General features: G+C 43.7%; 2 protein-coding genes across 2 annotated transcripts; one reads left to right on the top strand and one right to left on the bottom strand.

The window, feature by feature from the left end:
• The first annotated feature begins 1016 nt into the window (after nucleotides 1-1016).
• Nucleotides 1017-37817, top strand: LOC129514062 (RH-like protein). The gene is made up of 10 exons (XM_055332633.1): nucleotides 1017-1164; nucleotides 9063-9249; nucleotides 13269-13419; nucleotides 17500-17650; nucleotides 18397-18563; nucleotides 20319-20456; nucleotides 22671-22804; nucleotides 27747-27826; nucleotides 32863-32936; nucleotides 37749-37817. The coding sequence occupies exons 1-10, from the start codon at nucleotides 1017-1019 to the stop codon at nucleotides 37773-37775; spliced, it is 1257 nt and encodes a 418-aa protein (XP_055188608.1). The 3' UTR covers nucleotides 37776-37817.
• Nucleotides 37818-39257: 1440 nt separating this feature from the next.
• Nucleotides 39258-56781, bottom strand: TMEM50A (transmembrane protein 50A). Its single transcript, XM_055332701.1, has 7 exons — nucleotides 56621-56781; nucleotides 54948-55053; nucleotides 52099-52211; nucleotides 49572-49639; nucleotides 47694-47786; nucleotides 44525-44585; nucleotides 39258-39650 (listed from the first exon to the last, which is right to left on the bottom strand). Exons 2-7 carry the CDS (start codon nucleotides 55038-55040, stop codon nucleotides 39605-39607), a joined length of 474 nt encoding a protein of 157 aa, XP_055188676.1. The 5' UTR covers nucleotides 55041-55053; nucleotides 56621-56781; the 3' UTR covers nucleotides 39258-39604.
• Between the last annotated feature and the right edge of the window lie 4167 nt (nucleotides 56782-60948).

The raw sequence follows: 60948 nt of genomic DNA, 5'->3' as shown, positions 1-60948 counted from the left end.
GGCCAATGGCTGGGGCCAGTGTAGAAGATAAGAAAATTTCAATTCCTTCCTTCCTTCCTTCCTTCCTTCCTTCCTTCCTTCCTTCCTTCCTTCCTTCTTATTACAGATCAGATCTTCTGCTAGGCACATGGATGTGGGCTAAGGAAGTTAGCTGCAGGGTCCCTAGGTGTCCTAAATCCCATTTCAAGGGACTATCCACTGCTGGGAGACAGGGTACTGAAGCTGGTGGCCTGTCTCAAATGCACTACTAGTACTCAGGCCCAAGGCAGAGGAGGTGACCAGAGCTGGAGACAACTACGGCCTCGGGCTGGAGCATGACTCCACCAGGTTTTTACTAGAGCTGAACCCAGGCCTCCTTTCTTTTCCCCCACCTACCCTTAAAAGATTTAGAAACAAGTAGATTTAAATACTGATTCAAATATAAATAATTTCAACAGTGTGACTCTGAGGAGTTAGGTCCCCATGGGCTCTGTCTGTATCTTCCTTGGGGCTTAGTGTTGTTCTTTGCCTTCATTCCTTCATTCCTTCATTCTCATTCAATGCATCCTTATTATGAGCTCACTGGATAAGGTTTTATAGAGAAATTTTGCCACACCAAAGCCCTTGCTGCCTCGTTTGTAAAATGAGAGTATCGATCCATTGTCTACCTTACAGGGAATGGTGAGGATAAACTGAAGTAATGAGCAAAGGCGGGGTATTATATTCGGGTGCCCAGTGAATGGATGCCCTCTTTTAAGCTGCACACAGTGCCTGTTATAGTAGCAATGCAGCAACTACTTGTTGAATGAACAAATATGTGAGTGATTGAATGAATGAAGAAAAATGCATTTCTTCCCCCTCCCTGACATAGTCCCTTTGCTCCTGTGTTAACTCCATAGACAGGCCAGCAGAGCCAGCCTTGCAGCCTGAGATAAGGCTTTTGGCGGGTGTCTTCCCTATCACTCCCTTGAGGAGGGGTGGGGGCAGAGGGGTGATGCCTGAGGCTGGTGGAAGTGGCACACGGAGACCGACACAGGATGGGCTCTAAGTACCCACCGTCTGTGCGGGGCTGCCTTCCCCTGTGGACAATAGCACTAGAGTTGGCTTTCTTGGTCATCTTCTTCTTTTTCACCTCCTATGACACTTCTTCACAGGATCCGAAGGAGCTCATGGGGATCTATCGAGGTGAGTGTCTGGAGGGGAAGTGGTCACAGAGGCAAATAGGAGGAACCAGGGAAGAGGAGATCTATGGTCCTCCAGGGGCCAATATGTTCCTTTCCATAAAGTGTCTGAGTAAATGGGTTCCCACATCTCCTTCCATAGGTTGTGCAGAGACCCAGCCAACAACATAGGCTCCCCTTTAGGTCTGGCATGGATATCTCCTCTTTCATGAAGCCTTCCTTGATTTGTCAGGGCAGTGAGGGGCCTCCTATTCGGTATTTCTAGAATTTCCTTTGCCAAATGGTCTTCATAAGTCTCTGCTTCTCTGTCTTCTCCTCCCCATTCTCCTTAACAGCAAGGAATTTCACATTGTTTGGCCTTTTTTGTTTCCTTTTTTTGGTCTCTCTTGCTCATTTTCTGTACCACCCTTCTTTGAGTAGCTTTAGTCTGTTGCCCCTCCCCCGCCCCCAGCCGCCTTCTCACTTATTGGCTGGGAAGTCTACATTCTGTCTGCAAATCCAGAGCCATAAGGTATATGGCTGGAGAGGAGTAGAAGATGGTTGTTATTTTACATGCAGCTAAAAATATTCACAGACTGTGATGAGCACAATTGTAAACAAGACGGACGTCCACAGTGGCGCGGCTTTTGCTTTTTTTTTTTTTTTTTTTTTTTTTTAAACTGGGATGAGTTTCAAGCATCTCAGTGAGCCAATATCTTATCTGTGATAATGGATAGGCCTCCTTGAGCATCCTCCCTGATTCAAAGCTGAAGCTCCAGTCTGGTTGAGTGCCGGCTTCTTCCTGAGTGATGTTAATTGACTAGCTGGCTGAGAGAAAAAAAAAAAAAAAAAAAGCAAGAAAGACATCTCTGGGCCCTCCGTGGCAGTAAGCAGGACAGAGATGAGTTGGGGAGGGAAGCCTCTACAGCACTTCAGGGTCTGACCCAGAGAGGGGCCCTTAGCGCTTGGTGAGCAAGGCCAAACACAATTTAAGTTCATTTCGGTTTACTTTAATTCTTTTCAGTCTAATACAACGTAATTCAATGTATGCATTCACCCATGCATGTATTCATTCAACTCTGTATTACTTCCAGTGTGGGATCGAGACACATGCTAATTCGAACTAATATTTATTGAGCTCTTACTATGTGCAGGCACTATTTAAATACTTTACATTGAACCCTCACAATAATTCCACGAGGTAGGAACGATTATGATCTCTGTTTTTCATGTAAGGAAATTAGCCACATGGACGTTGAATAATTTGCACAAGGTCACTCAGCTAATTTAAATGCACTCTGCCTGGTTTTCTTTTCCATGCACTTAACCACTATGCTTCACTGCCCCATTTTACAGTGAGGTTGAGTCACTTATAACCAGTGGGTGTAGGAGCCAGTATTTCAACTCTGTAGGTTGGTGCCAGGGTCCACATTCTTCATCCCTATGCTGTGCTGCTAGCACAGAAATAAAGTGTCCTCAGACAGGGGATCCCTGGGTGGCACAGCGGTTTGGTGCCTGCCTTTGGCCCAGGGCGCGATCCTGGAGACCCGGGATCGAGTCCCATGTCGGGCTCCCGGTGCATGGAGCCTGCTTCTCCCTCTGCCTGTGTCTCTGCCTCTCTTTCTCTCTCTCTCTGTGACTATCATAAATAAATAAATTAAAAATTAAAAAAAAAAAGTGTCCTCAGACACTCACTTAACATGGAAGTACAGAGGAAGGCCTACAACCCAGGCAGGGGAGTTGATGGAGTCAGGGCAGGCTTCTGGAAGGAAGTGACTGACCAACCAGGTCTCCGAGGCTCGGTAGGACTTAACCATGTGGAAACGGGTCATCATCCAGAGTGGGAGGACAGCAAGAGCTGGTGTGTGCACTCATTGCAGTGGACCAGGTTAGCGCTTAACATTGCAACGTGAGAGTGCAAAGAAGGCAGTAGGGCATGGTGGACCCACTGGGTTGAGTAAGGAGTCTGACCTTCATGCTGCTGACCTAATAGGAAGCAAGGATGTGCCGAATTTGGGTTCAGGTTATGGAGAAAGCCATTCCATGGCTAGTGTAGGGATAGGGAAGGGGCCATGACTTGAGGTGGAAGACTGGTGTGCAGGCTTGTGTGTAGTATGGACCAGAGGGCTTCAAGCACTTCTGATCATGCACACCATTTTTCAAGCATGCACCATATTTACATGTTATAATCAGGTACTGCTGCATTAATATATTTTATACATTATAATAATACATACACACAAATTAGAAAATTTGAAAGAGGTCAGTATTTTCAAATTAGTGATCATGATGGTGCCAATCAATCTCAAGGCAAGGTCCATTGTTCCCATTACTAAGTGCATGTCAATCCATTCCTAAAGTCCTCTTGATAACTTCAAATACTCCTGGTTGACTTCTTGTCAGATATAATTCAACTGACTTTTTTTAATCTTGAATGTGACGGATGAAGAATTTGCACAAGAAATATCACTCTGCCTTTTTTTTTCATATGCTTGGCTGCCATTATGGTTTTGCCTTCATTCTGTGGTTTTAGGCAGGAGTTGTTCCAGCTATTAGTTCATTTTGTGAAGATTAGTTGAGCTAAAACTAGGTAATCTAATCTGTCAATTCACTTAACTTAATCTAATCCAGTCCATGGGAACTCAACATTAATCAAACCAGCCAATTCCAAAAAGACATTTTTAAGGCAATCAGTGTCAATCCTGTATGATATACAGGGATTGTTGTTAGTTTTGTTAAGTCTGATAATAGTTTTTTTAAGTCTTTTTTTTTTTTTTTTTAAGCCTCTAGCTGCTAGAGAGGATTGAAATGAAGCAATGTCTGGGGCTTGCATTATGCAGAAAAAAAAAGGAAAGAAATGAAAAGGATAATAAAAAACAGATCAGCCCCGTGTGCCAGTCATCAAAGCTGGGAATGGGTGTATGACATTCACCATGCAACTCTCTCTGCTTCTGTATATGCTTAACGTTTTTCCATAATAAAGAATTCAATTTAAAACAAAAAGCAAAACAAAACCCTCCCATTCATTGCAATGTGATGAGTATGGAGAAACAAGTCACCCTCTTCCCACTGGCCCAGTATTCCCTCAGGACACCTTCCAAAGCTGGGAGACTAGAAGCCATCTGACATCCTGAGCAAGCAGAGGAGGCTCCTGGGTCAACATTGATCTTAATTACTTGCAGAGCTGCAAACTTCACCAAGGGCCTTTGGAGGTGGATCGCCTAGATTCTTGGTTCTCAAAGTCTGGTCCCCAGACTATTCATCTCAGCCACTAACAGTTCAGGAACGTGTTAGAAATGCAGATTCCCAGGCCCTAGTCTACACCTATGTTAGAAATGTTCAGGGTGGGGCTGAGCAAACTGTGTTTTACCAAGCCCTCTAAGTGGCTTTTACATATATGAGAGTTTGAGAAGTGTTGGAGCCAGACTGATTCAAACCCTGCCTCTGCCCCTTCTTAGCTTTAAGACCTTGGGCAAGTTATTCAATCTCTCTCTGCCTCCATTTCAACCTGGGTCACATGACACTAGTACTTATTCAATTTGCTGTTGAAAGGTTTGAAAGAATGAACACAAGACTGATTAAGAGTATTCACTTTCATTATTAATAAACTTTAATTTCTTATATTTTCATAAAAACAAAACTAGAAGGGCTAATATCTTCTTCCAGCAGCCCCTCTAGATTGTCTGGAGCATCTTCTGAGGTGTGTGTTTTCTAAGCTGATGACCACTGGTCCACATGGCCAGAAGCCAAATGGGCAGGGACAGTGAAGGAGAAGCAAAGAGTCAAAATATTCAGGAAGGAGCTGGATCAAATGAGCTGTACCTGGTGAAAGTGGAGGAGGGGTTAAGGATGGCTTTGGAGACGTGCTTTGGTATATGGAAGTACCAATTCCTGAGACGAAAAGCACAAGGGAAGGAACAGGTTGGGGGGCAGTGTTGGCAAATGAACAATGATATATTCATTCTGGGCTTGGGCTGAGGTGCCTATGAGATATTTAGGAGAAGCAGAGTGTATCAACTATCTATTACTGCATAACAAGCCACCCCCAAACTTCATGACCGAAAATAGGAACCATTTAATTTGTTCGTGATCATGATTAAGTGGTTCGGCAAAAGATTTGTTGCAGTAAAGGGGGGTAAGTTAGCCCCAGCAAGTGGGTGTTTTCAAACCTCTGCTTGTACCATGTTGACTAATGTCACATTGGCCCAAGCAAATCACAAGGCCCAGCCCAGGCGGGAGGGGTCTATACTAGAAGGCATGATTCATGGGGAGCCATTACTCCCCAATCTGTACACAGAACCTGCTCTAGGATTTCCAAATTGGGGAACTATCCTGTGGGTACTACCCAGCTCCCCTCCCCCTACTCCCCAAAGGGAGGGGAGCTACCAAAGACAAGAGGGGTTTTTCCACTGACCTGTACATACAAACCCTCAAACCCTACAATGCTCCACATCTTAGTCTTGGCTGCCTCCTTTGATTGGAAAATCTCTTTTTCTATTCCTAGGATGCTGTAGGGGTGAAGGTAGGGTGGGGGTAGAGGCTATTGGGAGCAGAAGTCAGCATGGGGCTCTATGGGTGGTCCCAGTGTGGGACTACAGAGATCTTCCTGGTCAGCAGTGGGGAAAACAGTGTGGAAGTCGAGCCCAAAGCCTAAGGGACAGAAGCTGGTTCTGGCTTCAGAGCTGTTGCTGCTGAAGGGTTTATGGGCCAGAGGAAGGAGCAAAGGTGGATGGGAACACAGAACTAGAATCACAGGGGCAGCTAGGCCAGAGGAGGTCTTGCCCAAAGTCATACAACCAATAAGTGGTAGGCACAAGACAATGGTGTCTAACACTGTGTATCCAATGCTAGGCTAAGTGATTTGCATGAGTCAGTGAAAATGTTCATGATGGTCTCCTGAGCAGGTGCCATTGTTTCATACTCATTTTACAGATTAGGAAGCTGGGACACAGAGGTAGAGCCCTGCTTTGAACCCTGACAACCTGACTCAAAGTCCATAGTCTTTCCCATTATACCATGTGTGCTATGTGGAGAGGCACAGTGCATTGTGGTTAAACAATGCATGGTTGGGATTCAGATCACTCACCATTTGCTACCTGTGTGACCTGACCTAGTTACAGAGTCTCTCTGTGCCTCCCTTTCCTATCTGTAGAAGGTGGATAATAAATAGTACCTACTACTGAGGTTGTTGTAGGTTAAAGCCACAGGGCACTTAGAATGGTGCCTGGTGTGTGGAGGGGACCACACATGTGCCTGCTGTTACGGTGCTGGTCATTATCATCTCCTCTCACACCACTGGACTCTCAGGTTAGACTCTTCCTGCAAGTCATGGGGCTTTCATGAGATTCTCCTAAAGGCCTATCTTAGACTGTAGAATTCCTCTCTGGGGCCCAGTCCTTGGGGCCCCTGGAGCACATCCACTCCTTATCACCCCTGAACACCTTCGAGTCCATTAGCCTATCTGCCGAGCAACTGATGTGGGGTGCAGTGCAGAATCTGAGAGGTGGAGGCTAGCGCCACGAGGGGTGCCCTGAGCTGGGACCTGACCCTGATGTGGGGGCCCTGGGAGAGAGACCTAGGAAGAGTTGGAGGGGAGCCTAGAGCTCTGGGGGGTGGGGGGGTGGGCAGGAGAGGAAGTAGGATGATGCAGAGAGTGAAGAGAGGCCTGAAATCTAATGTTATTGACTCATCCATTTGGGGCAAATGGATTCTGTCAACAGCTCCCAGAAACTGCCACCCTAAAAAAAAAAAAAAAAAAAAGAAACTGCCACCCTGACTTCACCCCACTGGGTGAAGTACAACTTCTCTTTGGGGCCCATGTGGGGCCTTGAGGAGGAAGGGCCTGACTCCTACACCTGGCAGCAGTGGTGGGGATGGCATCTGTGCCTGATAAAGCTCCCACCCAAGATCCTCTGACTCTCTAATCTTTAGGGCCCCACGTCTGCCCTATCCTGGTTACCCTCCTCTCCCCACTCTCTCTCCTCTCCGCAGAATATGTCAGAGCTGTAAGAGCCTTAGAGAATAGCAAGTACAACTCCTACATATTTACAGAGAGAAAAATTGAGGCCCAAAGAGCAGGGGACCAGCTTGGGGTCCCTTAGAGCAAGAAATAGCCAAGCCTGGTGAGAGAGCACTGTATCTGGAGTTCAGAGCTTGGCTCTGCTGTTAGCACATGCTGTGTGGCCTTGAGGAAGTCACAGGCTCTCTCTGATCTTCTGTAAAATGGGAGGAAAGTGAAAGAGTCTCCCTATTCACGGGATCTTCAGTAAGTCTGGACCCTACGCGTATGGCGTTGCCACTAGATGACAGATGTGTTTGGTTTAAGTAGGATTTACTAGAAGATTGAACCAGAATATCGATAGTTGGGTGTACAGTCTCCGGTTGGCCACAGGCCTTACCACTCCCAAATATGCATTGTTCCTTTCTTTTTTTTTTTTTTAATTTTTATTTATTTATGATAGTCACAGAGAGAAAGAGAGGCAGAGACACAGGCAGAGGGAGAAGCAGGCTCCATGCACCGGGAGCCCGATGTGGGATTCGATCCCGGGTCTCCAGGATCGCGCCCTGGGCCAAAGGCAGGCGCCAAACCGCTGCGCCACCCAGGGATCCCGCATTGTTCCTTTCAAACACATAGTTCCGTGCTTGGCTCCTGAAGGAATCTATACAAAAATGTGCCCTGTCTCCCCCACACCTAGGAGGATGTAAGTAGGAGACAGAAACATTGCCTCAGCCTCCTTCTCCCCCGTGGCAGTGAAGAAGGGACAAGAAGTTGAATCAATGCCATTTGTCACCCCCTCCCCAAGTTCCCAGACCCCTTGGAGGTCCTTGGGGGTCTTCAACATCCTGGTGGGATTAGATTGTTTGGGGAACGTCAATATTCCCCCCAAGTCTCACATGTAAGGCCCCATGCATTTCTCCATGAAGGTGAATTTAAATGTGACTTGAAGGGGCTTTCTAAGACTTTGGAGAGTTCTGGAAGCCAGTGCTCCCTTGTCATCAGAGCCAGGGCCGGAGGCCAGCGGAGACCAGGGGGATTCTTATTACTGTGATGGCGAAAATGGTGACGATAGGAGGGGAATAGCCACCATTTAGGAGCGTCCTCCCTGCGCCAGGCACTGTGCCACGACTCAACAAATCATCACTTCCTTCAGTTCCCCCGGCCCCTTCTGAGGCGGGCACAGTTGTCCTTATTTAGCTGATGAGGAAGGTAAGCAACGAACAAGACCACACAGCTATGAGATTGAGGTATATAAAGTGCCATTTTGGGGGAACCTGGGTGGCTCAGTGGTTGAGTGTCTGCCTTCAGCTCAGGTCATGATTCCAGGGTCCTGGGATCGAGTCTTGCATTGGACTCCCCGCAGGGAGCCTGTTCTCCCTCTGCCCTTGTTTCTGCCTCTCTCTATGTGTCTCTCATGAATAAATAAATAAAATATTTTGAAAAGCAGCATTTTTGTAGGTCAAAAATTGTCAAATGTTGGCAATTTTAATATGGTTTAACTTAATGGGGAAGAGCAGAGCTGGGAGCAAACGGAACTGTCTGAGCTTGAAGTCTGGGCTGTTGTGTGTGTGTGTGTGTGTGTGTGTGTGTGTGTGTGTTGCTTGTTTTTGTTTACTGTCTGCATGCTGGTTGTAGAAAATTTGAACACCGAGAAAAAAGTGAAATCCTCCCAGTATTAGCTCATCCTATCCTTGCCACAACCCTTCCTGGTATGTTTTCTCCCATTATTCAGATGACAAGACTGAGGCTCAAAGAGGCCAAGTAACTTGCCAGAGTACTCATAATGATCCCTTCCAGCTGCCATCCATAAATTCATACAGAGTATATGTAAATTCTAATTCTGTAGGTTCTGTAAATTCTAATTTCACACAACTTTCTATCTTGTCTGCTTCTCTTTCTCCTTCTCCATATCTGCCCCTGGGCAGTCCTCCAGGATGTGACCATCATGGCTGCCCTTGGCTTTGGCTTCCTCAACTCATCTTTGCGGAGATATGGCTGGAGCAGTGTGGCCTTCAACCTCTTTTTGCTGGCCCTGGGGGTGCAGTGGGCAGTCCTGATGGATGGCTTCCTGGAATGGTCCTTCTATAAGAAGGTGATCATCAAACTGTCCAGGTAACCAGATGGAGGGTGGATTTATTTTTGGGGGGTCCTTGAGGGTATGTGGCCCAAGAAGGCTGGTTCTAGAAGAGCTGGGATTGTCTCCTTGAAGCCATGTGATATTGAGGATAAGCGCTAACAAATTATTCACTGTTTCTCTAAAATTCAAATTGCATTGGGAATCCTATATTTTATCTGACAGCCCTGAACCTGGATCTACAGCCCTCTCCAAGTTCTTTCTTCATTATTGAGCATGATTTTATCAAGTTACACAAGCAATATGGGTTTAAAGAAAACTAATAGAGATTACAGAAAAGAAATAGAAATGTCACAGTCTCTTGAAAACAAAGTTCTCTTAGTCCTCAAATGTCACCAAACAAAAAATAGCCATGCCTTTAAATTAACTTTGATCCATTTACATGCATTTATATGAAATTCTAAAAACTAGCAAAATTACCCATATTGCTAGAAGTCAGAATAATGTTTACAAGAGGAAAGTGATCGCTATTGATGAGGAGGGAGCACAAAAGAACCTTATGAGGCACAGTAAATGTTCTCAGTGTTATCCTGGGTGATGGTTACACAAGGGGAGATATATATATCATGGAGCACCTGGCTGGCTCGGTTGGTAGAGCAAGAGATCTGTTGGGCATGGAGCCTCGTTAAAAAAAAAAAAAAAGACAAAAATTAAAAAAAAAAAAAGAAGATAAAGGCATTAGCACTTGACAGGAGAAAACTCGATAAAATTTACCCTGTTATTTTTTGCTTTTGCCCAACTCTAAATCTCTGTCCGGTCCAGATGATGGTAAATCCCATCTTAGGACTCTTGGGAAACCAGTCACCTCTCCAGGCCACTCCATCCTCCCCTCTGAACCCCTGCTAAATCTCTGGGCACTGCTATTGACCACCTCCCCACATGGTACCGGGCAGTGCACAAACATTATTTTGCTTAACCCTTCCAGTAGGGGTCTAACTGGTGTACACCAAGGACATCGAGGCTCAGAGAGTATAAGGTATTTGCTGAGGGTCACACAGCTAAGTGGTGGAAATGGCTTTAGCTGTTTACTATCTGCAACCCTTCCTACACCCTCCAGGGTGGTTATGACAAGAACCATAGCTCAGTCAGTCTCCTATTGTCCCTGAAAAAAACCTTCACATTTTTTCTTCTAACAAGATTTATTTATTTATTTATTTATTTATTTATTTATTTATTTATTTATTTATTTATTTATGAGAGACATAGAGAGGCAGAGACATAGGCAGAGGGAGAAGCAGGCTCCATGCAGGGAGCCCAATGTGGAACTCGATCCCAGGACCCCAGGATCATGCCCTGAGCTCAAGGCAGATGCTCAACCACTGAGCCTCTCTTCTAACAAGTTTCAGAGCTAATCCCCATGGGGATTCAATACCCATCCTGCCACCCCCACCCACCCCCACCCACCCCCAAGAAACACCTGGGAAGAGGCAAAGTGCACTCTCTGGAGGAGTTCTGACAGTGGTGGCCCTGACCGGACATTCCTGCTGCCTTGGCTCAAGGTCACACAAACCTCAGGCTCCTGCATCCTTAGTGCCTGGCACCTCTGGGCTGCTCCTTCTAAGGTCCCACACCCACGGGGGCCAACTTGCTCTTGACTCAATCCAGGAAGACATGATGAGGCCAATTGCAGGCTGAGTGAACTCCCCTGCCCCACCTCTGACAGCCTGGATCCTCCCAGCTGTGACCCCCGCCGGGACTGGCTTCATGGATTTGAACAATGAGCTCCTTCCTGACCTTTCCAAGGGCCTGGCTGGTTCAGGGGGCGGTGTCCAGGCCTGCCTCCCAGAGGGACTGGCCCTCCCCTTCTCCCTTGGCCTCACCCACACTGTGCAGCCTGACTTGGCACCGAATTGCCTTGAGTCACTGATGACCAGTCCCTTCGGGGGCCTGTCCTACTCAGCTTTGCCCTGTTTTCCTTGTGTAATAAAGACTTGGTAAATGGTTATTGGAACCAAAATGAAAATAAAAGGAACTCTAAAAGTTGTGATATTTTTAATGCCATATTTTGAGAGGTCCAGGAGGGCTCTCCTGGAGGATAGTAGCAATTACGAACTCTCTAACTGTGCTTGACACATAATAACTCACTTTACCCTTATGACAGCTTCATAGGCCTTGACTCTACCTTGCAGATGAGGATACTGAGGCACAGAGGGTTCAGTAACTTGCTCAAGGTCACACAGCCAGGTAGGGGCTGAGCCAGAATTCCACCCCAGGCTGGCTGGACTGGAGTCTACACCCCTGAACACTGCACTTCACTGTCTCAATACCTCCCCGGCACCAACTGGCCCCTGGGTCTGAAATCCTACCACTGGGCATGTATCCTTTTGAATTAGGGCCTTGCCAATTAAGTGAATACTCACCAAAAAGACAGAACACGGCCAGGCATGGTGAAACATTCAGTAATTTCTGGTTTGTTTTTTTTTTTTAAAGATTTATTTATTTATGATAGACAGAGAGAGAGAGAGAGAGGCAGAGGGAGGGAGAAGCAGGCAGGCTCCATGCCAGGAGCCTGACGTGGGACTTGATCCCAGGGCTCCAGGATCACGCCCTGGGCCAAAGGCAGGAGCCAAACTGCTGAGCCACCCAGGGATCCCTGTAATTTCTGTTCTAAATAATTCCTGATCCCTGTGAGACTCCTTGGGTAGGCCCTTGGCCCTCTTCTGATCTCCCGTTTGAAGTCCTTGAGCCCTAAGTAAGACACTACATTGGCCGCAAATGCTGTGGAGGTTGTGTCCAGACTTCAGAGCACAGGCTTTAGATCCAGGCCACCTGGGTTTGAACCTCACATTTGTCATTCACTAACTTATTGACCAAAAGAGTCACCTCTTCTAGTTTCAGTGTCCTTTTCTGTAATGTAGGGGTACTAAACGGTACCCTAGCACCATTCATAGAGGGCCACTTAGAAGATTAAAATTTAAATGAGGTGATGAAGTTGTGAGCCTCCTATACATAATGCTTAATAAATTATCACTATTTTGTAGTGGTGGTGGTGGTGGTGGTCATAGTATCAGGGAGGGGAGGTGGTCTCAGAGCAAGGTGCCCAGAGAGGGTGGATTGGTTTAACTACCATGGATTATTCTGTTCATTGCCACCTCCCCCAGGAAGCCCTCCCTGAATCTCATTGCTCTCTTCCTCTGGTGAACCCCTCTAGCCATCATGGATAGTCTTAGCAGACAGACATGATGTCAGCCCCGCCTCCCCAACTGGATCATAAGTGCCTTGAAAACAAATTGTTTTCTCCTCCTGAATCCCCACACTGAGCTAGCTCATTTGTCAAGGAAAGGAAGGATTCAGTAGTAGTGCTAATCATGTGGGCTTCTATAGAACTCCTGAGTTAGTTCTTTGTGCCAATCATGGTGCTAGACACGGATGCACGAATATTCCTACTAATCCCCACAGCACTACCACGAGATAAATATTATCATCATTCTTATTTTACAGATGAAGAAACAGTCTCAGTGAGATTAAATAGCTGCTCAAGTGGAAACACTGGGACTGGAAGCAGGCTTGTCCTATTTCTAAGCCATCTCTTTGCACAGCCAAGCTGCTGGTGGCGGGCGGCTAAGTGGCAGGCAGGCCAGCAGGTGAAGAGCGCCCTCTATTGAGCGTCTGCGCAAAATGTAGGCGGAAGGGAAGCCAAGGGCAGACCTGTGATCAGACCCTAGAAGGGGACCCTAAGGGAAAAGTCGGCCTCTGTAACTATGACAGTCCTATGAGAAATTCAGGGTGGCCTCAGTACAGATGAGCATGTGCAGATCAATTTCTCACCCTGAAGCCACCCTGATGGGGGAAGGAGCCCGTGGAGAGCCCAGATGGGCAGCATCAGTTCCCACAAAGGTGCAATCTTGTCTCCTTGATCTTCCACTGTGTCTCTGGTTTCTCAGACAGTGCCAGGCTTGTTGAATGAGTGAATGGGTGAATAATGAATGAGAAGATCCTTTTCAATTATTTCTCTCTCTCTCTCTCTCTCTCTCTCTCTCTCTCTCTTTCTCCCCAGTATTAAGCTGGCTACCATGAGTGCCATGTCTGTGCTCATCTCAGTGGGTGCCGTTCTGGGGAAGGCCAACCTGTTGCAGTTGACTGTGATGGCACTGGTGGAGGTGACGGCCTTTGTCACCGTGAGGATGGTTGACAGGAAGTACCTCGGGGTGAGTCACGGTGCTGTGAGGAGGGGACTTTGGAGAGGAGAGGTGTGGATGTGGAGGTGGCGGATACTGCCTCCATTTGGTAGGGTTTCTGGGATTTAGAAAAATAAAGATGGGCCGAAACGGGGTTCCAAAATTGTGATCTATGCTACATGTTTAAACACAGCAACCTAATGGCTTTAATTGGAGGTAGTGCGGTCGCTGGTGAGGGCAAGGTCTAAGGTTTGACAGGCGATGTGGGTGGCAGAAACATAGGAAATAACCTAAGAAAGTTATCAGAAGAAAAAGGGTCAAGGAACAGAGGGAGGAAGTTGGATAGACAAAGATGATGTCCTGGAGGAGTGATGGAGAGAAAGATGGTAGGGCAGGTGCGGAAATCCTCAGAGACCACAAGGCAGGTGGATGGATAATCAACAAGGAGTGTAGAGTCTGCAGGCATGTCTTTCAAGGAAGATGGAGATATTTGGGGGTGGGAAAAGGCACAATGGTCTAGAACCTTTGCTTGGAAGTTATTTTTTTTTTGTTGTTTTTTTTTTGTTTTTTTTTTTTTGCTTGGAAGTTATTATTTATTAATATTTGGTTCTCTTCATCTGTCTATATGACTTTATTTTAACCCCTACTTCAGCGTGCACTTCCTATAAACAAGGGCATTCTTTTACATAACCATTTGTTCAGTTAACAAACTTTGGAAAGTAATATTAACATAATAAATATATATTGGTAAATTATTATATGTTATTAAATATATGTATTTCTTTTTGGTCCAGGATCATGTTTTGCATTCAGTTCTCATGTCTCCTTAAACCTTTTCAATCTGGAACAGTTCCTTAGTTTTTCTTTATATTTTATGAACTTGACGTGTTTTGAGGTTTTTTAATAGAATGTGGGTTTGTCTACTGTTTCCTCATGATTAGTTGAAGGGTATGCACTTCTGGCAGGAATTACACAGAAGAAGTGATGTTGTATCCTTCTCAGTGCATCATATCAAGAGCCACATGCTGTCAATTTGTCCCATTACTGAGGATGCTAACTTTGATCACCTGTTAAGTTGTTGTCTTCCAGGCTTGTCTACTTTAAAGTTGCTATTTTCCCCTTTATAATTAATAAGCATCTTATGGGGGAGATAATATTCTGTAAAATCTTGTTTCTATAAAGCTTTCATCCACTGGTTTTAGTGTCTATGGATTTTTTTTTTTTTGGCCTGAATCAGTTTGTATTATGATGATTGCCAATATTGGTTTCTTTCTCTTTTTTTTTCCCTTGGAGATTTTATTTTAGGGGCTCCTGGGTGGCTCAGTCAGTTAAGCATCTGACTTTGGCTCAATCATGATCTCAGGGCACTGGGATTGAGCCCTGCATTGCACTCCCTGCTCAGCAGGGAGTCTGCTTCTCCCTCCTCATCTACCCCCTCCCCCTGCTTGTGCTCTCTGTATGTGTCTCTCTCTCTCTCAAATAAATAAATAAAACCTTTTTTTTAAAAAAAGACTTTATTTTTAATTAGTCTCTATGCCTAACATGGGGCTCAAACCTCTAAGCCGAGATCAACTCTCACATCCTCTATGGACTGAGCCAATCATGTGCCCTCAATATTGGCTTTCTATTTCCATCTTCCCTTCCACAACCATTAGTTAGTATTCTGCTTAAGAATAAGAACTTTCTCTTCTCTTCCATCCAACCATCCATCCATCCATGCATTAAATCGTTTATTTATATATATATCGCTAAGGGCTCACCAAGTCACCTAGGCCTACTTTCATTTTCTTTTTTTTTTTTTTTTAAGATTTTATTTATTTATTCATGAAAGACAGAGAAAGGCAGAGACACAGGCAGAGGGAGAAGCAGGCTCCCTGCAGGGAGCCGGATGTGGGACTCGATCCAGGGACTCCAGGATCATGCCCTGGGCTAAAGGCAGACACTCAACTGCTGAGCCACCCAGGTGTCCCAAGACTTTCATTTTCTGTTTTTCTCTCTGTTTACCATAAGGATTAATTGCAACTCCTGGGTTTCAAGAAAGAAAGCTGCCCTGGAGCTTTTTTAGGCAGAAAGAAGAGAATTTAATAGAAGCATCACCAAGGGCAGGGGTAGTAGCCAGAGTCAGGACTGGAATTGGATATGAGAACTTTAAGATCCCAGGTAGTTCATGCTCTCCATCTTTTGGTTCTGTTCCTCTTCGTTGTACATCAGCATTCTCTTCAGTGGAGAACATGGTCTCACCTCTTCTGCTCCCAAGCTTCTAAATCCCAGATCCTGTAGGAAACAAGGCTCCTCTCTCATCAGCTGGTCCCAGGTGTCTGGTCCAGTGAGAAAGAACCTGATTGGCTCCTGGGACCATGTGTCTGCCGTGCACAGGCAGTGTGTGTGGGGGGGGGGGGCGGGTCCCACTGGGAGCATGTGACTAGTTCAGACTGCAGGTAGATTCCCAGGGATGGAATGCTTCGTTGGGCAGCAAGGGTGGCAAATGTTTTCTCTTCTTTCCTCCTCCTCCCCCTCCTTCTCCTCCTCCTCCTCTCCTCCTTCTCCTTCTTCTCTTCTCCTTCTTCTTCTCCTTCTTCTTTTTTAAATACTTTAAATAAGGATACATTCACACATTGCAGTCATGTGAACAGGAAGGTCCATGCATGTATCCTTCCCATTCTCTCATTCCATTCACAAATATTTATTCCTTGCCTATTATGAAACAGGCATCTTTTAGGCAGTGGTAAATATGCAGTGGTCGTGGACCTTCCATTTAAGAGGGAAAGATGACCAATAAGCAATCATGTAAGCAAATGATACAGCCTGCTAGTAAGTGTCAATTACTATAGAGAAAAAATATGAAGAGTTGAGAGGGGGATAAAATGTTAGATAAGGGGGCCATGGAAGGCTTCCCCTGAATAAATAATTTTGAGTAGAGACATGAAGGTAGTAAGAGCACAAGGCACGTAGGTGTCTAAGTGTCGTGGTAGGTCAAGGGCAGGGTGGTGGGAGTGGTCTCCCTCTTCCAGGAGTATTTTATGTATTTCCCACAGTTTAGAATTGTTGGCACATGGTGATAATAAAAAGCAGACAGACTTTGAATCACTTTTATTATTGTTTTAAATTCCCTCCAGACAATGCACCCCATTACTGCCTGCGCCCAGGGTAGACCACTCCCTCTGCCTCGTGTTCCAGGCCATGGGAAAGCCAGAGTGAAGTGGGCTGATGGGGGAGCATGCCCGTGAGTTTGAGGAAGAGTGAGGAGCGTGTTCCAGGAGTGGAGCAGGAAGTGAAGTCAGAGAGGTTAAGGGGGAGCGGGTCACACAGGGTTCTCCAGGTCATAGCAAGAATGTAGACTTTGAGTTGAATGCAAAAGGAACCATTGGAAGATTCTGAGCAGAGATGGCCATGAACTGCCTTAGATGTTCATAGGGTCTTTCTGGCTGCGGTGTGGAGGGGAGTCAGTAGAGGGACAAGAGCGTAAATGGGGAGACCAGTTAGAAGATTACTGCAATAATTTGGGGTAGTGGCGATGGTGGGGCTTAAATCAAGGTGGGGTCAGTGAGGCTTGGTGGTAAAAATTTGGCCAATTCTGGATATTTTTTGAAGGCAGAGTTGGTAGGACTTACCAGTAGTCCACTAAGTCAGTTACTAAAGATTACTAACTTTAATATTCATAAAGCAAAAATTAGCATGTGTCTAGAATTTACCAAAGACTTTAGTATTATAAAAAGTCTGGCTGCTTCATGCTGCAAAGTTTATGTCACTCATCACTCCATAAATTCTTTTTTTTTAATTTTTTTTATTTTTTTTTCACTCCATAAATTCTGCTGAAAAGTAGGAAGCAGTGAGGATGCATGTCCCTGTGACTTTTTGCCTTACCTAAGTAGATCTCAGCCAAAAAGCATGTAGGAGCTACTGATAAGGCCAACCAGCAACTTCCCTGGAATAAATACATGGCTGGTCCTCGGTCTCCTCTGAAAGGGGAACTTCTGGGTTGGGTAAGCTCCAAACACCAGTCTCATGACTCCAAGTCACACCTCTTAGGTGAAGTTCAGAACTGTCTCCTAGGAGCATGGGGTTAGCCTGTGGGCAGAGGCTGTAGGGACTCATTGCCCTTTGTTGCAGACGGACAACCACACCAGCATGATGTACATCCACGTGTTTGCAACCTATTTTGGGCTGATGGTGACCTGGTGCCTCTCGAGGTCTCCGCCTATTGCAGTGCTGGTAGAGAAGCATCAGACTACAAAGAACTCCAGTTTGTTTACCATGCTGGGTGAGGACAAGATGGGGTGTGGGGGTGGGTGTGGAGGTTTCTTCCCCTGGAGTAAGCGAGAGGTTCCCAAATGGCTCTGCTGAAAAGTCTCTCTCCTTTTCCAGCCTGTCCCAGGTGCTCAGAGCCCCTCCATGATGATTCATTACCCCAAGTAGTGTTGGATGGATTCACAATCCCTTCTAGGGCAACGTTCTTCATTAATATCCAAAGGAGAGGGGAGACTTGTTACCCTTACTCAATTTGCCCAATCTTTTTGTCTTCAAGTGAAGAGTGGGAACTGGACGAGTGGAGAAAGCAGAGGCCAGCAGCAGAGAGAGGGACAGGGCAGGGAAGAGAACAGTAACGCTGGTGTATTTTGCAAAGCTGCAGTGCAAACGCTGAAGCCGGGCTGCAGGAGAGGCTGAGAGGAAATCGGGCAGTGAGCTGAGCAGTAGGTGACCCACAGCCAGCCATGAGCCCAAATCAGAGTCGCACGTTACATTTTCAGAAAGCATTTGGCCATCACAAGCTGAGCTCAGGAGGCCTGGAGGTTGGTAATTTAAACTCTCTGGGCCTTTGTTTTTTTGCCTGTAAAGTATGTTAGCTGGGCCCTGTCAACCTGGGACTTCAGGGGACACACGACTGGCTCAAAGTCACATAGCTATAAAGGGACAAAGCTGTGACTTGCCCACTCCATGAAGCGCCCACAGGCTCAGGCTTTGCAGCAGGAGTGCTGGTTCTGGCCAATGACCCTCTCTGACCCCCAGGAACCCTCTTCTTGTGGATATTCTGGCCAAGTTTCAACTCTGCTCTGCTGGACATACCAAATGAAAGGAAGACTGCTGTGTTCAACACCTACTATGCTCTTGCAGTCAGCGCGGTGACAGCCATCTCAGTGTCAGCCTTGAGTCACCCCCGAGGGAAGATCAACATGGTGAGGAGGGGGCTGCCCCTTGGGCAGCACTCAGGTCTTCTAAGATGAGCACATATTCATGCCCCTGTTCCAGAACCAGCCCCCAGGGTGGGATAGAGTATGCCAGGTGACGGAGCCTTGTCTGCAGCGTCATGGATCATCAGGCAGGGACTGGCTTATCAATATGGGAACTGGAATTTGGAGACTGAAATGATCAAAAGCTCTCTGAGGGGAGTGATTAAGTCTATCAGTGTTGACACTAAAAGGACCCAAGTGTGAACCCTGTTCCTGTGAGTTACTAAAGCCAGCCACCATGAGCAAGAGTCAGCAGAGAAGATCTAGAATAGAATTAGTCAGCCTCTCCCCTTCCCCTAAGGAATTTCAAGAATGGAATGAATAGAATCGCAGGTAAAGAAGTACGTCATCACCCTAGCCACATGACCCTGGTCAAGCCACTTCAACCTTTGGAGCCACACCTGGCTCATATATAAAGTGGAAATTAAGAGACAAGGCACAGTAAGTGCTCTGTGGGGAATTAGTGCTGGGCCAACAGGAACCATGTTACTGGTGTAGCCAGGAGACTGTGTGTGTGAGTTCTGGGGGAAGAGAGACGGGGAACGGTAGTGCTAAAGACAAAACCAGTTCCCATGATGATTGGGTATGGGGCCGGCCAGCCACAGGGGGTGGGAAAAAGTCTAGAGGGATGGCAGTCCTAGAGTGGACAGCATGTGGCCATCCATGACAAGTTAATCATCAAGAGGAGTGGGTGTCTTTCTGGGCGGGGGGGGCTCCATGGTGACATGGAATCTAGGATCAGACGAGGTGGGGACATTGAGGGAGGCGGGTGTGGACAGAAGCTCAGGGAAGCCCAGAAGCTGGTCCCAGGCCTCAGAGCTCCAAGACCTGGTTAGACTTGAGAGGGCAGAGGGAAGTAGGATGGGAGCAAAGCAAGGCCCCGGTTCTAGAGGAACAAAGGACAGAGTGGAGATGGGACCTGGGAACAAGAGCTCACATATGAAAAGCTGGATCCAGGGATCCCTGGGTGGCGCAGTGGTTTGGCGCCTGCCTTTGGCCCAGGGCGCGATCCTGGAGACCCAGGATCGAATTCCACGTCGGGCTCCCGGTGCATGGAGCCTGCTTCTCCCTCTGCCTGTGTCTCTGCCTCTCTCTCTCTCTCTCTCTCTCTCTCTCATGTGACTATCATAAATAAATAAAAATTAAAAAAAATTAAAAAAGCTTTAAAAAAAAATGAAAAGCTGGATCCAGCAGTACAGGGTGGCATAGCACTGAATGGCCAATAATAATGATAAAAATAGTAAAAACAATAATACTGGCTTCTATTTCTTGAGCATTTCCTCAGGGTCCATGTTAGGCCCTTGGCTCAGAGTCATACATATAATAACTTGTTTAATCTTACAATAACCATATCAAGTAGGTACAACCTAAACCCCGTTCTTCTGGTGGAAAAGTTGAAGCATGAATGGCTCAGTGCCCAAGGACGCGTCACTGACAGGTGTGAGGGTGGCTAGGACATACTTTCAAGCTCAATACCTCCCAGTCAGGGGGACTGTTCCTGGAGTCTGAGAAGTGGAGTAAGAGAAGACCATTGAGAAAGGTCATGTCTCAGTGGGGATGGAGGAGAGGAGGGGATGGTTTCACGGTCAGCGAAGCAGGGAAGCCATATAGTGTTCCTTGCTATCAGCTTACCAGTAACTCTGGGCAAGTGCTGTCCTCTCTGTTCCTCACTTCATTTGCCCTCAAGCTATTTTTTTGCAGACTCATATCCACAACGCGGTGCTGGCTGGAGGTGTGGCCGTGGGTGCTTCGTGTCATGTGATCACTACTCCTTGGCTTGCCATGGTGCTGGGCTTTATGGCTGGACTGATCTCCATCGGGGGAGCCCTGTGCCTACGGGTAAGGACCTGGGCAGCTAACACCTGGTTTTGGCTTTGACCAGCAGGGCCCTGGAGCACGGTGGGCCATCGTGTAGTGCCATGGGCTACATCGGGCAGGCACTGACACCTTCTTAGGGAGGCTTCAAAGCTTGAGTGAGGGACCCACCCAGGTGTGTATTGTGTATTTGGTAGGATCTGGGGAGCAAGTAATAGAATCCATTCAAGTTTGCACAGGCATGGGGGGTGGGTATGGTAAGGCTATTGGCATGTCACAGAAACCAAGGACAGGGATCCTGTTGGGAACCCATGAATAGCTGACACCAGGGACAGGAGTGTTGTGGGGAGCCCAGGAAATCCCCACTCTTCTTTTTTTGTTTTTCCTGAATATCTGCTTTCTTTTCACTCTGTAGACTTCCTTCCCCTTCTCCTTCTCCTTCTCCTGCTCCTTGTGGTGGAATGTAGTCTTTCGTTTCGGGAAAGCAGCTGGATGGAATTTCTTGGCCCCATTCCCAAGTGTTCTGGAGGAGGGCCTCATTGGTTTGGCATGCTTATCTTTGGCTGGGGGTGTGGGGTCCTGGAGCATAACATACATACATGGCTGCGACCCATGAGCCATGCGAATGGGGGTAGGAGGGGCAGCAGCCCGGAAGGGGGTGCTGGGCTCAGCCAGGCCATGTCCACTTCTGATTGTGTAGTTCTTCTTCTAAGTGGGTGGACTTTTCCCCCGTCAACAACCAGCAGGTACTGATAATACCAGAATGCCCCATTATAGCCAATTTGTCATAATACACTTCTAAGGGAAATAATTATAGGGCAGCAACTCTCTGTGGGTATGAAGCCTTGGTAGAGGATATAGGAATAGACCCTTGGATGACTCAAGGAGCTGAATCTGGATGAACGATGGATATGCAGGGAGGCAGTTTTTATCCAAAACAGGGGGAAAATGTAAAAACAGTTTCATCTGACCAGCGACGGGGTGGTCTGCTTTTCATCTTTGGAATTGGAATAAACGTCTTTCATCTCCTCTGCTTTGTGGCCCTGATGATGAAAGGTGGCAGTGCACAGGGAAACCTGCATAGATTCTCAACAGGCTAGGCATCCATTGCTTTCTCTGTGCCTGTTTACTTGACTCCATCACTGGGGGAACGATTCAGAGATGATTCATTCATTCATTCATTCATTCATTCATTCATCCCTTCAATCATTCAGCAGTACGTTTTAATATGTGTCCAGCTTCCCGAGCTATAGTGTCGTGAGGGCAATGGACAAATTAACAACACAGCACGTCTAAGCGAGCCTGAGTTGGATCAGGAAATGCTTCCTGGAGCAGAGGATGTCTCAGCCGACTGTTGACAGATGACTCATATTAGCCAGGCAAAGTAAAGGGAAATGTATTCCAGACAGAAGGAACAGTGTGTTCAAAGGTTGATTGGTGAGAAAAGCAAACAGCCCAGCCAGGAAACAGATGCTAAGGGCTGGGTTCACCTGGGAGTGTGGTGGGACCACAGTCTTGAGAGATGAGAGATGGGAAATACACAGGTGTATCTCCTGAGCAGGTAGAGGAATCTGGGTTTTTATTTTGAAGCCAGTGGGGGATCCCGGGGTGGGGGGTACTAACCTGTCCAATATGCATTTGTCTCCACATTTGTTGGCTCACGGTTTTCTGGGAGGCTAAGTGGTGGTGGGGAAGGAGTACTGAAGGCGAGTCTTTTCTTCCCATTAGTCATGTTGTCTTTGGATGGCAGTTAAGTTTGGGCTAGACCAGCACGTCTCAATCACCCTCCAGGGACGTTTGACAATATCTGCAGACAGTTTTGGGTTAACACACTGTTGTGGGGTGCTAGGGTCTGGACGGTGGAGCCCAGGGGTGCCGCTACACATTCTACAATGCCCGGGACAGCCTTTTCACAACACAGAATTATCAGCCCCATGTGAGTAGGGCCTGGGCTAGACCCTTGCTTCTTGAAGGGTGGTCAGTGGGCCAGTAGCGTCGGCATCACCTAGAACTTTGTTAAAAATGCAGAATCTCAGGCCCCAGGTCCACTAAATCAGACTCTGCAGTTTCACAAGCTCCCCCGTGTGATGCAAGTACAGTCAGGTCTGAGGAGCCCTTGTGGAGGTGAGCCCCAAGGCCTACTCCCTTCTGGTGGCCCTGGATGCCAGGATCAGTGGAAAGCCTGGACAGGGAGTATCAGTCTTCCATGCACATCTGTTTGTGTGACGTTTGTTCCAGGCTTATTTTAACCGCGTGCTGGATGTCCACGACACCTGCGGCGTGCACTACACCTTTGGCTTGCCAGGTCTGCTCGGAGGGATCGTCTACATTCTGCTGACGTTCTATGAGGTCACCTGGACCAAGAATAACATGTAGGTCACTTGGCTTATCCCCCTCACACCCCATCCAACTTAGGAAGAAATGTGCCCAGAGCCCTCAGCATTCAGACCCAGGCACTCGGCAAATATTTGTTGGCAAATGCAGTAATAAATTCTACTGGGATCCCTGGGTGGCTCAACGGTTGAGCTCTGCTTGGCTCTCAGGGTGTGATCCTGGAGTCCCGGGATCGGGTCCCGCATTGGGCTCCCTGCATGGAGCCTGCTTCTCCCTCTGCCTGCATCTCTGCCTCTCTCTCTCTCTCTCTCTCTCTCTCTCTCTGTATGTGTGTGTGTGTGTCTCTCATGAATAAAATGGATAAGGTCTCTAAAAAAAATTAATTCTCCCTAGCCCCTATCTCTCCAGGCCCTGTCTCCTTTCCAAAAGGGACAGCCCAGGTACAGGGCAAAGGCAGGCAGCTCTGAGCCCCGGCCCCCAAATCAGAGCAAGTGAATCAGGCCCAAGCCAGACGGATCCCTTGTTTAACCGCTGGTGGTTTAGGTCTCAGTGAAGAGAGTGTCAAGGAATCAGACTCGTCTTGACCTCTCACTAGCTGGGCCTGCTACCTAACCTCTCTGAGCCTCACTACCTACTGTCAACGCAGGTAACCACGGCGCCTCCCCTCAATGGGTGGTTGGAGGCGGCTTGAGGGCAGGTACTTTGTGGTTAAAAAGGATTTAATACTTTAATGTAGGAAAATGCTGAGCACAGCCCATCTCTGAGGCCCAAGAGGAAAAGGGGTGAGACCAGGGGCCAGGGAACGTGCACCTGGGATCAGGCTCTAGAACACCTCTCTGAGTCTGCTCTCCCCAGGATGGGACAGTTGAGGACCAAGTATCTGTCCTCTCATCTGGGCAGGAACCCGGCAAAGGGAAGAGCAGAGCCACAGCAATGACTTCCCGCAGGGAGGCCTGTGGTTGGCTGGAAGTAAAGGGCACAGGCTTCAGGGACAGACGATCAGGGTCACACGGACCAGCCGGGTGACCTTAGGCACGGTATACTCAAACTCTCCTCAAACCTCAGTTTTGATCTGCACGCTGGGATAATAACTGATGTCCCAGGGCTGCTGTGAAGACGTGGTGTGGAGGAAACACCCGGCACATGGCCTCTTGTCTGCACGGTGGTTATTGCCACGGCTGCTTCTATATGAGAAACATCTCTGTGTACGGAAGGAGGGACAAAGGACTGAGCTGGGAGTCAGAGCACTCAATGTGACATGCGGAGAAACTACTTAATAGCTTGGTGTCCCTGGACAACACAGTTGGCTTTCCATTCGTTCCTCAGTGTTTGCTGATTTCCTCTTCAGGTGAGCAAACGTGAAGGTTTGCACGCGGTGCTCCCCAGCTGAGATGAGGCAGTGTTTCACAAATTGTGGGATTTGAGTGGTGTAAAGACACACTTAAATAACATTGAGTCATGCAGGGCCGATGCTGGTTTTCAATTATTCCGTCCTTTGATTGCATCAGGGAGAAAGTCTGCACGTGGGTGCTGGTGCTGAGTGTCTCTGAGCTTCTGACCCCTAAGGTCAGACGTAGAGGCCAGCAGAGGCAGCCTGGGGCTGAGATCTGAGACTCATGCTCAGGCTGCCTCTGGGGGAGATTTTAGCAACACTCTGTTTTCACTGTATCTTTTTACCATTACCTCCCATTTCTCTCTCATTTACACTGGTGACTCAAAGTTTCCTTTTAAATACATTTATTTTAGGGCTGCCTGGGTGGATCAGTTAAGGGTCTGCCTTCAGCTTAGGTCATGATCCCAAGAGTTCTGGGATCCAGCCCCATAAGATCAAGTCCCACATCGGGCTCTCTGCTCAGTGGAGAATCTGCTTCTCCCTCTCCCTCTGTTTCTCCTTCCGCTCATGCTCTCTCTCTCTCATACACTCCCTCTCTCAAATGAATAAACAAAATATTTTCTTAAAAAGATTTTATTGATTTATTCATGAGAGACCCAGAGAGGCAGAGGGAGAAGCAGGTTCCCTGTAGGGAGCCTGATGCAAGACTTGATCCCAGGACCCCAGGATCACGCCCTGAGCCAAAAGCAGATGCTCAACCACTGAGCCACCCAGGTGCCCCTAAATAAAATCTTTAAAAATAAATAAATAAATACATTTATTTAAGTGTAAAAAAAAAGTCCATTTAAAGAAAAATGTTTTAAAAATGAGTATCCTTGGATTGCCAATATGGCCAAATTTATGAAGGTAACCCACAAATGCTGAAATCTGGGAAAGATCTGTCTGGCCTTCGTGGGTAGACAGTATTTGAAACCCAAGAGCCACCCATGCTAAGCCAAGTGATGTTGGAGACACTGGTTCACTTTCCTAACCTGGATCTCCTCATTTGTGAAACAGGACACTAACAGCTGGCTCAGAGGGCTGCTTAGCACTCTCCTGTAGGGAGCCTGATGCTGGACTCGATCCCAGGACCCCGGGATCACAACCTGAGCCAAAGGCAAACACTCAACCATTGAGCCACCCAGGCAACCCTAGCTTCTATGCTACCATTTAATATTACTAAAAAAAAAAAAAAGTTTTTGTAGTATAATCTATATCCAGAGAAGTGCAGATATCATAAGGGTGCCAGTTGATGAATTTTTCTGACATGCCCATGTAACCAGCACCCAGAACTCCTTCATGTCCCAACCAGCACCTGACTTCTAACACTATCCATCAGTTTTGCCTACTTTTGTCCTTCCTGTACATGGAATCACACAGGGAGTCTATGCTCTCGTGTGCTGGGCTTTTCTTCTACATTGTAGCTGTCAGACTCTCCCACATTGAGTATCTCTGTAGATTGTTCATCTTTTTTTTTTTTAAGATTTTATTTACGTGAGAGAGAGCAAGCAAGAGAGAGAACACAAGCGGGGAGAAGGTAGAGAGAGAGGGAGAAGCAGACTCCTCACTGGGTCCTTGATCCCAGGACCTTGAGATCATGATCTGAGCTAAAGACAGATGTTTAGCCAAATGAGCCACCCAGGTGCCCCTAGACTGTTCATTTTCACTGGGCGAGAGCGTTGAATTGTGCTTGGGTTTACTTCATAAAGGTGACTGAGTGATGACATGGAGAGGTCCATGTCGTTGAAGGGAAAGTTTAATGTTATAGTTCTCCTGGAGATGAGAGGCACAGCACACCACGTAGGGCCCCACAAGACCTTATCATACCCCACAAGACCTTATCATACCCAGGGACCAGCAGAGAGGGGGAACTAAGACTATGCCTTCAGGTTGAAAGGGGTGGGGTAGTGCGGGTGGGAGGCAGGAGTCCCCAGTTGGGCAGGAAGTGAAAGTGTATGTTAGAATTTGTGGTTAAATGGGTTTATAATATGTATTTTACACTCCCATGAAAGCTGACTTGCTAGAGAGGGAGAGCAGTAAACAGTTTTGGCCGTTAGTTGGGCCCTGTGGTAAATGAGTGCCATGTAGACAAATACAGGATCTAAGAAACACATTTAAAATAAGTGTTTCAGTGTGTGAATACAGAACAATTTATCTATCCATTACTGATGAGCATTTGGGTTCTTTCCAGTTTGGAACGATTATGAACATTCTAGTATTGCTATGAATATTCTAGCACTTTTTTTTTTTACTTTTTTTTTTTTTTTTTTAGAACATACAAATGCAGAGTGCCTGGATGGCACGTTCAGTTAAGTGTCTGCCTTTGGCTCAGGCCATGATACGGTCCTTGGATGGAGCCCTCCATTGGGCTCTGTTCTCACCGGGCAGCCTGCTTCTCCTCCTCTCAGGCTCAGGCTCTCTGTCTCTCTCAAACAAACAAACAAACAAACAAACAAAATCTTAAGGGAAAGAAAAACATACAAATGCTCTTCTGTTCAGTAAATGCCTAGAAGCCCAATTGTTGGATCACAGCATTCATATGGTCCATTTTAGAGGATATTACCAATCTTCCACTGTAGTTTGTGTCAGTCCAATCATCCATGGCACCTAAGACTTCCCTTTACCCTATATATTTTCCGACACCCCATATTTTCATTCTTTTTGTTTATCCACTTAGGGATCAAATACCATTTTACTTTTAATTTTCCCGATGACCGATTTAAGCGGACCACTTAAAAGCGATATGCTTTTTGGACATCTGAATATCTTCTCTTGTGAAATGTCCTTTTTCTTTCTTTCTTTCTTTCTTTCTTTCTTTCTTTCTTTCTTTTTTTTTTTGCCCATTTTTCTGTTGCATGGTTCTGTCTTTTTATCGATTTGTTGAAATTCCGGATATAGAACTTTTATAGAGTCACATAAATGTATTGTGATTACCTTCTCCCATTTTGTGGGTTATCTTTCACCTTCTTAATGGTATCTTTTGATGAACGGCAGTTCTTAATTTTAATACAGTTCAGTTTGTCATTGTTCCTTTCATGTCTGTGTGTCCTATTTAAGAAATCCTTGCTTACTGCAAAGTGACAGAGATGTGCTCCTCCCAGGCCACTCCATAGTTTAAAGTGAAGTCCTGGGGGTGCCCTGAAGAGAGAGGACAGGGAAGTATGCTCAGCAGGAGGGGGTAGGGGAGATGAGCTTGACAACCATGCTCTACTCCACCTTGCCCTAATGGAAATAGAATTTGCATCTCCAATTGCCTAATGAAGGAACTTAGGGCTCGGAGAAGTTAAGTGACTTGCCCAGGATCGTGCAGCTAGTGACAGTCCTTGGACTTGAACCTGGGTTTTCTGCCTCCTGGTCAAGTTCATCACCCATAGGTTCTGAGAAATGAAGTCAGCCAAAGGGGATCCTGGAGTAACCCCCACTCTCTCCTCCATGTCTGTATGGTTTTGCAGGAACATGACAGGGGACTGTGTTACCTCAGGAGAGGACATTTGTTCTGATGGCCCTTCCTGACAGCATCACTGCTGATGCAAACAGTCCTGTTTGACCCCAATGACCTCTACAATCTGATGCCTGAATATGACTATATCCCACTTTGTCATTTCTAGGGTCTTCTTTCAGTTGCTCATTGACGCTGGGGTACTCAGCTTGGCCATGGCTTCAGGTCTGATAGCTGGTATTTTGACAGGTAAGTGTGAGACCACCTTCTTTTGCCCATGGCCCAGGGCACAGGACCTGAGGCCAGAGAGCATCTGCCCCATGGTCACATGAGTATGTGCCCATCTCCTTCCCTGTGAGTCCCCACAGCTCTAGCCAAATGATGCAAAGAGGCTCAGACCTTGAATAACCACAGAGACAGAATCACATCATTTCAGAATTAGAAATGCCCTTAGAGGGACACCTGGGTGGCTCAGTCAGTTAAGCATCTGCCTTTGGCTCAGGTCATGATCCCAGGGTCCTGGCATCAAGTCTTGTATTAGGCAGGGAGCCTGTTTCTCCCTCTGCCTGCCACTCCCCCTGCTTGTGCCCTCTCTCTGACAAATAAATAAAATCTAAAAAAAAGAAAAAAAGAGGAAGGTCTTAGAGGTCACCTGTTGTAACCAGGGAAATTAAGAGACTTTCTGGAGGTTATAAGTAGGAGTGAGTGGCAACTTGACAGCCTCTTAAGCTCAGAGCTGCTGATTTCGCCCAATTTTGTACAGAAAGCCAAGGAAACCTTTATGCCAAAGAGTTTACCTTCATTCCCTGAGAATACTCAGACTATTATTTTGTTCAGCAAGTATTTATTCAATATCTACTATGAGCCAGGCACTACTCCTCAGCAGTAGGGACACAAGAGTGAACATAATAGGTTCCCTGATCTCGTGGAGCTGATGTCCTTGTGGAGGGGGAGGGGACAATATATAAACAGATAAGTAGAGTAGTTACTATGTCAGTGTTGGTAAGTGCTATGAAGAGAAACAACTCAGGGTAGAGGAACACAGAATCAGTGTGAGGGTGGGGTGCTCTTTTTGAAGGGGGGGAGGGAAGACTTATTTAATAAGTTGACCTTTAAGCAGAAACCTGAATGGAGAGAGGGAAGGAGACACACCATATGTTTATTTGGCAGAAAAACATTCCATGAAGAGAGATAGCAAGTGCAAAGGCCCTGAGGCAGGAGCAAAGCATGCTCAGTGTGGCTGATATGGGTAGGGTGAAAGGGAGAGTGGCAGGGGTTGAGAACAGAGTGGTAATAAGGAGCCAGATCATTCTGAGACATGGGACACCAGTGGAAATCTTTAAATAGAAGATTGAAGTATGCTTTTGCTCCTGCAAAAGCAAAGATCCTTAGGGAGTTACTAATTTGCCAGTCTTATTTATATGCTAGGTGAAAATATGACTTCTGTCCAGAACTGCTCACTTTTATTCTATGAGCAAACAGTTATTGGTGAGACATTCATATATTGTGTCCCTAAGCAGGGAATGAATGCCAAATAAGAGACAAAACAGCATAAGCAGACATAAAGGAGTGTATGGCCCTGGGCACATCAACTTACTCTCTCTAGGCCTTGTGTGGCTTCTCTGTAAAATGAAAGGACCATGGTAGATAATCATTTGACTTCTTTTCCACTCCAAAACATGTCTGAAGGTACTTTTTGTAATTGCCTGGGTGATTTTAGAGAGCAAGATGGACTAGAATTGCTCTAATATACTGACTGGCCTTGAGGTGATTAGTTAAATACAGATGAGACAGATGCCTCCCTCCACAAGTTTACATTCTCTTGGTGATGGCTAGTCTGATCCTGAGTAGGGTTACTGGATTTAGCAAGTGAAAAATACAAGGCACCCGTTTTTTAAATTCAAAAGTAACTGAGCATTCTGTATTTTATCTGGCAACCTTCCCCCAGCCTATGACATCAGTCACCATTGTCACCAGTATTCACAGAGTGACAGGACACTGACTTGCACTGTCTACCTGGGAGGGTTTTTTTTGTTTTGTTTTGTTTTGTTTTGTTTTTTGGCGCTTGCCTAGAGTTAAGAAAGAGAATAGAGTATTGTTCTTTTAAGAGTTAAGACCAATGAGCGTTGCGCTTTATGTGTGGCTTTGAACAGAAGAACACTGGTGAATAAAAAGAACATGAACAAAGGAAGGGGGAAAGAGGTCACTAAGCAGCCAAGGTAGCACCAAACTGACTCCCTAAAGCTGAGCATTTTATTTTCCAGGAGGCCCCCCCGATTTTGGGCCTGTCTACACTTTTACATAAGAAACATTCTTATGAACAAAACAAAACAAAAAAAGGAAGTAATCCTATAAGCATGGTTATTGGGTTTCCCAGTTTGAGCAGATTAGAAATGGCAAGTTAGAAGGGACATAAGTTTCTAGAGGTAAGGCACACTGGTAGAAGTAGGAGGTGAAAGCAGACAGACTAACGGAAGAAAAAGAAATTCTGAAAGCCAAACACTAGAACGTGGAAGACTGGGCTGCTAATAGAAGCCAACAACCCTCAACAGCTACATACTTTCTCTGCATTATATAGCGCATTTCATAAATGGATGTTCCTAGCAATGGCTCCGATTAAAAAAAAAAAGTGTGTTTAGTGTTGTCGTAAGACAAGAAAATATGGTCTATTTTATTTTATTTTTTTTTATTTTTTTTTTTATAAATTAATTTTTATTGGTGTTCAATTTACCAACATACAGAATAACACCCAGTGCTCATCCCGTCAAGTGTCCCCCTCCGTGCCCGTCACCCATTCACCCCCACCCCCCGCCCTCCTCCCCGTCCACCACCCCTAGTTCGTTTCCCAGAGTTAGGAGTCTTTATGTTCTGTGTCCCTTTCTGATATCTCCCACACATTTCTTCTCCCTTCCCTTATATTCCCCTTCACTATTATTCATATTCCCCAAATGAGTGAGAACATACACTGTTTGTCCTTCTCCGATTGACTTACTTCACTCAGCATAATACCCTCCAGTTCCATCCACGTTGAAGCAAATGGTGGGTATTTGTCGTTTCTAATGGCTGAGGAATATTCCATTGTATACATAAACCACATCTTCTTTATCCATTCATCTTTCGATGGACACCGAGGCTCCTTCCACAGTTTGGCTATTGTGGACATGGCTGCTAGAAACATCGGGGTGCAGGTGCCCCGGCGTTTCATTGCATCTGAATCTTCGGGGTAAATCCCTAACAGTGCAATTGCTGGGTCGTAGGGCAGGTCTATTTTTAATTCTTTGAGGAACCTCCACACAGTTTTCCAGAGTGGCTGCACCAGTTCACATTCCCACCAACAGTGTAAGAGGGTTCCCTTTTCTCCACATCCTCTCCAACATTTGTTGTTTCCTGCCTTATTAATTTTCCCCATTCTCACTGGTGTGAGGTGGTATCTCATTGTGGTTTTGATTTGTATTTCCCTGATGGCAAGTGATGCAGAGCATTTTCTCATGTGCATGTTGGCCATGTCTATGTCTTCCTCTGTGAGATTTCTCTTCATGTCTTTTGCCCATTTCATGATTGGATTGTTTGTTTCTTTGGTGTTGAGTTTAATAAGTTCTTTATAGATTTTGGAAACTAGCCCTTTATCTGATATGTTATTTGCAAATATCTTCTCCCATTCTGTAGGTTGTCTTTGAGTTTTGTTGACTGTATCCTTTGCTGTGCAAAAGCTTCTTATCTTGATGAAGTCCCAATAGTTCATTTTTGCTTTTGTTTCTTTTGTTTTCGTGGATGTATCTTGCAAGAAGTTACTGTGGCCAAGTTCAAAAAGGGTGTTGCCTGTGTTCTCCTCTAGGATTTTGATGGAGTCTTGTCTCACATTTAAATCTTTCATCCATTTTGAGTTTATCTTTGTGTATGGTGCAAGAGAGTGGTCTAGTTTCATTCTTCTGCATGTGGATGTCCAGTTTTCCCAGCACCATTTATTGAAGAGACTGTCTTTCTTCCAGTGGATCGTCTTTCCTCCTTTGTCGAATATTAGTTGACCATAAAGTTCAGGGTCCATTTCTGGATTCTCTATTCTGTTCCATTGGTCTATGTGTCTGTTTTTGTGCCAGTACCACACTGTCTTGATGACCACAGCTTTGTAGTACAACCTGAAATCTGGCATTGTGATGCCCCCAGCTATGGTTTTCTTTTTTAAAATTCAATATGGTCTATTTTAGATGGATTTTCGTCAGTGGTGAGTAAGCCTCAGCTATCTGGAAAGTTCGTGTAGGTGTTAGAGATCATTTCTGAATAATTCTAGCTAACTGAGGTGTGCTGGTTGCACTGTACATGTCAGTGTCGGTTGAAGGTGTGCATTACAAAAGGAAAATGTGAATAAGTACACGCCTACTCTTGTTAATCAGACTATTTAATACAAGCGGACCCATCACCATGAAAAACACACATTGGATGGATATAAAAATCCATCAATGGCATTTCCCTGATTCATACGAAAGGTGAGCAATCTCTTCACGTATCCTGGGAAATTCAGCTGACTTTGAGCAGCAGAAGGAATACACAGGGCCAAGCTCTCTGGGCAGAGGCTGGGTGGGTGAAAAGAAGAATAGGCACAAAAACAAGTTGTTATAAATGATTTTCCTAACTATTCAAGTGAATAGTCATGAGCTGAGGTCAGAGTTTATTGGAGCCAGTGACGCTGGGCCTACAGGAGCGCCCAACTGGAGTTGCTTTCTTTCTTTTTTTTTTTTATTAAAGATTTTATTTATTTATTCATGAGAGAGACAGAGAGAGAGAGAGAGAGAGAGAGAGAGAGGCAGAGGGAGAAGCAGGCTCCATGCAGGGAGCCTGACGTGGGACTCGATCCCTGGTCTCCAGGATCAGGCCCTGGGTCGAAGGCAGGCGCTAAACCACTGAGCCACCCGGGCTGCCCTGGAGTTGCTTTCTGTGGTAGCTCTCTGTGTTCTAAATGGATCAGCTTTCAAGTAGAAGCACCATCTGACAGGGCTCTTCTGTTCCACCTTGGGAAGCATGTCGGATCTGTGGCTATCGTGTACCTCTCAATACAATCTAAATCCTTTGGAGCTAATTGCTCTCACCAATTTCTTTTAAAAGATGTCTATAGAATTAATAAAGCTGGTCCAGGGAAGGCCAGCGCTTCAATGCGTCTGTCTCCAGGCTATAGAAGGAAAAGGGAATTTGGTTGAGATAACCAGAATTGGCATAGGATATATTGATTAACTTGGAGATAACAAATGCTGTGTTCTAAATGTTTAACATGTAATTATGAAACTTAACAGGTTTGGTCTTAAGTCTCAAAATATGGAAGGCGGCTCATGTGACTAAATATTTTGATGACCAAGCCTCCTGGGAGGTAAGATTTTTAATCTAATGTCATAGATGTTGAGTGAATGAACTTAAGAAGGTATCTATTATATCTGTATTTGTTGACTTGGGGTTTGTGAGAACAAAATAAAAGTGTGTGTGTGCGTGTGTGTGTTGGTGAGGGCTGGGGAAGAAGTGGTAAAGGTTACATTTCCCTGAGGCCTCAAAGTCATTGAGGGTCAGAAATGTGATAATGGCCACTGGCCACACGTCTCCCCTCTGGAGTCATCAAAATGGGCAAACAGTTTGATGTAAAAGTGACAGGATCCTGTGGTGCAAGAGCCAGAAGGACTTCAGGGGGCCAGCAGGACCAGTCTCATCTGATAGACGCACCGGGCAGAGCCATGACTGTCTGAGTTCTTGCGGCAGAGCTGGATCTAGAACACAGCTCTTGACAAATGATGGCTCATGGACATAACACTAGTACTCTAGGAGTCTGGGATCACTTAGCCAAAGGACAAGAAGCTCAAACAATGCAGCTGCTGCTGAGGATCTCTGCTCCATGTAGTGTTTGCTGTCATGACTAGGCTAGAAAGAGGGTCAGGCCTTGTTCCTGTCACCCCACTGCCCTCTTCCCTTTGGCCATCACTCATAGTTCACCAAGCACTCTGATGTGCGTCACCTTGGGTAGGTCCCATTTGATGCTGAGGTTGGCTAGACAAATACTGCCAGAGTATAAATGGCAAGTGGAGGCTGACAGGGGTCAGGCTGATGCCCGGCATCATCATACCTTTGTGAGTGGCAGAGATGAGCCCAGGAGCTAGGCCTCCTGAGTCCCAAGCCAATCCTGTCTCCACCTGGCACGCCTAGATACTGATCACTAAAGGGGTAGAGAAGCAGCCTCATCCTGGGCCTTGGCATTAGTGTTTGCAGAGGCAAAACAGAGAGAGTCTGCCTCTTTTCCTTTTCCTCATTTCTTCTCTTTCCTCTGCTTCTTCCCTTTCCACGTCAAAGAGCTTTACAGAGGCATAGCTGGCTACGACACACATTATTTCAAATATACAATTGGATACATTTAAACATAATTATATGCCCACGAAACCATCACCACAGTCAAGATAATGACCATATCCATTGCCAACCACGTATTCTTGTGCCTCTTTGAGACTATTCCCTCCCTGCTCCACCCTGTTCCATCCCCAGGCAACCACCAAACTGCCTTCTGTCCAATAGATTGGTTTTCATTTTCTGTTCTGTCTGGCTCCTTTTACTCAGCAGAATTATTTGGAGAGTCATCCACGTTGCCTGTAGACGGTCTCCTCTTGTACCAGCTTCTCCCTATAGTCAGTCTCCTCAGTTCCCACAAGTGTTCTTACCCCTTTGGCAGTGGCAGAGCCATCTAGTGAAAGGACTCAAAAAACTGGTTTAATCCATCCAGTCATTCCACAAGTATTTATTGAGCAACTACTATATGCCAAGCACTTTGCTAATTAACCAGGGATGCCACAAACAGGACAAATATCCAGCTCAATTATTTGAGTTGCAATAAGCATTTACTGAATAAATGAGGAAATTTGAGGAACCCCACCTGACACTGGGCACTGCAGCAGCAGGTGAAGGGGAACAATGGGTATGGATCTGGAATGGGAAGACCTGAATTCCAGCTGCCGTGCTGCAAGGTTTCAAGGAAGCAAGTTCCTTGACCTCTCTTACTGGTATAATAAGAATGGCAATCTTTGTTCTACTTCACCGGGTTGTTTCAAAGACCAAATGAGGTAATAATGTCTGTAACTACATTCTATAAACTGTAAAATGCAAAGCACAACATGAACGGGAAAGCTTATTACTGAGGGTTTAGCCAACCATGAAGGAATCCATAAGCATAATAGTTATCATTTATCGTAAGCTGACAGTTTCCGATTTTGTGCTAGATGCTTTTCAGCATTATCTGATTTTTTAAAAAGATTTTATTTATTTATTCATGAGAGACAGAGAGAGAGGCAGAGGGAGAAGCAGGCTGCATGCAGGGAGCCTGATGTAGGACTCGATCCCAGCACTCTGGGATCACACCCTGAGCCGAAGGCAGATGCTCAACCACTGAGCCACCCAGGCGTCCCACAGCATTATCTGATTTTATCCTCATGACAACCCTGCACAAGAGTGAGCATCCCTGTCTTAAGGATGAAGAATGGGGCGCCTGGGTGGTGCAGTCATTTAAACATCCAACTCTTGGTTTGGGCTCAGGTCATGATCTGAGGTCCTGAGATCTGTGTGAGACTCTCTCTCCCTCTGCCCTTCCCCACTGCACCCTTTCTTTCTCTAAAATGAATACATGAATCTAAAAAAAAAAAGATGAAGAGTAACTTATCCAAAATGATAAAGCTAGTAAATGGAAGAGGAATTTGAACTGGTTTCTGGCTCCAAAGACCCAGCCTGTGTGTGCTATGGGCTGCTCCTTGAGGACAGTGATGCTCCCCACCCCATAGGCTATTCTGATTTATCCTCTTACAGCTGAGCAGAACATTTGTTTAGCAGTAGAACACAGCTTTCATTTGAAAAGCCAAATATCCATTAAACGGGCAAGAATTTAAGCTTGTTAAAGCTGATAAATCTCGGGGTGACTTTTTTTTTTTTTGTAAACCATCTGGAAAGACGTTTTAATCATTATCAAATGTCCTAACACACTTCAGAGAACCAGACTCCTGAGTGTTGGAAAGGACATTCCTTCACTAGTTGCCCAGATCATGCCAGGCAGTTCTCGGGCTGGGGCACTCACCATTCCCCAAAAGTACCCATCTCATCCTTGGATGGTTCTATTACTAATTAATCATTCATTCACTAATTAATTCCATTTAATATATTACCTAATATATGGCAGAGCTCTTGTGTCAAGAGCTGGAGAGACAAATCTAAGTGAATTGCGGCTCTAGATCTCAAGGAACTGCACGTACTAATCCTGTCTTCCTGCACATTACAATGATCTTACCTCAGACACTGATTTACCAAAATTCAGTTCTCGACAGTTTTTCATAAATTCCTTCCTTCAATTTTTTATTTCAATATAATAATCAGATTTTATTTCAAGCTTTCCAAAGCACGAGGACTCAGTGACATCCACTTATTAAAATTAATTCCACAGTTAACCTTTCTGAAGAAAATAGCTTTTTTGTGTCTACTGCAGGCAAGCCCCTGTCCTGGGTACTGTGTGAGGGTTCAGAGAAACTAAGCCTTTCATTATGTAGAAGGACTAGATCTTTCTTTGTGCACAGCTCTATCTCTTAAGCACTGAGTAAGTAATCCTGGCAGTAGCTGCTGGACAAATGAGAGGAAGGAAAGGTCATGAGTTTGGGGAGGTCAGGGACAATGGGAACTTTGGAGCTGTGTTGGATTTGGCTAAGTGGAAGGAATCAAAAGACATTCCAAGCAAGGGGAAGGTTGTGAGCAAGAACCAGAGAAGCATGAGGCGACTTTGCTCAGTGGGTCGTGGGTAAAGGGAAGGATGAAGGTAGGCAGGGCCACTCAAATCATTCTCCAAGCTCCCAAAAGTTTAAGTGGGGAAATGATACGATAACGGTTTAGAGTTGAGTAGAGTAAGATTAAGCTCGCAGGATGGATTCTGAAATGAGTGCAATATACTGAAGATCATCCTTTGGCTTCTGAACAAGTATTTGCAGTTTATTTTTTAAATGATTTTATTGCCAAGAAACATAAACAGCACCACTGTTTTAGCATATAAATGCCTCAGAATGTGTTGAGTTCCTCCTGCTGTATTATGCAAAAGTCTCAAAAACCTAGCCCTGTCACACTGGTATCACCCCTGCTTCTGATTTAAAATACACATTCTAGACACACAGTACGGATCCAACAGATGCTTGTCCAACAAAACTGAGGAGAGCAGGTTTCTAAAGCAAAGTAGGAAAACAGATTAGGAGCCTGCCAACTGACTCCTCCTTTCTCGGAGAGGCCCGAAAAGCGCCTTCCTTGTTCTGGAAGGCGGGTCTGAATTCGAGTCCTTGTTAACTCACTGGCAGGCTAGGCCTTCAGGCAAGTCACTTGCCTTCTCTGGGGCTCAGTTTCTTCATTTGTAAAATGAGATTAAATTCCACATTCTGGGATCAGACAGTTCTGGGTTCTACCTCCTTATTCTGTGATCTCTCACAGCTCGTTCTCAGCTCCACGGACATAGTAGTATCTCACCAGGTTGTTGTAAGGATTTAAAGATCATGTGTGTGAAATGATTAGCACCCTTATCCTTAAAAAACACCCCATAAATGTTAGCTACTCCGATTTCCAGTTCTACAATTCTGATTGTAGAGTCTATAATCCATGATTCATGTTACTCGACGCTCAGTGATTTATGTCAGGGTGTGACGTGGCGCCACTGAAGAACTTAGATATATGTTCAGCTTGCAGAAGAGAAGACCCAAAGGAGACCTGAGAACAATCTTCAAGTACTTGTAAGATTGTCATGTAGAAAAGGACAAATATTTTTTTTTCTATGCTTATGTTTCTCCAAAGAATTTAACCAGGCCCAATGGGCAATGCTGAATACGTTGCTAATGATGTGAACTTGTCTGCAAAATGGACTGAATCACTTCATGGGTAGTGCGTCTGCTGTCACTGGGGGCATTCAAACAAAAGCCAGATCACTCTTTATCAATGACTCATGTAAAGAGCTGTAAGAAATGAGATCTAATAGTTCTTCCAATTCAGACTTTGTGAAAGATACTCTAAGACCTTTGTGATGGGATATTTTGGTCAACATGTAAGTTTCCAGAGATTAAGCCAGAATCGATGTGTCCAAATTTTAAGACTAATGAATGGTTCATCTGTGATAAAAATGTTTGCTTTGCTTTCACAGTTTCCACACTTGGCTGTTGGATTTTAAGCCAAAGCATCCAAGAAAAACAAGGCCTGAGAATGAGACAACTTCCTGTCACTGTTGCCTCCCTTTTTTTGTGTGTATGACAAACACTCATTACAGCAAAGTCTCCTTATGTACAATGGAATGAGGTCAGAGATAAATTTGATATTAAATTAAAAACTTATTTAAGTGGTAATTTCATAAGAATTCAAAATAAATGTTTGGTTTTGCTAAAGACTGTGCTATCATTTTCTTGGGTGCGGACATGTAATTAAGATACTGGTTCAATTTTATTGACAATTCTTACATTTGTTCTCATGCTTAACAAAGTGTGCTATGCTACCCAGTGAACTCTTATCTACGTCAGCAGAACGGAGAATATAAAATAGGGAAAAATGAAGAATTCACTTATATTTAGTCCTGTAATATGAACATTGTGTTTCTATTCCAGCAGTTTTCACAAGGTAGTTCTTAATCCCTGAGCACATTCTGTATTTAACTGTAGGGAAAGACGTTGTGGTCAGTTGTGGAGCTACACCTCAAGATTAAAAAACTAGTTCTACGACTTTGAGAGAATCATTTATGTTTCCACCATCTGGGTCCCCTTATAGGGACCTTCCACCTCTCAGATGCCCTCTAATTCTCTGAAAACCCACCGTGAGTGATTGGCTGTGGGATGGCAATAACACGGCCGTTTCTTTTGAGCGTGTCCGGATGCCCAGGCAATATTCCAAATGTACATGGTGGAAGACCACATGGCTGATGTGGACAAGGGTACCACAAATTTAAATCCCCTAGGAGGTATTTTGTGTTTCAGGAAAGGCTAACTGTATCAAGTTTCATGAAAGAAAACAATTCAAGCTGTGTTTCTGAAGGATATGCATCCCATAGTTAGCTAGCTCATTTAAAAAAGATTCCCATTTTGCCAAGGTTGGAGAGGGGGCTAACAGATAACAGGGTTCCAAAAGGAACAGACTATGGGAATTCTCAGTAGTTAATGTTTGAAATTTTGGTTGACCCTGCTGGTCTATTTTGAGGTTAGTGGTTCAATACAGAGATACAGTGAAACTTAGGATCCAATTTATTGTCACACCTACAAAAAAATCTGTCGCCTTAGTAAATAAAGCCTAGTATCAAGTCTCTATCCTTTTCTTCTTTCCTTCGATGGTGGATGTAGAGGGACTGTCAGCATCCCACCAGGACCATGGGTCATGGCTGAGTGATTGTCACTCCCCAGCCCCCCATCAGTGGCACCAGAGGGACACCATTGAGCAGCCTGGTGGCTGAATCAGGAGTTTCTCTCTTCTGACACGGTCACTTACCCCTTGGGAGACCCTCGATGGCTACTTACAATGAAATGTTTGCAGAATTTTTGGCAAAACTGTATAAATGAAACTCAAAGTACAGCGAGAAAGAATTCTGGCCACTGCACAGATTTATAAACAAGAAGGTGTTTATATTTCATTTAATATTTGACACAGAAAAGCCCACATTTAAACAGACACATTAAATCTTCAGAGCACTTTAATTATAGTTTTGGACCTTGGATATGACAAATGCTTGTATAAGATGCATCCATAATATTTTTTGTAATTTATTTTTACAAATTACACCATGATAAAACTTAATACAAATTACTCATGTGGCATATTTTCAACATTTTATAAGTTAATCCGATGCACACAACAGATTTTTGTTGTTGTTTACATAGGAAATTCTCATGATTTTAGTATTACACAAACTGAAGCTGAGACTACACTCAAAAATGAGTTTAGAAAATGGCATTACAAAAAATTGGGAGCGAGCAGTAAAAACCCACGCAGGGCTGCTGTGCAGAAGTAAATCGGGTGTTTTCACTGCCATAAGTCTTCAGTGCGGCCAAACTTAAAAACCAGTCCTCTGCAAACAAAATAAGAAAAACATCACATCTAGTTGCGTTCCGGGGGGAAAAGGAGTATGTGAGATTGGGAGAATGGTGGGAAGTTAGTGCAACAAAGAATTGATGAGTTGTATGAAAAGAAACCATGGAACGTAGAAACTGGTTAGGTGCTTCCCATGTCCTTAATTTCTGCATACTGGAGACATATGCCACTCTTGAAAAGTTAACTGATGTTTAGTATGTAACCAATGTATGTCTGATTTTATCATATTCATTCAACAAACCTTTTTTGAATATAATGTGCTAGATGCTTGGGTTATAAAAATACAGAAGATAGAGTGTCTCTGGCCTCAAGTTGCTCACAATTCACGTTCTTGGTGACACAATGTGGTAATGGCAGGGAGGAGGGGTGGCTGTGAAAGGTATATATGCCAAATGTCGAGAGCACAGAAACATATAGAATTTATTCTGCCTGGATGTGTTAGGGAAGAAGTTCCAGAGGTGGAAATATATGAAATGGGCTTTGAAGAATAAGTAGGAGTTTCAATGGGAGATTGGTAGGAATAGGAGCTAGTGTGATGAAAGAAGAGGTTTTAGGGAAAGGAAATGGTTTATCAAAAAACAAAGAGGAATAAAGACCGTGGGGCCTCAGGAAAAGCCCAAGAGACTGTGTCAGGAATATGCCCACACAGAACTTACAATCCAGGGTTTAGGTGGGGAACTGCCTACAGCTGTCCTCTAGGTTTCGACTTAAAAGAGGCAAGAAGGCAGGGCACCTGGGTGGCTCAGTCAGTTGAGTGTCTGTCTGCCTTCAGCTCAGGTCGTGATCCTCAGGCCCTGGAATCGAGCCCCAATTTGGGCTCCCTGTGCAGTGGGGAACCTGCTTCTCCCTCTCCTCCCTGCTCATGCTCTCTCACTAGCTCTCTCTCTCAAATAAATAAATAAAATCTTAAAAAAAATAGAGGGGCAAGAGGGCAATTATATGCACAAGGAGATACCAGTCTATGTCTAGGTCTAGAGCTATAGGTACACGTAAAGATATTTAACATGCAGTATTACAGGGAGGAGTCCAATATGGCTAGATTATAGCCTAAGAGACAAGGAAGATAGGGAATGGAGATGCCCAGGATTTGGTAAGCCGACTGCACAGGGCAGCTAATTGCCCACAGGGGCCTTCCATGCCTTAAATGAGTCAAGAGGGCGGGTGCCAGCCTGTATGTTCTACTGCAGGGGGCAAATGATACTCAGTTCTAGGCTTTGTGATACGGGGTTATGCAGAGATGTACCCCTATTTAAAAGGCTTAACTATTCATCCAGCTGATTGTTGCTATGCAAGGTTCAGGATGGTCACACTGAGTTTTAAAATTTGGCTCCATAAGACAGAAAATACTGTATAAGATAAAATAAAACAAAATTGTGGACAGAACTTGGCTGGATGGCCACTAGTGTTGAGCTCTTCCGTAGACAGCTCCAAGTTTTGAAAAAATTTAAGATGGGGAAATGACAGAATTAGAGCCATGTTTTAGAAAACAAGGTGACACAGGAAAACTGTATCCAAGGGAGGAACCAATCCAGGATGTGAACTGCTTAGGACGGGATGCTGGTGACTGAACAATAGAAATGGACAAAAAGAGGACAAGTTTGAGACCCTTCAGAGGCGGTTCAACAGGCTCAGATGTAGGGGGCAAGTGTGAGGGAGAAACTGAGGATGGCGGTAGACATCAGGGCACAGGCTGGTTTACATTTGTCTTCTCGTCTGTTCTCTGAGCACCAGTGTCTACTCAGGTTTAAGCCTGCAATTGTAATGATGAATTTAACACGGCTCTCCTAAGCCTTTCTAAAGATAAACAGTTGTGTCTTTTGATGAAGACAAAAATGCAACCAGGAAATTGTACCCTCTCTTGCAAGTCGGTTAATTTCTTTTTTTTTTTTTTAAGGATTTCATAAAGCTCCAAAAGGTGATTTGAACTCTAATCATCCAGTTACTATCAGGCCTCTACCTCCAGATAGCCTGGACGAGACCTACTTCAGAATACTTATCAACAGATGTAAATCGTAATCTGAAGGGTTTCTTGGGCAAAAGCCAGTCCCTCCTACACTGTCAGATGGTCACCTGAGTTACTGACATCTGTGTCTGATTTCTGAAACAGTAATTTTTCAGCTGTTGCTGAGTATTGTTCTGTTACAAATCAGAATGGTTGGCAATCTGGTACAACTATTCTAGTAACAGTGTTTATTAGTTTCAATTTGCTTATAGTATTTTCAAAAAACCTAGGTTTTAGTCTTAATAGGGACAAGAGTACCAAATGAGAAACTAACCAAACTTGTTCCAAATAAAAGGAATTTATCATATCTAATTTTAGAGAAGTCAATGGTCGGGTTTCCAAGGTTTTATGATCTATGAAAACTGCTATGCGAGCTCACCTGTCTCTCCCTTCACTGGGACAGAGACAATTTCCCCGCCAACCTTCCCCCTCAATCCTCTGTCCCCACTGCTGTGATAGAAGCATCTCAAGGTGGAATCTGCTTTACCCTTCCTCTCCTCTCTGCCAGAGTAAACAATGATAAAGAAGGCTGCTATGTGCCTCTCCCCACAACTCCATCCGCACACCCTCATGCTGCCTTCCCTTGACTGAAGCTGTGCGGCCCTGCATTCGCTATGTACCTCCAACTCTGTGGAGCCACGAGAATAGTGAGCTTTGGATGCTTGGGGGCTTTCTGTGCACGTGCCCAAGCCTCAGTACTGCAGCTCGGAAGGAAAGGAAACCCTACACATCCATGCTGTCCTCCTCATGAACATGCTACACTACCCTACAAAATCACAAATGGACTGGAATTGTACTTCATAAGCTGAGGAATGAGGTTTACTCCTGCTGTATTTTGAAATTCAGTGTCATTCTCTCGATAAAGGCGAGGGAGGGGGAGTCAAAACTCATACCGAACAACTGGCTGAGGACAACAAAAGGAGAAAACATCAACTGAATTCCCCCCAAACCTTGAATGGCATCACCCTCAACTCTGAAGCCTGAAACGTGGCCTCAGTCTGAGCCTAGTTTTTCCATGCTTGGTTTCCCACATCTAACACGGGGCTGATGACGGGGCCGCCTTCAGGGTCGTGTCAGGGGTTAGCTGAGAACATACAGGTAAAACACTAAGAATGGTGTCTTGCACGTAATAACTGCTCAGTAAACTTAGGTCATTATTATTTTCTGCATAACATGAGTGGCTTCACTCTTTGTTGTTTAAATTCTGGATTTTCTCCACTAGTTTCAGGACACACAGAATGACCCAAAGACACTGTGCACATCTAAGTTCACATCTTTTTTTTTTTTTTTAAGATTTTATTTATTTATTCATGAGAGGGAGATAGAGGCAGACACACAGGCAGAGGGAGAAGCAGGCTCCACGCAGGGCGCCCAATGCGGGACTTGATCCTGGAACTCCAGGATCACACCCTGGGCGAAAGACAGGTGCTAAACCACTGAGCCACCCAGGGATCCCCACATCTGTCTTATTTCCAAACTGATTTTATAAAACTGTGAGAATTCCTGGTGAAGGAATAAGTTTGAGTACCATTGCTGAATGTTATTAAAGGGTAACTATTAGCATTTTATGAGTGGCTCAAGTAGATATAGGCCTTTGATTTCACGTTTAGGGGTCAGTAGGAAGGGAAAGAGAAGGATAAGTCCTATAATAGACTGTCCTAGAATATAGAGCAGTTTTCTTAAACCTTTTCTGGATTAAGGACTTTGAAAATCATGAAAGCCACAGATTCTCTTCCCAGAAACAAGCAGGTACACCAGTGTGTTGCATACAGAAATGTCTGGTGCTTCCCCATCTTCAGAACCCTCGTGGAATAACGGTTAAAAATCCCTGATGCCGGGGCACCGAAGTAGCTCAGTCAGTTAAGCGTCCACTCTTGGTTTCAGCTCAGGTCAGGATCTCAGAGTCCTGGGATCAAGGTCCAAATCGGACTCTGACCTCAGGGTGGAATCTGCTTGAGATTCTCTCTCTCTCTGCCCATTACCTGCTTTCTTTAAATAAATAAATAAATAAATAATAAATTCTGAAAGAAAAAAAATCCTTGATGCAGAGGATAAAGAGAAGATTTGTGGGGGAGAGGGAGGGTGGCAAGGGTGGAAGGCTAAGAGTAGGGGACAAGGGTAGGCCGTTAGGTACAGGAAAGAATGAACATCAGAGAAGATTACTGATGAAAGTACTAAGGTATTTAGGGGTTTTCGCAATCCTTTAATTTGTCATTGAATCAGAAGGATAAAAAAATGTTAGGGCTTCTCCTCCACACCTCAGATCTCATGTATAAGTTCTAATGACAACAAGGATAGAAAGAACTATAAAATGCACTCAGAAACAAAACTTTCAGGCAGCCTGGGTGGCTCAGCGATTTGGTGCCACCTTCTGCCCAGGGCGTGATCCTGGAGACCCAGGATCGAGTCTCGCGTCAGGCTCCCTGCACGGAGTCTGCCTCTCCCTTTGTGTGTTTCTCATGAATAAATAAATAAAATCTTAAAAAAAAACCCACAAAACTTTCAAGAGAAAAGGTTTTAAGCAGGCTTTCACTGGAAGCAACTGTTAGAGATAAAGATTTAAGATGAATAGTATCAGTAACTAATCTACAGAGATCACAGTTCTTCATGAAAGGGAAGGTGGTGACAGTTTAAGAAACTCAGAATATGTTCCCAAGATTGGTTACCAACCAATCCATATATTAAAATAGCTTCCTAAGTCTCATTCTTTGTATATTATATGACACAACATGGAGGAGGGGCACTGGACAGGGTACATTAATCAATCAAATATAGTAAATAATGTAAGAGAAACAATTATAAAAAAAGAATTTGAAAAAAATAGAGTAAAGAATGCAAAAGAAACTTACCCAAAAAAGATGAAGGCATTTTGGAAAAATACAGCAATTCCAGGGTATACGATGGCTTTTTCTGTAAAAATAGTTGTAATATTTAGAGGTTTATGGTCTCAAAACACTTAGTTTCTGGTACACTATGAACAACAGTTTTCCTGTCTTACATAATTGAATTTTCCGGTAACCATGGTGGTTTTGAGTATTAAATGACATAATGCATGTGACAGAGTCCAGCACTGGTTTAGGAAGTGATGGCTCCCTTCCTTCATTTAACAAATATTTAGCGAGTGCATATTAATGTTCAGCACTGAAATGAGCCAAGAATATGGCAGTAAATAAAACAGGCAAAATTTTTTCATCTTCGTGAAACTAAATAATATAGAGAATAAATGAGGAGAAAAAAATAAATCAAGGAAAGTTAAGGGAAGTGCAGTGAATGATGACGTTTTTTACAAGTGGCTGGGAAGACCTCGTGAGAAGCGGACAGTGGCAAAAGGACAGGAAGGAAGTAAGGACAGGGACCATGCAGAAGTAGCAGAACAGCAAGCTTGCAACAAGCCTGGAGGTGGGAGCATGCTGGCACATTAGAGGAATGGCCATGTGGGAGAAACAGAAAAGCAGGACACAGATCAGAGAAGAATGAGGGGCAGGGAGTAAGAGGGTGGGGAAGATCTTATGGAACCTTCTAGTCATGGTCAGGGCTCTGATCTTCACTCTGAGGGAGATGAGAAGCCATTGGAGGGTTCTGAGCAGAAAAGTAAGATGAGCTGACTGACATATTTTAATAGGATTCCCCCGGCTGCCCAACGGAGTAGACTAGAGTGGGTAGGGGGAGAAACAGAAACCAGTGAGGAGTCTGTTTCAGGAAATAAGACAAGAAACTCTTAACAGACTGAACCAAGGTGGAAGCAATGGAGATGGTAGAAAGTGGTAGGATTCAGGGGGCACCAGGCTGGCTCAGTAAGTAGAGTGTGACTCTTGATCTCGGGGTTGTAAGCTCAAACCCCACAATAGATGTAGCACTTACTTTAAAATCTACATTTTAAAAAAGCAGTGAGTGGGGGCAGCTAGGTGGCTCAGTGATTGAGTGTCTGCCTTTGGCTCAGGTCATGATCCAGGGGTCCTATGACTGAGTCCCACATCAGGCTACCCACAGGGAGCCTGCTTCTCCCGCTGCCTATGTCTCTAGTTCTCTCTGTGTGTCTCTCATGAATAAATAAATAAAATCTTTAAAAAAAAAAAGTGGTGAGTGACTTAGTCATTTAAGCATCCGACTTTTGATTTCAGTTCAGGTCATGATCTCAGGGGCATAAGATCAAATCCCATATCAGGCTCTGTGCTGAGTGTGGAGACTGCTTAAGATTCTCTTTGCCCCTCTGCTCTTCCTCCCCAAACCTCACCCTCCACTGGTAAGCATTCTTTCTCTCTCTCTCTCTCAAAGAAAAAAAAAAGTGGTGGGATTCAGGATATATTTTCACAGCAGAATCGACAGGATTTGCTCATGGACTGAATGTAGGGTATGAGAGAAAGAAAGTATCTTTACAGGACTAATCATCCAGAGTTTTTGGCTTGAACATTTGGAGAGACCGAGTAGCCATTATTAGCTAGGATGGGCAAGACTGCCAGAGAAACGTTTTGTTCCAATTTATCCCAGACTGAAGTTGAAATCCTCACAAATTTCTACCATTGGAGCTGTCAATGAATACTCATTAATTGACAAACTCAAGCATGATAACCAAATGAATTATCAACTTTTTCTCAGAATAGTTTTAAATTAATCGGATTACCATGACAACTGGTTTGCACAGGCTTCACTACTGCAAGGCCAGATTAAAGATTCCACATTAGTGATAACTGTTACTGCTACAATGGCTCATAAAGATAGTATAGAAAGGCAATTCACAAGTTACAGATATCCTGTAATAATTCTCAAAGCATAACCTGGTCCCGAAGTTTTAGGAAACAACTAAAACTTCTGTGAGATAAACACATTTCTACAAAAAGGGGCTCTGTGTTAATAGCTACTTCTGGGAAAGGAGAATTATCAATAATTTTATTTTCTTCTTTGAGCTCTTTTATATTTTCAGTATCCTACAATGAACAACTACTATGGAATTCATATGATAAAAATGTAATATTTTTGTTTTTAAAATATGGTGGTGATAAAGATTTTGTAGCAGCAAGAGAACTACTTAGGATATCATGTAAAATGCAAAAACCTGGGTTCAAAATGGTTTATACTATGATTCCAACAACACAAAAATATAAAAGAGACCAAAGGAAATATACCAAAACATTTAAAAGCAGTACATTATTATAGTTTCTTTCTTTTCTACATTTTAGTAGAAAATTATAGGTTTTAGTAGTATTATTTATAATATTTAGTAGAAAATTATATGGTCTTAGGAATAAATTATATAAACAACAACAATACATACTTAAAATGCCTACCATTCCTGTCTGTAAGACTTACATGATCTTAATAAACATTCAGGAAACTTATGATTTTAATCCAAGAATTATATTTTCTTCAAAGAAATAAAGGGTTAAAATATGGGCTAGATTAGATCCCTGCTGGTCCAGGTGCAAAACACAGATACCATCTTTTTACTGTAGCAAAGCATAGTCAATTTTACCTGGAACAGTAAGGGGTTTTTGTATTTCTTGGGGTCCCTCAAGGTGAAATTTCAACCAGGGATCTAAGAGCAGGCCTTTTCCTGCAGGCTTGACTTTACAGTGGCCTTACATAGTAGATACACATGAAGAGTTAATTTACTTTCTATCTAAAAGGCGAGGATGTCATAGTACCAGGGAGGCTTAGCTCAATAAACTTTAGTTCTAGGATGTTAGAGCTTTGCATGGATATCATTCACCAAGTCAAAACTTGCCAAATAGCTAGAGAACATAATATATCTACTTTTTAGATTTTTGGAAGCCAAAGAGAAGCAAGGTTAGGAGCTGTGTCCCATGATTTCCAGGCTCTAGATTAGAAGAGAAAATACAGAAGAATAGTAAAAACATACCAAACAAAACAAAATACTGCTACGGTGAAGGGAGTTCCCAGGGATAAATGCTAGTAGCTAGTAACTGACTCATCTATCTGAAAAAAAGCTTTATTCAAGAATAACTTTAATGCACAACTTCAGTACTCCATTGAAGTAAAATATAAACTCTTTTCTCTCACCTTTAGCAACATAACCTCCAAAGAGAATCCACATGGATGCAATCAGAGATCCAAAGGCCAGCATGAAACCAATGAAGAGCCAAATGCGAGCACCTTAAAAGAAGTAACATTTTACCAGAATTGTTTCTCATACAGCAGTAGTCAGTTCCATTAAGTTTTCAAAAAAGAAAGCAAAAACCAAAACAGAAAATATGTGTAGTTGCCATTTAAAGTCTAAAACAAGAATGGAAGATGTGTTGAGTATCTTTCATCAGTGCACATTGGCCTTTTTCTTGTTGGCTGGTCTGTATATTCTAAGTGCCTATAATTAATTTCCTTAAATATGTATACTAAGAAAAACTCTTCATTCTATAAAAATCTCACAAAATATGTTTCAACATATTTACAGGCTCATTCTCCTTATATTCTTAGAAATTTTACTTCAAAATGGAAACTCCTCCAAGAGAACTTCCAAGCAATAACACAGGTATACTTAACAAAAAATTCATATTCAGTGGTATGTGAATCTAAACACACTACCATACTTCACTTTTAGGTAAGTCAGGTAGAGAAATAAATTCACACTTATTGTGATTGGCACTTAGGAAAGCTACATTAAAATTATATTAAGAGAGGAGGACAAATCTTAAATCACATTTATAAAATATTTATGAAGATTTGCTACAAAATAAGTAGTCCTTAGACTGCCTAGAATGGAAATGAATTTCTTTAATTAGCACAAATACATTTTAATAAAAACACTGCCTTGTTCAATAAAGCAAAACAAATAGAATGCTATTTTTAGTTTCTGATTTCATCTCAAAAGCAAAACAAAATAATATTTATGAAATAATAAGCTGATAGTCATAGCTGTGGTATTAAATACAACTGGCTCTGGCTAGCTAACAAATTTTTGTCAGAGACGTGATGGCCATATTCTAGTCTTAGCCCTAGCTATTACTGGCTTATTATTATCAACACTAACTGCTAACATTTGTATATTTGTTTATAGTTTATGATTATGGCAAATTAGTGTTTCTGTATCTCTTCTACATAAGTTCATCTACAAAGAGAATGAACCAAAGAGTCTAAAAGTATAGAATGAGAGCTGACTGCTGAAGTTTCTCCTGTTTAAAAGTCACTCGATTTTTCCTATTAATTTTTGCTACAGATTTAAGTTTATCATTTAAATTGCTTAATCAATGTCTCCTTCAATTTTTGTGTATGCTGGACTCTCAGGAAGCCGTGCCACACACATCCTGTATCTGGCCTACCTCAGGTATAAGGCAATGGAGTCCAGGGGACAGGACTTCCCTAGCTGAGAAGGAAGGGACTCGGTGACCCTAAGCTCCAAAATTCTATTATTTTATTCAATTTTGTAAGATGAAAAGAGTTCTGGAGGTTGGTTACACAGTAATGTGAATGTTTTTAACACTGCTGAACCATAGGACACTTAAAAATGATTAAGATGGTAAATTTTATATTTTGTATTTCAAAACACATACAAAATACTATGATTCTATAAACTATTTCAAAATGTCAATCCAATCAAATACAGTTGGCCAAAAAGAAAATAATTTATATGGTATAGCTTTAAGTACTACAAAGTCGATTTTGCACATGTATTCTTTATTACATACCATCCTTTGCTGTATACCACATACACTTATATCTACACATTACTGCACAGGGCTATAAACTCACAACTGTGTACACTATACTCTACAGCCAACTCTGATTAAATGTGACTTGTGTCTTATATGCCTTGAAACCTATAACCTCTGCTCTAGATATACCTCCATCCTATCTCTGATCTGAAAGAGTTAAGATAGGTGGCTCTTCTACGTGTAATTCTTACTTTTAAGGATGTAGAGTAAGATGTTGTTTACACCTATTTACCTGTTTGACCCAGGCAACCTTCACTGTAACTATCACCTCGGACTTGTCCATTTGATACTGCATTAATCCTGTATGAATAAAATAAAGCCAAGATATCACGGTCTTTGATTCCAAGAGAAAACTAGCCATGACATCAAATTACCAGATACAAGAAACTAGAGCGCCTCAAATTGAAGGTTAGGCCTCACGAGTCTTGAGAAATGGATTCACGGAAATTTAACCACGCCCCTCTGACCTGATAGCCTCTAAGCAGTGGTGATCGTTCCCAGACCAGCAGAATCATCACCTGGGAACTGATCAGAAAGGAAATTCCCCCACCCCGCTCTAGACTCATTGAGGCAGAAACTCTGGGTGTGGGGCCCAGAGATTTGAGTTTTAACAAGTCCTTCAGGTGATTCTGATGCTTGGTACCAGATAATTTTTCAAAATTATGTGACACTTGTTAAAATTTGTTAAAATTGACACTTGTGAAAATCTTGCTGAGATGGAACCATCTTTAGCTTGGTCCTACCTAGGTTTCCATTTGTACATATTGGACATACTCAACATGTAATATGCGTGGCATGACAAAACAGAAAGTCCCTAGATAATCCAAAAACTGCTTAAAATTGGCTTTGGAATGAATTGTGGTAATTCTGTACTAATGTCCAATTTTTGGAGAAATAATTATATATCAAGCAAAACAATAACTTTGCTCTGAAGACATAATTGAAGAGATTCAAGGGGTAAAATCTTGTTTTTCAATCCTTGATATTTGTTCTAAAAACAGAAAGTCTTTTGCTGACTTGCATAGAGTACCACTCTAAATTGACACAGCTTTGCTTTCTTTAGAAGTATCCCTTCAAAAATTTAAATATCATGGGGAAATGTTCCCAATATACTAAGTTAAAAAGTTATAAAACTTTATATATGTATGTGTATGTGTGTGTGTGTGTGTGTGTGTATATATCTCTCCAATTGTGTGTGTATGTGTGTGTCTGCCACTAGAATGGAATGGAAGCTTCATGAGGGCAAGGCTTCTGTCTACCTTGTTTCTCATTTTTATTTTCAGTGCCTAGCACAGGGCTTGACACACAGCCTAATAAACATGTTGACTATATGCACCCTGACTTTTTAAGTAATATATGAAGTCTTAATTTATTCATTCAAATCTAAGTTTTAGAATGATCAAAATACCATAATTATGTTCAGTGATCTCTGCATCAACCACATTATTTGGTACACAAAATAAATATGTTTTGTTTTTTTATTATTTTATTTTTTAATAAATACGTTTTAAAATAAGCTTCATATTTTTTTTAAAAAATGCAGATGTTCTTAGGTTAGTGGTTCTTTGCTCCTGTTTTTCCTTGCTGAGCCATGTGAATAGACTCTATAGCCCTCTGTCAAACAGCTATGACCCTGTCCTGTCAGCCAGTCTCCATGATCAGGCACATTCTGAAATGAATAATCTCTATTTGTTCTCTGGCATTACCAGTTCTATATATAATCTCAAACTTATAGAAAAATTGTCAAGTATAGTTCAAATAATTTTTTTTTCTGAAGCATTTGAAAGTTGCCAAACTGATGCCCCATAACCCCAGAAATGTGTATGCATTTCCTACAAACAAGACTGTTCCACAGAACTAAATACAACCATCGAAATTGGGAAGTTAACAATGATTCATTATCACAATCTACTCTTCAGATCTCAGTCAAGTTCCCCAGTTGGCCCAATAATGCTCTTAACAAAAGCATTATCTGCTCATGCAAAAGAGCAAAATTACGAGGTACATTTTATTCTCATGTCCCTTTAGTCCCCTCAGTCTTCTCTGGGTTTTATGACCTTGATCTTTTACCCTGGCCATCCTGGTCTCCTTGCCATGGAGCCTCTGTCCTTGCTGTTCCATAAGTCTGGAATGATCTTCTTTTCCATATCCCTATGGTGAACTCCTTCATCTCCCCAAATCTTTGCTATAGAAAAAGTGCCTTCTTCATGAGGCCTTCAATGACTCTATTTAAAATTTCTGTATCTCCCACCGACATCTCCTCTCCTCCTTCTTGGTAACACTTCGTGATATCTAGAATGCCATATACATAATTTATTTCTCCTTGCTTACTATCTGTCAAATTTATACATTTGAGTATAAATTCCGTAAGTGCACAGATTTTCCCCGGTTTTATTCACTACTGTATTTCCTGTGCCTAGAGCAGAGCCTGGGATAAAAAAGCCTAATGAATATTTGCTGGATAAATGAATAAACAAACACTTAGACAAAATACATGGTTTCTGACCTAAAAAGTAAAGTTGTAAACATCAGCAATAAAAGGAGAGCTGAGAGGAGCTGGGGGATGGAAGTGGGAGAGGAGAGCTGGAAGGGAGACTAGCAAAGAGAACGGTTGCTTTTCTTAATAAATCCTTCTCTGCAACCTGACTTTTAAACCATGTCCAATACATTGATGATACTGAAAATTATGAACTCTACTCAAGTGTATGGAGGACATTTTTATTTTGTGACCATCTATGTAAGTAATGTCTGATGCTTACATCAGGAAGGCTATGGTTGCTATGACACCACAGGCATGGTATGAATGGTTGAACTCTTCCATAGTGGGATAAATGACAGCTGCATCTATGATAATCCACCAGCCTGTAAAAAACTAAAACAGATATAAAGAAGCAACATTAGTGAGAAATTACAGTAATTTCTTATCTCACTAACTAAAAAGGTATCTAAGTGAAGAGATTCCTTCTAATGAATGTCAACATTTTCTTAAATGTTCTAGCAGTTTCTTGCATATAATTTGCACATGCCTTAATATCTGAGTAAATATTAGATACCCTTAAGTCTGCCAGTAATTACTATTTAATGTGAAGTTTTTTTTAAAGATTTTATTTATTCATGAGACACACACAGAGAGAGGCAGAGACATAGGCAGAGGGAGAAGCAGGCTCCCTGCAGGGAGCTGGATGTGGAACTCAATCCTAGACCCCAGGATCATAACCCAAGCGGAAGGCAGATGCTCAACCACCAAGCCACCCATGTGCCCCACATGAACTTCTTTTCTGAGCCTCTTCAATCATTATTTTATATTGTTGTAATAAAATCTGTCATCTTATTTTATGAACTAGAAGTATGTTTTATTTTCTCATGGCAGCAAAATGGTAAAAAAGTGACTCAGATTCCGACTGACAGGAGTGGCATGTTGCTGACATAAGCCTCCAGAAAGAGATTATCACTGAAAATGAAAAAAAAATTATTCAAAAAAATATGGGGAATACTTATTGCTGACAGAATTTTAGCTATTCTCTTGGTGTTGTGAAATAAGTAATGGGTCTGCAGTTCTGCTTTTCCTCTTGATGAATTACAGTGCAGTCCACAGATGGTTTTAGGTGTGACGCTAAATTCAATTTAAACACCAAATTATAATTTATCTTAATTGAATTTGGCTCTGGATGTTATCAAGGGCAAATACATAATTAAAAAACACTAAAACTGCACAAATATTATCTGACCACAAACTTAGAATAAGATATTAACCAAATTCTGGTAAGTAGATTAGAATGCTTTAAAACTAACCCCTTTGCCCTACTCCCACTCCCAACCATGACCCAGTCAGCTCTGGGAATTGCCATCTTCCAGCAATTCTTTAAAATAACTACTTTAAGCTAATCAAATTATTTTTATCAGATTATAGACTGCACCATACTCTATTAATAACATTTTTACTAGCTAGAATGAGTATTCTTCCTTTTTCTTTTTTACCCTCACCTCAATGTATTCAAGATATTTTCTTCACACACAAAAAAAGAAAAAGAAAAAAAGATATTTTCTTCACAAACTAAAATTTAAAGCTTTTTTTTTTTTTTTTGGATGTTTTTAAGTGCAGAATTTCTATGGCAGTTTTGTTTTTTCTTTTTAAGATTTTACTTTTGGGACGTCCGGGTGGCTCAGCAGTTGAGCCTCTGCCTTCGGCTCAGGGCATGATCCTGGAGTCCCAGGATCCCTGCATGGAGCCTACTTCTCCCTCTGCCTGTGTCTCTGCCTCTCTCTCTGTGTCTCTCATGAATAAATAAATAAAATCTTAAAAAAAAAAAAAAGATTTTACTTGTAAGTAATCTCTACACCCAACATGGGGCTTGAACTCACCACCCAGATCGAGAGCCCCATGCTCTACCAACAGAGCCAGTGGCACCTCTCTATGGTAGTTTTATATTTTGCCATTACTTTAGGATAAATATTTTTCATAGATTTTAAATGTCAGAGACTAAGCAAAGAGAAGATATTTAAATTTAGATTTTTTTTCTTAAAGATTTTCTTTTTAAGTAATCTCTATACCCATATGGGACTTGAATTTACAGCCCAGAGATCAAGAGTTGCATGGTCTACTGACTGAGCCAGCCAGGTGCCCCTAAACTTAGGTTTTTGTCTGTTTATTTTATTTATTTTTAAAAGATTGTATTTATTTATTCATGAGAGACAGAGAGACAGAGGCAGAGACATAGGCAGATGGAGAAGGAGGTTCCCCACAGGGAGCCCCATGTGGGACTTGATCCTGAGGCCCTGTGCCAAAGGCAGGTGCTCAACCGCTGAGCCACCCAGGTGTCCCTGTCTGTTTATTTTAAATCCACTATTTAGAACACATGATAACCTAAGAGCATAAAACACAAGTATCAGATGCCTTGAGGGATTTGCAATGTAAATAAGGAATTTATTCTATAAATTACCTCTAGGCAACACCCTTTAATGAGTTTTCGTGTTTTTTTTCTTTTGTCTTGTTTTTTAATGAGATCAAGAAGAAAGTTAAGTATGGATTATGAAAAAATGCAATCATATCTCTCCACTGGTTTTGACCTGTTTCTTCCTTTAACACCTCCTGGGGGAATCCCTGGGTGGCTCAGCGGTTTAGTGCCTGCCTTTGGCCCAGGACGTGATCCTGGAGTCCCGTGATCAAGTCCCACATCGGGCTCCCTGCATGGAGCCTGCTTCTCCCTCTGCCTGTGTCTCTGCCTCTCTCTCTCTCTGTGTGTCTTTCATGAATAAATAAATAAATAAAATCTTCAAAAAAAAAAAAAACACTTCCTGGTATTGTACTCACAAAAAAGGTATTATCCATTTAATGAAAAAACGTATAAAGCGTATTGTCTTATATACTATTTTTAACATGCATTTAAAGAAAACCAATCACTCTACTAATCAAATTTCAAGCCATAATTAATATCAACATTTAAAATGGAGTAACTCAACCCCTGTGTAAATAAAACATCAACATTTATTAAAATAAATTTAGTTGTCAGAGATAAAATAGTACATATTTTAAGACATCATACAGAATTCAAAATATATAAAAACAAACACCAAAATAATGAAGACCTAAATTATCAATGACACTTACTAGAACACCAGCAGCAACAGAGGCAATAGTGTTGCGCTTTTCCCCCCAATCAATGCATTCTGAGCATCGCAAGCCTTCTAGAAATCCAGACATTTTTTTCAGGTCACTTAAAAAAAGCAAACAAAAAAGCAACTAAATAAAGTACTTCTATTCACTTGCTTCAATTATGTTCCTAGAAAATAATGAACAGTTCAGGAATAATCTAACAAAAGTGAAATACTTTATTTTGGTTATGTATACCTCTTTGAAATATTTTAATTTTTAATAAATTTCCACATTAAAACTTTGGAAAACAAAATTTGGATTCATTTAGCTTATTTTTTTTAATTTAAAAGATGGCTTTGGTATATTTAAGAGATATGAAGGAAAGTGGGCCTCCAAATATGGAAAAATTTTCTAATGGTTACTAATTTTAATTCCAAACTGATTTATTATGTGATTTTAACATTTACAATCCAGGGGCACTAGCATGGTAGAGAGACAAAAGGCAAACTTTGGCTCTTGGTTGAAACATGCGCTCAGCAGAAAAAATATTTGTCTTAGGAATTTACACATTTTATCACAGAACATGTGTTTCTTCGCACTCAGATTGAGAAATTAAACAGTGCACTGCAGGTCTTCTACTCACATCACCTCCTTGCACTTCATTATTTTTTTTTTTCCAGAACCAACCCTGATTTCTGGTATCATTTCTATGGTAAGAACATCCTTTTCATTTTAATATCTTACCTCTGATTCTAACAGATGTCTTTCAGCCAAAACAAAGTACAAAATTGAACCTAATATTAATTCAGACCAAGGGAAAGAAAAAAAATCCAGCCAAATTACCATAGCCTTCCTAACAAATTACATAAAACATTGCTCCGAGCTTGAGCTATGCAGACCTGTCCTAAGACACATCCGGACTATCTCTATTTCAAAGTATGAAAAAAAAGCCTGAATTACGTATAACTTGCTAATTATTAAGACACACCCCAACTCCTACAGAGAGACTCAATCCGTCTTGTAGTCAGCAATCCTGATTGCCCAAAACCACGATATCCTAAAAAAAGAGCACTGAGTCCAATCGTAACATCCCTTTTAAGCATGAACACCTGTGATTATAAGCAGTTTTAAGACGAGCCCAGTTTTGAAAATTCACCTGTCATTCTCCCCGGGAGCTACCGCAGCCCAGGGCGCGATCCCCTGGGCTCACCGCCCCGCCCCCCGGCCCCGCCCCCGGCCCCGCCCCCGGCCCCGCCCCCAGCCCCGCCGAGCCCAGGCTTCCTGGTTTAGCGCCCGGCACCCCCGCTGCGCAGAGCCCGCCCCCAGACCCGGGATCCCAGGTCCCGCGTGGACTCCGGCTGCGAGGACGTGGGAACTCGCTCTGGCGCCGCCATCCCCCCGCCGCCTGAACCTGAGGGTGACACTCCCTCTCGGGAGGGGGGAGGGTGCTGTTTCTCCCTACCCTCACGGAGGGGACCGCGGTCATTTTCGGGGATCCCGGGACACCCCGGGGAGGGGCTGTCGGGCAGCCCGGCGACAGTCCGCACGCGGCCGTCCCGGAGGAAGCGGCCGGAAGGGTCCAGGGCGACACAGGCGAGCCCGCAGCCTCCCCGGAGGTGGGGACAGCGACCCTGTCAGCGCCGGCCCGGCGGGCAGCCCCCCCGCCCCCGCGCCCGCGCCGCACTTACGTCCAGCCCGGCTCGTGCAGTCGGTCCCGAGCCCGGTGTCGCGCAGCGCGGGGACGCCTGACTTTCCCCTAGTTTTTAGCGGAGAAAACAAAACAGCCACCGACCACCGGGTACCCGGATGGAGCAGCGCCGCCCCCGGGCGTCCGGCCGCGCATGCGTGGGGCGGGGCCCAGGGAGCGGGGCGGGAGAGGGAGGGGCCGGACGGAGCCACGCCCGCCGCGCCCCGGACCGCGGCTGGGGCTCCCCGCGGCGCCCCCGGGTCGCCTTTGCGCCTCAGGAGTGGTAGTCTGAGTGCACCGTCCAAGGGGGTGGTGGGGGCGGGTCCTGAGCTTCCCGAAAGGAAGGCGTCCGTCTGTCGGGCCTTTGCGTCCGTCCGTGTGAGGTGGTCAGCTTCCCAGGGCTGCGGCCGGCCCCGCCGTTCTCCCAGGCGTGGGTGGCAGGAAAAGTGCGCGGTGCAAAAAGCGGTTCTGGGCTTCCTTCCCCCCCGCTCTCAGTTTTCAAGCAATGTTTATTTTCTCAGCGCCGGGCCCCGCCCCCGCGCCGTGGCTCCGCCTCCAGAGGGGGCGGGGCCACTCGGGGGCGGGGCGGTCCCGGGTGAGCTTGCAGGGGGGCCGTGCAGTCCCGGTCCAGGCGCGCCTACCCTCTCCTGGGACGCGGCCTCTTCTGCCCCTGGGGGAAAAGGTACTGCTGACGTTCCGGGCCGGATAATTCTGCCTCCGGGGGCTTGTCCTGTGGTGCACTGTGGGGTGTTTATCTGCATCCCGGCCTCTGCCCACTGGATGCCGAGGTCACTCCCGCTCTTGTGGCCTCCAAAAATGTCCCAAGAGGCCAAATATCCCGCTCGCAGAACATCATGCAGGAGAGAGCCGCTGTTGAGGAGCTGATCTGGGTTTTGGGGAAGTGACCCTTTTCTAAAGCTGGAGGCCGTGAAGTCTTGCCTGCAGGATCGACGTGTGGCCCGGCTCGCGGGCTCCGAAGCTCTCGGTCCCTCCCGCTCCAGCGGCTCGAGTCGGGCGTCGTCCCGGGAGTCGGAACCGGCCCCGGGACCTGGAGGAGATCCAGGACCCCGCTTTGCTCACGTCAAAGATTGCATAGGTCATTTGTCGTGAAGAGGGGCGCGAGGCTCACCGTGTTTATATGTGAGGCTGCAGTATATGAGTAAACTAGGAACCAAGGTTGTGTCCTTTAATTTCTTTAATTTCCCCTAATGCTTCAAAGCTGTAGCTTTGTGGTTTGAGGGGGGGGGGCGGGTATTAGCTGATTAGTAGGCAAAACCGGACAATACAATCCATAGCCTGTTTTTAAATGGACATTGTCCTTAACCCCTCATGATTAAAGAGTAATCTTGACTGTTAAATGGCTCAGGATGGGGGAATCTACTGCAGGCAGTTCTTAGAACCATTTTAATGCTTGTTAACGATTTAGCTCTGTGCAGCCTATAACAAATCTTGCCTTCAGCTTTTAGTAAGTTAACTAATGACCAGGAGGAACATATTAACTTTTACTTTTTTGTTAACTTTTTTTTTTTGTCTCCGCGCTTTAAAAAAAAAACATTTACTGGAGTTAAGGAAGATTATCAGGTATTTTATAAACATAAGTAAGCACCTGTATGTAGCCTTTATAATAAAATACATGCTTAATTTGTCATTCTTAGCCTTTTTGGAATATGTTGTAGAATTAGGAGTGCTTGGTTTTGTTTTGTTTTGTTTTTCTTTCTACGTACAGTGAATAGAAATAGCAAAAACCAGCACAGCTGACTCTGGGAATAGCCAACCTTGACTTGTCACCTAGTCTCAGAACTGTTCTTGAAGCTAATTTTGGAACAACTATACTAAATGATGCAAAGTTCTAGATAAGCCAAATTTATCCAAAGAAAACCTTCAAAAAAACTATTGCCAGAAAGATCTGGCTAACTGTTTTTGTTTGATTTACCTTAAACTATACTTCTCAGAAAGTCTAGCTAAATATGGTTTGTTAATGTCAAAATAGCAGATTTGAAAATACAGTACAAGTTCTCATTCATGGAAATGGGAGAGTAATCAACTTTGTTTTTGGTGACCAAGAATAAGAGATCGGGAATGTCCCTGAAAGTCCTATATTCCAAGAAATCCTTCCTGGATGTAAAAAATCCTGGTTTTAGCAATGAGTCCCATAGATTGGGGGAGGGCAGGAGGTATAAAACTCATAGTATGCTTCCCCCGCCGCCGCCACCAAAAGGAAGACAACACTGTTTTTAGTGACAAATGAATAGGATGATTATCTGCCTTCAGTTGACCACTGACACTGGCCACCATGATTTGTGGTTTCACAATAATGTATCCATTGTAGCATTCTCTCAGAGCAACTTAAATTCTGGTCATGAGTGTTAACAGTCCAAGTAACTCTTGTGCTTTGGAGATAGTGCTAATTTAATTTTTAACTTTGTAATGTTGTGACCATGTTTTCTAAGAATTGAAATAATGAAAATGAGAGTGAGAACAACACCAACGCCAGCATGACCCAGACACTAATGAAAAAGAAGACTAAATGGCTTTGTTATTTTAATGACAGATGGAAGGACATATACAACTGAATTAGGGAGACAAATGATCCAAACAGAGCATACGGCACAATGTGCAGAAAAGAATATGGGATTGAGCGTGGTGGAGAAGGGGGAATGAAAACATATGGAGACTTGAGTACCATAAGTGTGGGATGAGACAAGTAAGTACTTTTGAATGAATTAAAAGTGTCTTCATCTCCCAAAAGACACCGGTGGTCAATTAAAAATAGCAGCCACAGGCACCTGGGTGGCTCAGTCATTTAAGGCTCTGAGTCGTGATTTTGGCTCAGGTCATGATTTCAGGGTGCTGAGATCGATCCCCGAGTTGGGTTCCATGCTGGGCGTGGAGCCTGCTTAAGAATATCTCTTTGTGGCATCCTCACTCCACCACTACAAACACACACGCGCACACACGTGCTCTCTGTCTCAAAAAAAGCAGCTGCTGAATTAATTTGAGCATACCACATGAATGAACATTGTGTTATCTTTTCATTCCCTTGATTGCTCTATGAAACTGGGTAAAGTTACATTTCCTGGGGATCCCTGGGTGGCTCAGTGGGTTGGCACCTGCCTTCGGCCCAGGGTGTGATCCTGGAGTCTCGGGATCGAGTCCCACGTCGGGCTCCCTACATGGAGCCTGCTTCTCCCTCTGCCTGTGTCTCTGCCTCTCTCTCTCTCTCTCTCTGTCTCTCATGAATAAACAAAAAAAATCTTATAACATAAAATAAAAATTTAAAAAAATAGTTACATTTCCTGATTCAGAGGTTGCAACTAAAATGTCCTGTGGGTAAACAAAAAAGGAAATTTTGATCACAGATCCCTTACAGTGTAGAACTGATACTGTCAGCTCTTACCAGTAATCGTGCCTTCTACTGTATATCAAGTAATGTGTTGTATCATGGCAATAAAAAAGTATTCCCCCTCGCTCTTAGGTACTTTGATTTGAAAAATGAAGTTTCAAATCATCTTCCTGATTTCTATGAAGATTTTTTTTAAAAGATTTTATTTATTTATTCATGAGAGACACACAGAGAGAGAGGCAGGCTCCATGGAGGGAGCCCGACACAGGACTCGATCCCGGGACTCCAGGATCATGCCTTGAGCCAAAGACAGGCACTCAACCACTGAACCACCCAGGCATCCCTCTATGAAGATTTTAGTGAAACCTCAGGAAACATGAAAATAACATTGATATTCTTTCCTTTTTTTTTATTGATATTCTTTCCAAATACAAACTGGACTTGGCTCACCTTTTTGCATATTCAGCAGATAGCACAGATGTAAATTTCAGCAAATTCCATTCAGTCTATAAACTTCTTACCAAAGAAAATTAAAACATCTCATCTGCCAAATGTCCTGCACACTTTGTACACCACAGACTGCTAAAAAGCGATGTGATTTGCTTTCTTGGGACATTGAGGCTTTTATAATGAAAGTTTTCTGTGCCTTCAGTTTCTTCAAAACATTCAGAAACACTTAATAAGACTTGACTTTTAGAAACAGAAGGAGATAGATGCCTTAGACATATGCCTACAAGATGGTTGTCACCGTTGCCAGACATAGAAAAGATGTCAAAATGTTGGCCTACCGTAAAATCCTCTTTTCAAAGTGTGGGAGAAGACAAATGTCCTTCTCTAATTTGGAAATACACTGAAGATGAGAGTAGAGAAAAGGATTACAGTACAATAGAAATGTATATGCCATTCTTCCAGAACTGCTTGATGATTTTTGAAGAAGCTATCAGGAGCCTAGAAAAAGACAAACTATCTGCTCCTGAGTTATTTGA

This window comes from Nyctereutes procyonoides, unplaced genomic scaffold (genome assembly GCF_905146905.1).
Source record: "Nyctereutes procyonoides isolate TBG_1078 unplaced genomic scaffold, NYPRO_anot_genome, whole genome shotgun sequence".
In the NCBI taxonomy this organism is placed as follows: domain Eukaryota; kingdom Metazoa; phylum Chordata; class Mammalia; order Carnivora; family Canidae; genus Nyctereutes; species Nyctereutes procyonoides.
This window is presented reverse-complemented; position numbering and strand designations above follow the sequence as displayed.

Bases quoted from the DNA above. Each gene is read 5' to 3' on its own strand.
- LOC129514062 (XM_055332633.1), top strand. From the start codon at position 1,017: ATGGGCTCTAAGTACCCACCGTCTGTGCGGGGCTGCCTTCCCCTGTGG. The intron at 17,651-18,396 runs GTGAGGACAAGA...TCTGACCCCCAG, and splicing joins CAGTTTGTTTACCATGCTGG to GAACCCTCTTCTTGTGGATA. The intron at 22,805-27,746 runs GTAGGTCACTTG...TGTCATTTCTAG, and splicing joins ACCTGGACCAAGAATAACAT to GGTCTTCTTTCAGTTGCTCA.
- TMEM50A (XM_055332701.1), bottom strand. From the start codon at position 55,040: ATGTCTGGATTTCTAGAAGGCTTGCGATGCTCAGAATGCATTGATTGG. The intron at 44,586-47,693 runs GTGAGAGAAAAG...CTATTTTTACAG, and splicing joins TGGAGGTTATGTTGCTAAAG to AAAAAGCCATCGTATACCCT. The intron at 39,651-44,524 runs GTAAGTTTCTTT...TTTTGTTTGCAG, and splicing joins AATGCCTTCATCTTTTTTGG to AGGACTGGTTTTTAAGTTTG.